This window comes from Solanum dulcamara, chromosome 4 (assembly GCF_947179165.1).
Source record: "Solanum dulcamara chromosome 4, daSolDulc1.2, whole genome shotgun sequence".
NCBI classification, from domain to species: domain Eukaryota; kingdom Viridiplantae; phylum Streptophyta; class Magnoliopsida; order Solanales; family Solanaceae; genus Solanum; species Solanum dulcamara.
This window is the reverse complement of record NC_077240.1, coordinates 17,844,013-17,902,977: the sequence shown is the minus strand read 5'-3', so window position 1 is coordinate 17,902,977 and position 58,965 is coordinate 17,844,013. Positions and strand designations below refer to the sequence as shown.

The 58,965-nt window shown below is 33.3% G+C and overlaps 5 protein-coding genes across 6 annotated transcripts; 3 read left to right on the top strand and 2 right to left on the bottom strand.

Annotated features, from left to right (window-relative positions):
* Window positions 1–7,995: 7,995 nt before the first annotated feature.
* Window positions 7,996–12,146, top strand: LOC129884786 (carotenoid cleavage dioxygenase 7, chloroplastic). Its single transcript, XM_055959071.1, is given in 7 exon segments — window positions 7,996–8,806; window positions 8,947–9,075; window positions 9,885–10,016; window positions 10,192–10,470; window positions 10,597–10,682; window positions 11,124–11,441; window positions 11,717–12,146. Coding segments are annotated over 7 exon segments (1,989 nt in total). The 3' UTR covers window positions 11,951–12,146.
* A 5,837-nt stretch (window positions 12,147–17,983) lies between these two features.
* On the top strand, window positions 17,984–28,716 carry LOC129886726 (nuclear pore complex protein NUP62). 2 transcript variants are annotated; one of them, XM_055961542.1, is made up of 10 exons: window positions 17,984–18,589; window positions 18,707–19,582; window positions 22,612–22,693; window positions 23,712–23,790; window positions 24,164–24,286; window positions 24,813–24,890; window positions 26,873–26,976; window positions 27,858–27,945; window positions 28,067–28,165; window positions 28,335–28,716. In XM_055961542.1, exons 1-10 carry the CDS (start codon window positions 18,109–18,111, stop codon window positions 28,428–28,430), a joined length of 2,106 nt encoding a protein of 701 aa, XP_055817517.1. In that variant the 5' UTR covers window positions 17,984–18,108; the 3' UTR covers window positions 28,431–28,716. The 2 variants fall into 2 exon arrangements, with proteins under 2 accessions (XP_055817517.1, XP_055817516.1); XM_055961541.1 differs by having other exon boundaries at window positions 17,984–19,582.
* Window positions 28,717–28,957: 241 nt separating this feature from the next.
* On the bottom strand, window positions 28,958–31,134 carry LOC129886729 (uncharacterized). Its single transcript, XM_055961543.1, has 4 exons — window positions 30,685–31,134; window positions 30,073–30,220; window positions 29,684–29,780; window positions 28,958–29,362 (listed from the first exon to the last, which is right to left on the bottom strand). The coding sequence occupies exons 1-4, from the start codon at window positions 30,981–30,983 to the stop codon at window positions 29,085–29,087; spliced, it is 822 nt and encodes a 273-aa protein (XP_055817518.1). The 5' UTR covers window positions 30,984–31,134; the 3' UTR covers window positions 28,958–29,084.
* Window positions 31,135–31,556: 422 nt separating this feature from the next.
* LOC129886725 (elongation factor G-2, mitochondrial) lies at window positions 31,557–42,722 on the top strand. Its single transcript, XM_055961540.1, has 20 exons — window positions 31,557–32,068; window positions 32,775–32,996; window positions 33,621–33,742; window positions 33,828–33,978; window positions 34,675–34,746; window positions 35,513–35,608; window positions 35,700–35,788; window positions 35,875–35,941; window positions 37,907–37,945; window positions 38,134–38,194; window positions 38,293–38,402; window positions 38,510–38,584; window positions 38,690–38,758; window positions 38,846–38,967; window positions 40,047–40,172; window positions 40,410–40,530; window positions 40,697–40,797; window positions 40,898–40,958; window positions 41,683–41,736; window positions 42,427–42,722. The coding sequence occupies exons 1-20, from the start codon at window positions 31,646–31,648 to the stop codon at window positions 42,526–42,528; spliced, it is 2,283 nt and encodes a 760-aa protein (XP_055817515.1). The 5' UTR covers window positions 31,557–31,645; the 3' UTR covers window positions 42,529–42,722.
* A 615-nt stretch (window positions 42,723–43,337) lies between these two features.
* On the bottom strand, window positions 43,338–52,801 carry LOC129886724 (3-hydroxyisobutyryl-CoA hydrolase-like protein 1, mitochondrial). The gene is made up of 14 exons (XM_055961539.1): window positions 52,548–52,801; window positions 52,375–52,455; window positions 52,146–52,214; window positions 51,935–51,998; window positions 51,538–51,617; window positions 50,209–50,292; window positions 47,529–47,613; window positions 46,451–46,536; window positions 46,217–46,338; window positions 45,287–45,347; window positions 44,233–44,331; window positions 44,033–44,134; window positions 43,903–43,944; window positions 43,338–43,793 (listed from the first exon to the last, which is right to left on the bottom strand). Exons 1-14 carry the CDS (start codon window positions 52,668–52,670, stop codon window positions 43,674–43,676), a joined length of 1,218 nt encoding a protein of 405 aa, XP_055817514.1. The 5' UTR covers window positions 52,671–52,801; the 3' UTR covers window positions 43,338–43,673.
* Between the last annotated feature and the right edge of the window lie 6,164 nt (window positions 52,802–58,965).

Genomic DNA, 58,965 nt, shown 5'->3' with positions numbered 1-58,965 from the left:
GCATTGCAACAATGACATTTTCATTCTTGTATCACAAATTGTGTTATTATTATCATCCGGCAACCACATGAATGAAAAGGTTGTATTCAAATCAATTAACAAGAAGAATATCTTATTAGTAAGTGTAAGTCAATCAAATTATAATTGTTTTACATTAATAAGAAATAGGTTTTAAAAATTATTATATAAAAAAAAGAGAAATATTTCCTAAATTATATGGGAAGTTAGTACTACGAAATCAAACATGAGGAGAGTTCTATGAAATTATCCCCCCCCCCCCCTCCCTCGGGTCCATCATAATGGAGTGATTCAAGAAGAACAATTAAGGGTATACTCTATTTTTTCTACAATATCTATTGACGAAGTGCTTCCTTCCAAATCAATTTTTATTACTACTGTTATTTTTTCTATATTAGATAAAATTGAATAGGGGGGGTGTGATGTTTACGTTCTTTTCTTTTTTACTCCTTTGAAATGTTACATCATTCTATTTATCCATTCTTTAAATATTTTTTGTTTTCACTTCCCATTCTCTTTGAAACCTAGAGAACATCATAAGCAAGAATAGCAAAAATAAACAGAGAATGTGTGATTGCAACTCTTTAAGAATGATGATGATAATTATTTGTTCGTGCTTTTTATCAAATAATCGAAGCTTCCAAGCATTTGTTAATATAACTCATTTGTTACTAAGAAGATGTTTAGTTTGAGAAATAGCAAATATACTATTGAATCGGAAAAACCATGATCTATGTGATTCTTTTACCTTGTTTATGTATTAGCCCTCGGGTTAAAAAAATTGTCTAGTTATTTTAGATGGCATTAGTTTCTTTTAACATAGATTAACCGAAGGATGATTCTTGTAATTTTTTAGATATGAAAAGAATGTTTTTTTGTTTATTATTATAGCTCAAGTCTCAAGAATATATCCTAAGTTTGGGCCATAGTTTAGAATAGTTTTAGTGCAAAACTCCTGGGCCTTTTGACCATAAAAACCAAAAACAATATTTACTTTATTGGTAATTTTCAGAGTTGAAGTTGAAGTTCTATTTGACCATATTTTTCAGCAAATAATATTTAGAATTTTAATGTATTTGTTAAATATGGTTTATACTTAACAATTTTTAAAAATTAGCAAAATCACCCAACTCAATTAAATTTCTTCAAACATACAATCAAATTTGTTTTAAAAGAGTAATATCTCAAAATAGATAGTTACATAATATCATAGATTAGATCTCATCTACGAGCTACTACATATTATTACAAGAAAAAAATACTTTATTTGAAATTATTGAAGTTGAAGATGAATTTGTGTTTGGTTATTGTTTTTATAAAATAATAATTGGTTGTTTGAATGTACTTTTCATTAAGAAAATTAAAAATAAAATGTGATTTAAACGTGAAACATAATTTAATGAGGTTATTTTTATATAAATAAAGATTTTAGGATAAATTTGAAAGAGAAATAAATAAATATTGGGTAAAAATAAACTTATATATATAGATAGAGAGAGAGAGACAGAGACAGAGAGAGAGAAAAGGTAATAGTGCCACATGTCAACACTACAAAAAACAGTACATATTAAGATTAATTAATAATTAGTTATTAGTTATATTTAATATTCACATTTTTTGTTTTTTAAAAACTGAATATTGATAATTGGTTTTATTGATTTCAAATATAATTTAAGAAAAGTGGGTTGTGCAACGAGAGAAACAGGAGGATTTGTTATTGTTGCTTTTGATGATAATATTATATTTAGATGATCATTATTTAATTATTATTAATATCGCCCGCGTATTGGTAGGTACGTATACTAGTTTTATTAATATCAATGGATGTTATGTACATAATAAGACTCTGTTGGACAAATAAATACTGCATCTCAGGCTACAACTATCATTTCTCTATAAGATTGTTATATTATAGGATGGAAGTTCAACTTATCTAAGTGTGATCAAAGTCGCGGCCTCTTAGATTCTCTGATGTACATTTATTAGAAGATTGTTCTTACTATACAAGATTTTGAATATTTTTTAAATTTCAAATATAACTTAAAATTATACTTGGAATTTTAATGATCAAACAATAATTTTCAAATAAAGAGAAAAAATTTATAGAAATAAAGTAAAATATTTTCATCGGTAGACATATTTAACACATCTTTTGAAAATTTTAAATAGAAGGAAACTTTACAGATGCGTGCACAAATAAGGCTTACTGCTTATGTAGTATGTTGACAACGTGTGTGAAACACTTTCTCTATACCATTGCAACAAAGAGCTAGGTGATGAGTGCAATATTACTCTCTCCCACTCATATGGACGTTTTCTTCTCTCTCGTTCGACTCTCTCCCTTTTTATGTTGTTTCCCTTTATGTATATATATATATTTCAGAATATATCTGAATTTTATAGTTTTTATATATTTGTGTATCCAATAACAATTTCATGTATCTTTTTATTCCAAAACAATTTTATTCACTTTATATGTTAGTTGTTGGTGTAATATATCTCAATTACTATAAATTACAGTTGAAAAATAAAATGACAGAAATGAATAAATAATTTATTCAGGCTGAGGCGCAGATATCTTGCTCTTTTTAAGGAGATTCAAGTCTACTGCGGCATAATTTAGACTGATCCACCAGTAATACTCTTGACTTGTCCCCTCCGGGATACAACAACTCAACAACGTGTATGACTCAAACAACTCTGGATTAGTTGAAGAGTCTAAAGCCCCACCACAAGAACACCTTCCTTCAACATATAATTATCCTCTTTTGTATAGTGAATATTGTTGAAGACTTTCTTTGTCTCAACTCTCTCTTTCACTACATTAACCTCAATATAAACTTCTCATCTTTTCTTACACTCTTTTCTCTTATTCATTTCTTATACACAAATCCGTCACTATTTATAGATGAGGAATTCTTCTTTGCAATGAATAGAAAGATTATGGGTAGTAAATTGGCTAAATTAATGGCCAAAGGTTGCATAAGTTATAAGAATAAATAGGTAGAATAATGGTGAAATGAAGAGTTGGTGGTTACAAAAGTTATTAACAACTAATGACCATATTCTGCCACAATTGATGAGAGTAAAGAAGCACAAATGTAATGTCCACCAATTGACATAACATGATTTATAATGTGACATATTATATATATTTATTAATATTAAAATGACACTAATATTATCAATTTCATCGGTGTATTTGATATCAAATATTTAGTGTATATGTACATAGATACATGCATGTATCAGAAAATGCACTAATACATCCATCAATGTATCTGTGCACAGAGAGCGAGAGGGGGGGAAAGCAGAAAGAGAGGGAGGGCGAGAGAGAAGAACTAGGGGAGAGAGCGAGAGAAAGGGAAGGAGAGATGAGTGATTATGTAATTAGAGAATTAATTCAACTAAGACAACATTACCGGCAAAACTTTTTTATCTTTCAATTTTGCTCTTTTCAGCTCTCTCACAGACACACACAGACACTCATCTACACAGATTAATTCTTATCTGAATCAAAAATTTTTTAGAGAAAACATTAGAATTCATTGGTTGGGAATTTAAATGTAAAACTGAACTCAATTTCATTTATCTCTTCATTATGTTGAGTCAAGATCTGGGTTATATTTTTTGTTTTTAAAAACTTGGTAAGAGTTTATATTTGGATCAATTAGGTGATGTCACATAATAAATAAGGTATTTTACTTAAATCCATTTGTGAAAAAGTCCAATTACAATTTATTCCAATTTTTTTGATAATTATCCGAATTCCCTTTTTTATAAGATTTCTAATACATACGAATGACGCTGATACATCGCGATTTGATACATAAGTCATTTTCATGATACATCGCTAGTTGATACAAACCAAACATTGTAATATCAATAAAACTTATGAATCAGCTTATAACACCTAATATATCATGAACACAACAAAAATAGCAGTAAAATTTATGTTTTGCTGATACATTTTGTGTTTGGTTTGTATCAACTAACGATGTATCATAAAAAAGACTTATGTATCAAATCACGATGTATCAGTATCATTCTTATGTATCAGAAGAGGAGTTTTTGAAATTTTACAAATAGTAGAAAATAATTGAAAATATAAAAATATAAGATGTGTAATTTGATAATTTTTTCTAATAAATATGTATAATTTTTTTATTTGATACGGCCCGTTAGTTTAAAGGTAGAAAAGAGCCAGATAACTAACGGTGAAGATATTTTGGCTTGATAAGTGGACAAAGTACATTCCTGCACCAATTTCAAAAGTCCAACTCATGTAGTTTTGGCCATTTTCTGAATTAAATATGTACTACCATTAATATGTTGGAACCAAATAAGTTAAAGGTGATGTTTTAGACTTTGGAAATCAAAATCAGATGTTCAAATCTTAAATTCGCCTTTATATCACTTCCGCGTCTGCTTAAAGCAGTTAACCCGACATTCAAGATCTTCATTCCTCTCTATTACACGTTTGTTTAGTTGCCTTAAGAAACTCCCAATCTCTTCCCCTACTTTTTTTTTTTTGAATTTATATTTTATACTCACCTTGTGTTAAATGGGAACACATGGAAATATTTATCTAAAAGAAAAGTACGTATTGTGCTTATTAGTGAAATCATTTTCTCCTCATGTTCAAACTTCATTATTGTCACTAAAAATTGTACGATTAAAGAAGCAGAGGGGGTAAATCAAATTACAACTTTGCAGAAACAAATCATAATGTGCACTTCCTTTAGATTTTTGAAAGCCCACAAAATAGATTAATGGAGTCAGAATTTGAAATTTATAGATTATGAGCTCCTCACTCAATTCATAGCTTGTTTAGTTGTTTTAGTTATATATTATATACTATATTTGTAACTACCACCAAAGAATGTGGTGCAGTGGATGAGGTTGTTCCTCCCTTAATCAGAGATCTTGGATTTGAGTGTATGGAAAAATCCCTAATAGAGAGCGCTTCCCCACGAATGGAGCTCTATGAGGTGAAAATTCAGAATAGTCGGACTCCAAGGCGGGTACTGAACACCGGATGGAAAACCCTCCAAAAGAGATTTGCAACTAAATATTTATATAAATTTAATAAATTGTCTATTACAAATCCATAATCTTAGTAAAAGATATTGAATTCAAGACTTCCATTCCTCTCTATTACAGTTTTATTAAGTTGCTCAAGAACCTCCAAATCTCTTTTTTTTTTTCTTTGCATACTCACCTTATGTCAAAAGGGGGGACACATGGAATACAAGAACTATAGATTTTCTTTTCTAATACTTTTCTAGTAGAAAAGTGCGTATGTGCTCATTAGTGAAATCATTTTCTCTTCATGTTCAAACCTTATTGCCACAAAAAATGTACTATTAAAGAAGCACTTGGGGTAAATCAAATTACAACTTTGCACAAAACAAATCATAATGTGCACTTCCTCTCCAATATGGTTTCCCTTGATTTTTGAAAGTCCACGCAATGGTCTGTTTAAAGGCTGAGTCATAATTTAAAATTTATGAATTCTAAATTCGTCATCCAATTTATAGCTATGTATAGCTAAATGTTTATACATATTTTAATAAATTTCCTATTATAACTATATAATTTAAGCAAAAGATACTGAATTCGTCCAAAATATACCTAATATTGTAGTTCAGTTCCTGGCCCCATCCACCATCCCAAGATCCACACAATTGGAACATAGCATTGATTGGACCTTGGTCAATACAAATTAAATCCCAAAATTGGAAAGGTCCTATGTATTTTATAATTTTGGGGGTAGTTCAATTTCAATCAATAATGATATAAATTATAGAAAAAATTGGTGGAAGTTGATGAATGCATGAAATCATAAAGATTCCTCATTAGACGGCCATGAAACGAACAATGTGGACCCTCTATTGTCACTTTGTTGATGGAATCAACCACGACATCACATATTGGTATCAATATTTATGCATAATATATTAGTATAGTGTGAAAATAATCATGGACCAATTGTCCTTTTTTGCTTATATTAAATAAAATATATATATATATTGTGCACTAGACTAGTGTGTTACTATTATTACTACTAAAACTATATTAGATACTTGTAAATATTATTAACTGGTCATTGGAATTATGATTACACTTGCATAAGGTTGGATGAATTTTTTGTTTTGCTGGCCAACTTGAGTTGATTGTGGTGCCAATTGGCAAAGAAAACTAACTTTCAAAACAACCGAAAGGAAAGAAAAATTACAAGTCATGAAGGTATTCATCACTATAATCATTTTCATGCAAAACTTTGATTTTGTACGATAACAACAATATAATAGTGATTCATCATTACTTAAATATAATGTATCGTGACACATATACAACACCATGCTAATTTTTGAGACACTACATATTCCCTTCCACATAGAGATACTAATTATAGAAAAATTGATTGAAATAATATTCTTAGTTGAAATTTAACCGATTATAGGTCAACTAGACGTATATACATATACATTCACTACAAAAAAAAAGAAGAGGAGGAATTAATTATTTAATTATAAACTTCATCGATAATTTATCATTAGAGGTATATGTGTAAATAGATATAATCTATGTAATAACAAAAACTATAAAACTCAAAAAAGAAGTGCCAATAGTTACTATGAATAAATAATTTGTAGCTAACAAAATTTATTGATAATCCGTTACCAATTCATCGTGAAATAGGATTACTAACAATTTTTTGTTATTTAATGATCAAAGTTGTTTGAGCCGAGTATGTAAAAGACTTATTGAATGGAGAAGAAAAACTTCAATTTATCCAATCCAAGTTCAGAATGGTCAAGAAAACTATAAGTCAGTAATTTTTTAATTTATTTATTTAGTGAATAGAAGCTAAAAGAGAGAATTTTGCTGAGGCTTTTTGGAATTACGCAGATCAGAAAATTTTGATTTTAACTAAAGCGGCATATTCCCTGAATTTTTCATCAGGTAGCAAACAACAAACAAACGATATAAATATTATTTGTGCACTCATATCATATCATATTATATTATATTATATTAATTATATATAATAGTAACTTGTCTTCCAATTAAGAAAAAGTAAGAAGCATAAAAGGCCCACCACCTTAGTTTTGTAAATATTATACTAGTAACTTACAAAATCACAATACGGTGACATATAGCCCCACCATTTATTTTACAATTCCATACGATCTCACCAAAGCATAGGACAACTCGTCACCCTAGAAAAATTAAATAGAACCAAAAATGAAAAGAAAGCTTTTGACTGTTTCCTCCCCCACCACCCACTCGAGATGGTTTCTTTTTCTTTTTTCTATTTTCGATCGGTAATAGAGTTAGAATTTTTTAAAAATATAAAAAATAATTATTTTATCACATGCGATATAATTTTTAAGTAAAGAGGTTTATAATTTTTCAGCAAAGAGATATTAAATGACACCCTTTTTAACGAAATGGATCTGCAACTGCAACTGTAGTTGAAGACGGTTCTTAATTCAAACTTTAAACGTGATAGATTTTAATAACTTGAGAGAATGAGTTTTGAAATATATATCTAATTTTATTTATAGGTATTTTTTCGTGCACATGTATATTTAAGATTCGACTCCAGATCATTGGATATTTAAGATTCGACTCCAAATCATCAGATTTGCACATGTATTTTTTTGCGTATATGTATATTTAAGATTCGACTCCAAAGCAACAAATAAAATCAAATTCAAAATTTTTAACTTTATGTATTTAATATTATGTAGCAATACAGAACAATAACTAGATTCAAAATAGCTTTTTTATATATAAAAATACATGATTTGAACTAAAACGATTGAGTTCTGTCATATTAAATAATCATAATAACTTTAATGATAGATCCGTCCCTCACCTTGACCCCATAGTTGGATCCGCCCCCATGGAGAGGGGAGAGGGGGTTAAGGGTGATGTAAACTTACTTATTATATATAAGATAGTTCGATGGTTCTTTAATTTGTATCACTACCACCCAACTCGAAAACAAAAGGCAAAATGCAGGCCAAAGCTTGCCATAATATTCTTAATATTCCTCCAAAACTTTTGCCACCAGCAAAACTGCCGTCCACGGCGAGCCAATTAACATTTCCGAGCCACGTGGCACGAGCCATAACGATCACCACGTCACCAACTCATGAAGTTTACACACCAGAAATTGACGATACAATTACTGCCTTTTGGGATTATCAATTCCTTTTCGTGTCCCAACGTTCCGAAGCTATCAAACCCATTTCACTTCGGGTCGTGGAGGGATCCATACCATCCGATTTCCCTTCGGGGACGTATTATCTAACCGGGCCGGGCCTATTCACGGATGATCATGGTTCCACGGTGCACCCTCTAGACGGGCACGGTTACTTAAGGACATTCGAAATTGATGGTACTACAGGCCAGGTTAAGTTCATGGCTAGGTACATTGAGACGGAGGCTCAGGCCGAGGAACGGGATCCGGTGACTGGGAAGTGGAGATTCACTCACCGGGGCCCGTTTTCGGTCCTGAAAGGAGGGAAGATGGTTGGTAATACGAAGGTAATGAAGAATGTGGCGAATACTAGTGTGTTGCAATGGGGTGGTAGGTTGTTTTGTTTGTGGGAAGGTGGTGATCCTTATGAAATTGATTCTAAGACTTTGAACACTCTTGGGAAATTTGAACTAATCAACAACTCTGATCAATCATTATTACCAGTAGAAGATAAAAAATTTAATGGTGATTTTTTGGATGTTGCTGCTCAAATCTTGAAGCCCATATTATATGGTATGTAATATCCTATAATTCTTCTTTTCTTTCACATAAAAAAAATTAACAACACACAACTTTTGTTGCTAAACAACCAACATCTATCTTTGATCTTATTTAATAACGGACTAGTGACAACCTTGGTATTGTATTTGCAGGGGTGTTCAAAATGTCTGCAAAGAGATTATTGTCTCATTATAAGATTGATACTCAAAGAGACAGACTTTTGATCATGTCATGCAACGCAGAGGATATGCTGCTCCCTAGGAGTAATTTTACATTTTATGGTAATATATAAGATTGTTTAATTTATGAACTTCAATTCAATTTTCTCAAGTTTCTTCTTTTTTAATGTTTTAAGTATTCATTGCACTAGCATTCATGTTAGGTGTAGAGTTTAGGTTCCCTCACATCCAAGATTAGACATCTGGTATGTTGGGAATTCTATACGGGGTGGGAAACAAGAATTGAAATGAGTACTTTTCTGATACCATATAAAGAAATAGAGTTTAGATCTAACACAATTTCAAAAACTAGTTCACGAGGAAAGAACTGTCAAATTCATATAAACAGACACTCATCCCTTAAAAACACAAATGTAGTACTCTTCACAGTAACTTCCAGTGTAAAGCAACAGCAAAAAGTGAAGAAAATAAAACAGAAACAAGCTTTTTCATTGTAGTAATATATATATATTTTTTGGTTCTTTTATCTGTTGGTTGTAGGCCTTGCATCAATAAGGGATGATTTTCTTTATTGTTTTCCTCTCTTGAAAAAAAAGAAAAAGTAAAAAGAGAGAGATAGATAGGGGTAGAGGGTCCAGTGATAAATAGAATATTCATAATGTCTTCAATCTAAAACATGGAGGAAATATAAAGAAATTGATCATTATCATAGAATAGTATAAATTTAGTATGTGTCTAGTGATCCAACTCTATGTTAAAAAAAGTCCATTTTTACATCACATGTAGATGTAATACTACGTTACCAAGAACGACAAAGCCAAATAGAATTTTAATTTATTTCATTCATTCTTCGTTTTTATCTCTCTATATATTCACGATTCAACTTTTTGTTAATTTGTTTTCTTGTCCAGAATTTGATTCCAACTTCCAGCTACTACAAAGCCAAGCATTCGAGATCCCAGATCATTTAATGATCCATGATTGGGCTTTTACTGATACTCACTACATATTATTTGCCAATCGCATCAAACTCGATATTCCTGGTAATTAATTTTGTCCTTATACTAAAAATAGATGATTTATTTTACTTGTCTAGTTTAACAGATCAATTTTATGTATATTTATTAAGATATGACTGTAAATCTTCATATATTATCAAAATATTCACTAAAATCTCGCATACGCCACCTAAGTAGTAGTAATTATTTTGAAGTGCAGGGTCAATGACAGCAGTATGTGGACTGTCTCCAATGATATCGGCATTATCAGTAAATCCAAGCAAGACAACATCTCCAATTTATTTGCTTCCAAGATTTCCTAAGAAAGAAACTAATGTAGAAAGAGATTGGAGAAAACCAATAGAAGCTCCTTCACAAATTTGGGTGTTACATGTTGGAAATGCCTATGAAGAAATTGATGATAACAATGGAAATGTAAACATACAAATTCAGGCTTCTGGTTGCTCTTACCAATGGTTCAATTTCCAAAAAATGTTTGGTAAGCAAAACACGGATTCATGTTTTATGCACTGTCAATATATAGGGGCGGTTTTAATATTATAAATAAAATATATAGATAAGTGGAACTTAATTTGTTTTTTTTTTCCTCCATATATATTTTCAGGCTATGATTGGCAAAGTGGTAAACTTGATCCTTCCATGATGAATGTACAAGAAGGAGGAGAAAAACTATTGCCTCACTTAGTTCAGGTCTTCTTCCTAACGTTTGGTTTATTATATTAAAATCGTAATTTTATTTTATTTTTAAAACAAAAAAGTAACTCAATCATGTCTAGATATCACCAAAATTTTTTTTAAAAAAATGCCTAAATATACTAAATTCGACCTCGAAAAACACAACTAGGCTACTACATGTACAAAATTGGCATATAAGTATAACCACGTCAACAACTGAATATACATAATATCCACGTGGTATTACTTAAGAAAAATAAAAAACGATCATTTTCCAATGCAACCTAATTAATACATATATCTTTAATAATTCATGTGACACATGTGATGACACATAACAAACTTTTTATCAAGTGTTTCAAATAGCTAGAGCTTCGTTATTATTTTATAGTGGTGTTACGTGAATATTATAATGTAATGCGAATTTCTGATCAAGTGACAATTATGGATATGCAGGTAGATATAAACTTGGATACAAACGGGAATTGCACAAAATGTTCAGTAAATGACCTAAATCCTCAATGGAAGAAAGCAGCAGATTTCCCAGCCATGAATCCAGAATTTTCAGGCAGAAAAAATAGATATGTTTATGCAGCAACATCTACAGGTTCACGTCAAGCACTGCCACATTTTCCTTTTGACACAGTTGTGAAACTAAACACGGTTGACAAATCAGTCCAAAAGTGGTCAGCTGGTAGGAGAAGATTCATTGGTGAGCCTGTTTTTATTCCAAGAGGAATTAAAGAGGATGATGGATACCTTCTTGTGGTTGAAGTAAGTAATTAACTTACATACACTTAAGTTTGCATAATTAATTAGCAGGTTATTTAACTCTAAATATTTTTTTAACTGACATGATAGTGTGAAATTAATCTGACCTAAAGTCTTCATTTTGTACACGTCAAAGCCTTCCGATCGAAAGAGCCGTCAATCACTATGATATCTTTCTTTGAAAAGAAATTGCGTAAAATTCTTTGTTTTAATTTATAGAACAAACTTCAGTATTACTTTTATTCTTATGATTTTATCTGTGAATATTTAATTTGCAGTATGCAGTGTCAACACAAAGGTGCTATCTTGTAATTTTGGATGCACAAAGAATTGGAGAGAAGAATGAAGTAGTTGCAAGACTTGAAGTCCCAAGACATTTGAATTTCCCACTTGGTTTTCATGGCTTTTGGGCTCCAAGCAACTCTGGCCTAGGCAATTTACAAAAAAATGAGTCCAAGTTTAAAGATTCTTGGTCAATGATGAAGGATAACATGGTTAAACTTGGGCAGTGAAACTGTGAAACATATATAAATAAAAAAAATGTTTTCATATAGATGTCCATTAATAGCTTAATTATCAAAAAGTGTTTAGAAAATTAATAGGATTATTTTGTAAAGTAGATCATTTATATACTAGAATCCACAAGAGTTCCAACAATGTCGATTCTTTTATTTCAGATGTAAGCATTTAGTTTGTATAAGCTATAAAACTATATATAGAGAACTTTATATGTTCACTCTACACAATACAGCTTTTAGTTTGTCTATATATTAATCTGGGGAAGGGACCTATTCAAATCAAAAGAAGTACCTCAGCTCTAAAAAAAAATGATCTTTCTCTTATGTGGCTATAGCGAAAATCCAAAAATCTAGAGCTTATGGTCTTAAGTTCCAATCCAGTTTCAACAATGTACTTCTCGGCACATCATCAATAAGGGAAAGCGGAACTGTTTGACGATGTATACTAAATATAACAAGCCCAATTCGCATCATTATGCTCAATAAAAGGAATGAGGGAAGCTAAAATCCAAAATATTGGAATTGGAAGGAAGGGAAAATTGGAAGATGAATCTTTTTCCTGGAGCTGGAACAACTTATTTTTTCTTACCCGATTCAACCCCAAAAAGTGGCTATTTTCTACCATAAAGTAGTTATATTTCCTGAAGAAAGTATTTGTTTTTTGATCTATTTAAAATTTATGTCGAAATGGGCCAGTGCAAGATAATCATTGATGCTGGGAGTTTGAATAACATAGCGTCCACGGAGATGGTAGATCAGTTAGGGCTGAAGTGTGTTTACAATATATATGATTCTTGATGATAAAATAGTGAATAAAATGCATGCTTGTGTAAGTACATGTTTGCATTCCCATCGAGTTAAAAAATGCCATAATTGAAATCTCTTCAGTCTAAACAAAAGTTGATTCTCAATCAAACACTAGATAAAATTATCCCACGTTTTATTTTAGATCCCTTATTCTTGAAACAGAAAATGACCCCTCGTACGTTATAAAAAATGTAGATGGAAGAAAAAAATGAAAAAATTACAAAATAGTTTCTGGTACTTTGAGCTTGGTTTAAAATGGTCTTTTAGATATATATATATATATATATATATATTTGTGTAGCTTTGATCCTTTGTGTTTTGCTAAATTGAATATTGTATATGTTATTGTTAAAACACAACTACTTTTCTTCGAAAGTATTTCTTAACTAATATCATTGTCTTCTCCTTCCTCATTATGTACAGATCCAATTCTATTAAAATCACTGACTTTTATTTGTGACAACAAACAAATTTACAATATTAATGCACAAATGATCTCAAAACATTAAATATTGCAATACCATCAATTACAATCTAACTACAAAAAATGTAAATTTAAATAAAATTATGTAAAATCATCAACTCTCACACTAAATAAAAATAAAACGAAAAAAAATAAAAATCACCATTTAAAGAGAATTGTGTACTGTATGATTGGCTTATTTGTAGGAAAATAATTATATTTCGACAAAATGTATTTTATTTACAGTTAAATTCTCAATTTAAAGTAATAATTGAATTTATTAAATAATTTAAGAACATACAGATCAAGATGGTCAAACAATGATTGTTGTTACTGTTAAATTGCTAAATAGATACAAGAAAATATGATAAACTAGATCAATGAACGATATGAGCAAGTAAATCAAAGTAGAGATTCTTATTCAACTGGCTCCAAGGTAATTGTCTGGCAATGTCTTCGAAATATAATATTTTTGTGAACATAAAAGTTTAACAGCATTAAGGGAGTAAAAGTAATAGCCTTAGTGATAAATATAAAAGATAAGTGTCATAAACGCACATAAATTATTTCTTATTTATTTGAGAACCACACATTGTGTAATACATTCTTTCTACCCTTTTTATTTTTTTAAAAAAATCTTGTCACATGACATTCCATATGGATAAAATATTCCTTTGACAAAAACTAAATAAACTATTAATATTAGTTAAAAGTTAAAGACTAAAGTATTTCTATCCCCCAAAAAGAAATTATTTTTTTATAAAAGAAATTACTTTTTTTAAAAAAATTATATTCTTAAAAATAAAATTTAAAATATTTTGCTCACGCACTCCACCACCTCTTCCTCCCCCCCCCCCACTACCACCACAATCCCCATCTTTTTATTTTTTTAAATTTCTTATATAAAATATTTTAAAAAAAATTCATACTTCACCCCCTCCCCCACTCCTTCCTAAAAAATGTTATTATTTTTATTTTAAAAAATAAATAAATTATACCCACCCCATCTAACCCTCCTCTCTTAATATATATGTATATATTTATATTTTTCTTGTTTTGTGTTAGATAGATACATATATTTTTAGGGAAATATTTTTTTTTACTTGCGTACCGAATATAACAGAAATACAAATTTTACTTTAAGAAAAGTCTTGCGGCAAGTAAAAAATATTTTTCTAAAATCATATGTATATATCTAATATAAAACGAGAAAAAAATTGAAAGCGGAGGGTTAGGTGGGGTGGGGTAAAAATTTTCTTTTAAATTTTTTAATAAAAATAATTAAACTATTAATTGAAAGCGGAGGGGTTTGGGGGAGATGAAGTAAGAATTTTTCTTTAAAAGTTTTATAAAAGAAATTTAATAAATAAAAATAAAATTAAAAAATTGGGGTGGAGAGGGGGGGGGTATGATGAGAGAAAGTGGTGGAGTGAGGTAAGAAAAATATTTTATAATTTTTTTGGGTAGGCGATAGTAATACTTTAATCTTTAACTTTAACTAATTCTAATAATTTGTTTAATTTTTATTGAGGTGAAATATTTTATCCACATGGAGTGTGATGTGATAATTTTTTATTAAATGAAAGATAGAGTGTATTACACATATCATGATGAGAATGAAATAAAAGAGAGATGTGTGTTTTTCAAATTAATAAGTGATAATTTTGATACGGGGAGAAAGTTTTCCACAACCTAACCCTAAGGAACGTCTTCTATGTAACACACTTCTCTTGGTGATTCTTATTTGCACAATTTAACTATTACGTACGTGTTTGAGAATCTCAAAAATAATAATTCAAATCCTTCAAAAGCAGATACGATTTTGACTTATCTTGAGGAATATGAATCTTAAATATAGAAATCTTCGTAGCTTAAGACAGTTTGGCATGGCAACTTTAGTCCTGTAATAAATAAGGTCAACCTCATTGACCGTGATCAAGCATTAAAACTGATGTCTCCTTTGCTGAATTCATTTGACATAATCTGCCTAGGCCTACATTTATTAAGATTGAATTAGGAGAAGACTCAATTTCAAAATATAAATGACGTTAGTAAATAACAAATAAAGACAACAATGAATATTCTTTCAAGAATCTAATCAAACATTTAATTTGTGGGATCATTAAATTCGTTTAACTAGTAAGAAAGTATAATCACATATAAAGACGAACTATACAATATAAAGTCAGAAGAAAACTTCAAAAAATGTTCAATAGAACCTTTTAGAGGAATTTGGAGAAAGAAGAAGCAGAAATGATGCGTTCTTTTTCTTTCTGTTCTTGAAAAAAATTGTGTTGTTCCTTTTCAACAAAATTTTTTTATAAGCCTAAAGGAATACAACACAACTATTCATATAGTTGTGTCTTTTTCATTCAAATAGTTGTATCTTTTTCATTCAAATAATTGTGTCTTCTCCCTTTATATTCATTAATATATATAATACATAATTATATATTAAATCTCTCATAAATCCGAGTTGATCCACGTGGGTGACCCGTCCAATCTCCTTCATTCTTGAAAAAACATACCTCAAGTTTCTTTTAAACAAAATTGTGATTGCATTGGCTTAATATCATTCTCCGACTTAAACTTTTTTGATACTTGACAAATTATTTTAAAATTATCACAATGACTGATTAATGCAGAAGATATTAATTAGAGTTTTCTATTTATATTTATTCCTTTTTCCCCCCTCTTACTTCTTCTTTTCTCATTTAGCAATATAATAATACAAGAGTCTGTGTAGGTACATGCTTAATATATATTATTTTATTTATCTCAATTATGAGAGTTAATTAATTTTTTTATAATTTATTAATTATTGTGATTTACAGTTTTTTAAACGTAATTCTCAAATTATATATGATACTCACTTTGTCTCAGTTTATGTGGTACATGTGAAACATTGAGATTCAACCAAATTTTAATATGTTTTTAAAAATATTTTAAGTTGTTAATTATTGTGATTTATAAAACTTTTAACGTAATTTTCAAATAATATATGTTACTCTCTCTATACGAATTTATGTAGCATGAGTGAGATTTTGAGAGTTGATCAAATTTTAAAAATATTTTTAAGTTGTTAATTATTGTGATTTATAAAACTTTTAACGTAATTTTCAAATAATATATGTTACTCTCTAAATACGAATTTATTTAGCATGAGTAAGATTTTGAGAGTTGATCAAATTTTAAAAATATTTTTAAGTTGTTAAATAACAAATTTTTTTTAGAAATTTATAACTACATAACATATTGAAAAGAAAAATAAGACAAATAAATTAAAATAAAGAAATTACTAAAGATAAATAGAGGAAAAGGACAAATCGATCAATTATCGGACTGACCCTAAATTCCTTTATTCGCTTCTATACAATAGAGTAATGTGAGTTGTTAAACATAATTTGGAGAGACTCGCTGGTTTTCGAAATTTTTAACATTGTTTTGATAGAACAAACTTTTGAGATACACCGGTCTTATCACAAAATGTAACTCAACAAACTCTAGATAAGAGTTGAGTTTAAAGCTCCACAAAAAAGAACACTTCTCTTCAACTAATAAGAACTCTCTTTTTTGACAAACTTAATACACTCAATGTTTTCTTTCCTTTCAAAACAAAAAAGACCTCTCTATTTATAGGAGAGAAAATCATTCAAAGATGAAAAAATAAACAATGGAATGTCATCATTATCATTTAGTGCACCGTTATGATTTAGTGCACCACTTATTAATGATCATTATCATCATTATGATTTAGTGCACCATTATATTTAGTGCACCACTTATTAGAGATAATTAAGTTAAAAAAATATATAATAGAATGAATAATTTTGCACTAACTAAAGATGATAATGAAAGATATTTTTATGTACTAGAGAAAAATAGAATAAAGATAACATTAAATATCATCAATGGACAATTACTAAAATTTCAATTTAATAAAATGTTAAAATGCCACACTAACACATTCCAAATAAGCTCTGCTACTAACAAGCTGATTCTTTCGAAGATTATGCATATTTTCAGCTCATATTAAAATAGCGTTGAAATTAAATATTTTTTTCCTTATTACAACAATAAATTCAAAGAATGAGAAGGGTGATAAACCCAAAACAGAAATAAAATATGGTGTGGCTTCAATTTTTACGTATTTTGAAAAGTTGTCGAATCTAAAAATTTTCCCATTCAAATTTCTTTGGTATTTATCAAGATTGATTTTACGAAAATCATATTTTTTTTATACAAATAAACTTTTAAATATAATTTTTTCTAGTTTTGTTCTTTAAAAATATAATACAAAGCATATATTTCAGATATGAACAATCATCTATTATTCAATTATGTCTTTAAAATTTGAGCCATAAAATTTCTCAATTCTAATACAAGGTACTAATTAAATCGAATGTATTTAATTAAGTATATTTTTTTAGTTTGCTCCTCATAAATAATCAAGAAAATGAATTTAAAGATATTTTCTTTTTATCATCTTCCTTGAATTATTATTTTTCGTATCATTTTTACTTAACACCAACTTGTGGTAATAGTTTTAAATCTTCTTTCTGTAATATTTCTATTTAAGAATTGCAAGTTTCAAAATATCAAATTAAAGATAAATATTTAAAATTTATTCTCGACCAAAGTAAGGTTATGATTTGCAAAAGAAGCAAAGGAAATTTGGGTGGAAATTATTAGAAAAATTAGAATAAATTACAAGTATGTACTTACGGTGCAAATTACTACGTACTTATTGTCAGTTTGTATAAAAGCCCTGCTTCTCCCATTGAAAAACCCTCACTGTCCCCTCTTACCACACTCCTGCTCCGGCGGTGAGTTTTGAATTAGAAAAAGGTAGGATACAAGCGCTGCCGTAGCTCCGGTAACAATGTCGACAGGCTTTTCATTCTCCTCTTCTACTGCACCCTTCTCTTTCTCTTCAAACCCGTCTTTTTCCACCACCCCCTCTGTCACCGCTACGACATCGTCTACTTCCGGTTCTTCCCCATTTTCCATGGCCTTCTCAAACCCTAATCCCACCTCCTCTGCTCCTTCTTTTGGCTTCGGTACTTCTACGACTTCAGCCTCTTCTGCTCCTTCCTACGGTTTCGGCTCTTCACCGTCGTTTGGGTTTTCATCTAGTGCTGCTTCTGCTTCCAGTTCCACACCCAGTCTATTTGGATCTTCTTCCGGTTCGGGTACCACTTCAAACTTATTAGGATCATCTTCATCTTCCGGTTCTGGTATCACTACGAATTTCTTCGGATCAACTACATCTGCAAGTAGTTCGCCGTTGTTTGGGGCAAATTCAGGTAGCACCGATGCCAATTCATCCCCTTTCGGTGGTCCTTCACTTTTCGGGTCGTCAGGTAAGCCCTCGCCGGGTTTGTTTGGGTCCAGTTTGGCTTCTGGTTCATATTCGGGCTTAAGCTTGTTTGGTTCTTCTTCGTTTTTATCATCAACTTCTGCTTCTACTGGAAATGCAGCAACTAGTGCTAGTACAACTCCATTCTCTTCATCTATATTTGGGTCGTCTTCTTCAGCATCATCTTCACCTTTTGGATCATCTTCAACAACTCCTTCGTTTGGTTTTCCGTCATCAGCGGCCTCACTTTCGTTTCAGTCAGCTTCGAGTTCAGCTTCTTCTTCACCTGCACCTTCGTTTTCCAGCTCAGCAGCCGCCAATTCCTTATCTTCTTCATCTGCATTTTCCTTCCCTGGTGCTTCACCCGCAAGTTCTGCCCCGGCATTTTCATTGTTAAGTACTTCAACCACCACTTCCGTATCCTCTACACCGGGATTTTCTCTTGCTGCTGCATCAACTAGTTCTGCAGTGTCCTCACCAGCATTTTCATTTTCGACCTCGAGCTCAGCAGCATCAGGTCCAGCATTTTCATTATCAACGCCGAGTTCAGCGTCACCTGCACCTTCATTTTCTTTTTCTATGCCTGCTACAGCTTCTTCATCCACATCACCTTTTTCAGCTTCTACTGCTCTGTCATTTTCGGTTGCAAAAGGGACAGGAAGCTCTGTAGCAGCTTCTTCAAGTGCTCCGGTGTCAAAACCTGCTAGTACTGCGTTTTCAATTTCTTCATCGCCTTTGTTTTCAACTGTTACTACCCCCACCAGCATTTCTACAACTGCAGCTGCTACTGGAGCTTCTTCTACAACTAGTGGGACTGGTTTATCTCTGACATTTCCTGCACCCACTTCTTCAGCTTCAACAACTAGTGCTGTTGATGCATCTCCAATTGCTGGGTTTGGTACCTCTGCCCCATCTACAAGTTTTTCATTGTCTAGCAAAGCATCTGCACCAGCTTTATCCTCACAGTCTCAGTCAACTGCGGCTGTGCCAAGCTTTGGTAAGGTTTACTCATACTTTGTTTGAATATTGTGTTGTCTATGTTGTAGCTGCTGTATCATATGATAATTAAACTTGCTTATTAAATGGAATATAGTCGCCGACATACTTTAATGGACCTTTTTGGTTAATGAAGTGAAATTAGTTGTTCTAACTTTTTCTTTGATTGCAAAGGAAAGTCCATACCCATAAATGTGGCTTGATCATTCATTACTTCAATTTTCTTCTGCCGTATAAAACATGCCCTTGTGAGAGAAGTGAATAGTTTGCTAATTGTCAAGAGAAAATGTAGTTTGAGGCAATATTATTGGGGTGACATTCAGTGCAAATTTCTCCTTTATTAAAAAAGGGAAGATAATTGAGTACAAATTCCTCTCTATTCTTATCAGGGACTTTTTATACCTTAGTAGGAAGTTTCTCAGATATTCTGCTATTTCTTGATAAATATTGTTTTAGGTGATTGAGATAAAGATGTTCAGATCATGACAGATTAGCAATTTATTAAAACAGCGAGTTGTTAAAATGTTAGAGCTCCTTCCTAACAGGAAAGAGATTCTATAGTAAGATCATGCTGAAGAAGGAAGTAGTATGAAAACATGACTATGATATAGAGTTGTAGCCTATAAGTCTCCTCCAGTAGCAAAGCTGTGAAGCATCCAGTAACTGCACTGTCCATAGTACTGTGCTAGTCTGTTAGATGTACTAGCCAATAGCCATAGTCTCTGCTAAGTGTACTGTGCCTTCTTTAAGTGAGATTGGTTCTGTTGATATGAAGTCCACTACAGAAGATGTGGAAAAACCCCATCTATCCATGCTTTGCAATAGGCCCAAAGGAGCATCAGTTGAGTGTTGAGTTTGAGGTTGTTGCAGGAGAGAATGAGAGCTCGAAGCAGTTGGAAACCAGACGGGTCCTTTGTCATGTCTCTCCCCTGACATGAATGATTTAAATTATACATCTACATCACGCCAACTCTTGGACAAATTTCAAGCAAATAAGATGACATTTCTAAGGAAGAATATCATGAGTAGTAAGACCACAAAGCCAGAATTTTCGAAGTTGGTGGCTGAAGTAAAGGTAGCCATCGCTGTGCATCACACCCTAGGGACATCATGTTATGATGAACTGCAACTCATGAAGACAAAGGACTGTTGAATTATTTAAAGCTGCATTTCAAATGGACTGGATGCAGCACAGAGTTGAAAAACTGGCATAACTTCCAATATAAGAAACATCTAGAGTTAGATGACATAGGTCAACATGTAAATAAACAACAACAACTACTATGACTCAACCCCAAACTAGTTAAGTTGGCTGTATGCTGATTGTGTCACTCAAGTTATACCCTTCTATCTGATAATTGAATATATTGGGGGTCATGTAAATGCTGCAAAGAAATCTGCGATGAATGTGGAAAATAGGAAGTGGATTTGCTTGAGTTGGACAAAGGTTTTATTAGATATAATTTAGGTGAAGGGATGAATAACTGCTTGTATCTCCTTTCTTTCATGCGTGGAGGTTGTGCAAATTTTGTTCTCAGTGAAACTTTTGCTGTGTGCCATATCTCTTTATGTTTTATCGTTATACTCCTCTTGTTTGTTGATTTAGGTAAACTGGAGAAGTAACATGTGTGAAATATTGGTTCAGAGTTTACTGGAATCTCAGTCTTACTCTTACTATCACACAGGGTTTAGGTGTTTGAGAGCCTCGAAATATTATTTGGCAAGCCTGATAAGTGCTTTTGGTTTCCTTAATTTGGTGGTACACATATGATCTTATATATATGCACACTGTGCATACACTTATTTGTTGCTGCTCTACTGCTGCTAAGTATCTGCTTTTATCCCCTAGATGTTCCAGCTTTGTACTTGTAGGGTTTAAATGTTGAAAAATAAGTCTATTTGGCAACATCCTTTTATGTTTTGTAATAATTTAAATTGTGCATATTTCAAAAGTCTAAGCAGCATAGATCGGTATAGTTATAACAATTGAGCCTTTTGAAGCAGTAGAGAGGAAAAGTTTCGTTTTATGGTTGAGAAAACTCAACTTTCAACTATAATGTGTCATGTAATTTGTCTTTGTGCTTGTCCAATTTTGTTGCTATATCAAATGAAAGCGTCTTTATGTTTGAAAGGATTACTACTAGTCTCTAAGCCAGGCTCATTGAAGTTTTTCTTTCAAACATGGATTGATGACTTGACCTGTCGGAAAAGTACTCCCTTCATTCACTTTTACTTGTCCAGTTAGGACTTTGCACGCCCTTTAAGAAACAATGATTGATGTGGATATTTGACCACAATACCCATGTTAAGTGTTGTTTAGTCTTAGGTCTTGGAAAATGATCTGGGGAATAAGTAATTAATGCTAAGGATAAAACATAAAAAAAAACATGGTTTTCACTTGATATGCTAAAAGTGACAAATAGAAGTGAACGGAGGGAGTAAAATAGAAACACCAAACAATGTTGAGTTGAACTGACACATGGAACTCGGGAGGAGCACTTTTGAGCTTAAAATGGGTTGTTTTATCTTAATCATATTTACAAAACTGAGCACTATAAACTTGATCTGTTAGGATAACAACAACATTATGAGATCATATGGAAATATCTAGAAGAACTTTATTAGTTCACAAGGACCAATGGTGGTAGTTTGCTTAATCATTTACATATCCTGATACTAATAGCACATTGTTTATCTTCCGCTTAAAGTTGCTGTGATTACTGATTATAACGTCAATGCCATTTTCTAATAGCATATCTACTGTGTCCTGAAATATTAGTCCATATTTGCTCCCCAAGAGTGAAATAAATCTTTGAATAAGTTGTCAAATGTATTTTGTTGTTATTTTGATGAAATATTGTGAGTTGTAGTACTTTTTGTTGTTCACAAACATTTAAATTTTATTCCCAAAAATTGAAATTGTCTACATTGTCATCTACCTTACTTTGTCCTGCTTCCAAGCATTTCCTAGATATAATTTTAAGTGCCATTTGTTAAATATCATGGTTATTATAAGTTTATTCTCTTTAGGTGTCCCAAGCACAACTTCTGGCACTGCAACAAGTTCAGCTGCTCAAACATCATCAGCCTTGGGTGTGACTTCTAGTAGTGGGTATGTATTTTTTGGTTGTTTAAAGTAACTTAGACTTTTCTTATCTTACTGAAAAAAGTCCCTGGGTTATGTCAGGGAATGAAGAAGAGTTTTGGGGGATGAAAAGTGGAAAGTGAATAAGTAACATTTTGATTGCAGTAAATAGTCTATGAGTTTACTTCAGCTTGTGTGTTTGCATGGAGCAGTATTTTTGGCTTTTCATGGAATGTTACTCTGTAGTAATTTGTTTCAAAAGAGCTTTGCGTCCTTTTCTATATCAACTGACTTTCAAACCATTAGGCCTCCAAAGATAGTGGAAAGCTCTATCCAGGTGTTGTTAGTTTAATGTGGCTTGATGGTTTCTTATTCTCCTAACTGCTCTCGTCTATTTTACAAAATTTCTTAAATCTTATAAGAAAGCATGACTTCCTTTCTATTTTCGTGAAACAGTTGAAGTTAAAACTCAAAATTGAAACATACTAGGATTACAAAGGTTAACTTTTGGTGCACCCGCAAGTTTCCTACAAGTATTGGCAATTGGCATTATGCTTTGAGAAAAAAATATGTGATTGGGTACTATGGTACAGAATTGTGTAGGTTATGTTTTTTTGGCTACCACCCGTATTGTTTTCCAATATCAGTAAATTCATTATTTAATCCACCAAAACAGCCCCTAGGATCACAAAGAAGTCAATGGAGAAGAAGAAACTATAGAGTTGCAGATTCTCTGTACTAGTCGCAATTAGTCCCCTCAAAAAGTGGAATTCAGTAGTAATAATATCAAAGAAAGCTCAATTCATCTGTTGCGGTGGTTATTTTATTTAGTAAAGAGGAGAGTCTATTATGAATCAGGTCTAAAGATTTCTTCTACTTCTCCTTTCCAACTCATGTCTAATTATGCAAAAAGAACATTATTTTGAGAAATTTATTGCCACTAATTAGGAATCTATTCATCAATTGAGATCCAATCTTGTTCTGACCTGCTCTATATGCATTAGCTTGGCTTTGAACCTTATTTTGTTTGTCCCTTTCTTTACAGGACTACTTCAACTTCTACTGTAGTTGCCACTTCCACGCCGAAATTACCATCAGAAATTACAGGGAAGTCTGTAGAAGAGGTAACATATATTTGTTAAAAATTGGGTAGTATCTTTTTTCTCTCTTGCCCCTTGTTAATCAATTCTGGGGTGATATAATGCACTTAGTTTTGGCTTCACATGTATTGAACCATGGACTTGATTCCTTGAATATGCTGAAGTTTCACTAATTTTGTGGCGGAGAAATGCTTTAGCCAAAAATTAATAATATGAACATACTTCATGAGGGGATAGGTGATAGAGGCAATAACTTCAATATTTCTTTGGTCAGTTATCCAGTCTTCTTCAATGAATATTTCACCCATTCCCGTTTATTGTTGAGGAATTCACATTGTTCCTGTTTATTACAATGTTACATATGTAACTTATTGTGTATTCCTTATTTCAATGAAAGATCATCAAGGAATGGAACGCTGAGCTGCAGGAACGCACTGCAAAATTTAGAAAACACTCTAATGCGATAGCTGAATGGGACAAAAGGATCTTGCATAACCGTGATATTCTTCTCAAACTTGAGGTAACTTGAGATTTATTTGAAGTCAACATTCTTCTATGGAAAATATCCAGATTTAATTCAAGCTCTCTGCAAATCCATTTCTATTCTATATCTGCTGCATTCTGTAAGCTCTAATAGCCTGTTTGGATTGACTTATTTTAGGAGCTTTTAAGCTAAAATAGCGTTTAAACAGTTTTGTAGTGTTTGGGTAAAGTAAAAAAGTGCATATAAGCACTTGTTTTAAAGCCAAAATAACAAAAATAAGCCAAAAACCAATTCAAACAGGCTCTAAGTCATTCTTCTCTTTAATTTTTTTATGTATTAGCTAGGTAGATGTTTCCTGTTGGGAGATAACTCATATTTTCCAAGATTAATAATAGAGTACTTTGTTCATACTAATTGAGCTTTGCTGTAAATTATTTGTCAAAAGAGTTACTTTTAGCCTTTTTCTTTAGTTGTGGTTTTCTTAACACACTTGTATACGTTGTGTCTTTAGTTATTTTTCTTAGGAAGTTTGACATATGTAATTACATTGTTACCATCTCAGAGTGAAGTTGCAAAGGTTGTTGAGACTCAAGGCAGCTTAGAGCGACAGCTGGAGCTGATTGAGACTCATCAGGAAGAGGTTACTTAATTACCATGAACTTTTCCTGCAATTTGAGTCTTTATTTCCCAATCTAATGTCTATTCGGTATGTAATTTTGAAAGCATTCCATGCTTATCCCATCCTGTGCAATTTTAACCAAAAGTTTGTTGGTTAAATAGTCTTTCGGAGACATACTTGTAAATACACTAATCTGGTTGATGTTTCTGGAGTGGATCTACTGAAATTCTTTGATACTCAACTTTTGCATTTCTTGTGTCAATGTATCATTGGAGGAAGCTGTTATTAGTCAGTATCCCGAACTACGCCGTCCCAGATACATGAAAATTGCTACTTGAATCTTATCCATTCTGTTCTGCCTAGGTCCAACATTGTGGTACTGGATACTTCTTTCAGACAAACTAATGGTTCTCTAAATCTTATACTATCTTGGGTGTTTAACTAGTTTAATCACAATTAGTTGGAACTGGCTACATGGATCCTTTGCTTTTGTTGTGTTTGATTCAAGCTAATATGCATTGACGTCGAGTGATTTTAGGTCTTTTTTGGTAACTTCCCTCCATGTGCTTTATTCTGCCTTGTCCTCAATCATTATATTCTCATACATACAGACTGTCCAGACATAAGTCTATGTAGTACATAGCAAAACTTTTTAAAGTAAAATATTCTTATTTATCACGGCTTGATGCATCGACAACCCCTTAAACTTGCCAATACATTTCATTTAGAAACTCGAACTATGGCTTGTTCAATTGAGCACCTGAACACATGATAAGGTGTTCCTGTTAGACACCTTCTATTCAAATTTTGGATTTTTTTTGTGTGTATTCTCAAATACTCATTACGTAGATAAGTTAACCACTTAAAATATGCCACCTCCTTTAATTATACGCATTAGCCTCAATACACGATAAAACCTCATATATGTTCCAATTGAGGTTGATATGTATAGTTAAAGGAGGTGACATATTTTAAGTGGTTGACTTATTTATGTAATGGGTATTTGAGAATACGTGCAATTTGTTTTTCCAAAATTGGAAATGAAATTGTCTAATAGGAACACTTTTATCATGTGTTCGGGTGCTCTATTGGAACAAACCGTAGGTTGAGTGTCTAAATGAAATTTACTGGCAAATTTGAGGAACTGTTTATATATAAATCATTTTATCTTCTATATGCTTAGTTGCTCCTTTTTTCTTGAATGCGATCATTTTTACTATTGTCCAATTTTGCATGACCACACATTTATCTTAATAAATCCAAATTTCTACGACATTTATCCTGTAAGTATGCTGGTTTCAGAGTCCTAACATTCTCTCTCGTATGACATTGTTTGTCCTGATCTATAGAACTTACATTTCAATCTTTTTAGATATCTTCCTATCCCCTAGTAACGCGGACACACTAAATTTTGGCTGTCCTATTTCAATTCTATGTGTTACAATCTATCATGTAATTCTTTTGTAAGACGTCTGAATTGTTTGCATTTAAGCACCACATTCCTGTCTAATCTCACTTCAAATCTTTCTTATTATGGAGGTTGAATTTTCTGGGTCATATTATGTTTTACTTTTGTTTACCCTAAAACCTTGCTCTTTTGAGTTCTTCTCATTGGAGGGAGCTGTTATTATGGTGAATACATTTTCCTATATCCTCATTTTGATAAGTGGTGAATACATTTTGTTGATAGCCAAGAATTCCCCAAACCTCGTATATACCCGAAACTGCACCTCACTTTTTACCTCATATATTTGATGTGTATGGAGTTACTTTTGCGTGGATCTTTGCTACCTATTTAAGCCAGTGTTTCACAGTCGCTTGTTTTCTTTTTTGTAACTCCTGGCCTGTGATTTCTAGTGATTGTCATTTTAAAGGACATATACTATGGTAATAACTCACGACATTTATGATATTCATAGGTAATTGACTTTGTTGATTCTGTGTACTTGTTATGGGATAATGTCATAACAGAATTTCCTTCTCATTTTTCTCACTGCTGTTAGGTTGACAAGGCATTGCAAAGCATGGAAGAAGAAGCTGATCGAATTTACAGAGACGAGAAAGGAGTGATTCTTGATGATGAAGCTGCATCAACAAGGGATGCAATGTAAGTGCATTTTTGAATAATCTTCTTTGCTTCTTGTTTCTTTGAAGCCATGCATAATGATGGCCTTTTTGAATTCATATCCAGCTTGTTAATATTATTAGCTGCAAAAATCTCACTGTTTCTTTTACTGGAGTGGGTTATTGAATGACCTTAAACAATCTCAATAAATGCATTATGTTGCCTTCTTTTGGTTTCATTTTGATGAGCCATTTCAATTGTATGTGTCTTATTTTTACGAAAAATATTTTCCTTCCAATCGAACAGAGATTCTTGTTTCTTCTGAATAGGCGTAGTTTGTTTTTTCATACAATGGAAAATAATATTCGTTTCAATTTTCAAGTACTAATGTTTAAATATCATTTGTTGTTTTTCCTGTATTTCTCTAAGGGTAATCTTTATTGGGGTGGTTTGACCTCTAGCTATTAATAAAAGTAGATTGAGAAGATCCTATAGCAAAGCCTGGTTAGATGGGAAATAAGTAGTCCTTGAATAAGCCTTCACATTCTTAGCTGTTGTAAATTGCAGTTGCTATGCAACACTAATATCGGTTTGATTTAATTTTAGAAAAGCAACAAGCAGGAGTTAATATCAATTAGAAAAGCAAAGGCTAAAACACATATAATTTATGTGTCTTGCAACCTATTACTTGAATTTTAAAAAATATCCATATTTAGTACACTTGGATCCTTAAATAGTTTTCTATTTTGATCTGTCCTGTAGTTACTCCAGCAAATGGAAGCAAGATAGCCCATTACCTTTTGCAGTCAATAACTAAACTTTATTTTTATAATCCTAGATTCATTTTGCCTCCTTTTTCATCTCTGTCATCCACTTGGCCATATTTTAATGCATCCATTTCTGTGGAACTGGTGTAATTTCAGGTATGAACAAGCCGAGTTTGTGGAGAGGGAAATGGAGAAGATGACAGAGCAGATCAAGTCAATCATTAATACTTTTAATGCTTGCCAGGTCTTGTACCTTCATTTATTTCTGCGCCTGCCTCTTACCTTAGCATTATGACTAAGATGGTGTATATTTTATACAATATGGTTTTTTATAAATTCTCTGTTTACTGTTTTATTTCATTTAGGGCGGAGAACTTGAGGCAACTGATGGAATGACACCGCTTGATGTTGTTGTCCGAATCTTGAACAATCAATTGAGTTCACTGATGTGGATTGATGAAAAGGTGAGCTTTGCCTTCTCGTGCTTTTTCTGCCTTTTGTTTCTTAGCGCATTGCATTAAATGAAATCAGAGGGAAAAGAGCTAAGTTGTTCTAAATGTACACTTGATTTACGTGGATGCTTTCTTTCCTTAAATATAAAAAGTTAATGATACCATTTCTACATTTGTTCAGGCTGGAGAATTCTCATCTCGTATTCAGAAGCTTGCAAGTGAAGGGCCTGCTGCCAATCGTGAATCAACGGGTCCTAAATTATGGTTGACTCGATGATTGGCACACTACTTGGTGCTGTCAACAGGTTCATGTCAAAGTATAAATCCAAGGGCATCTGAATCTTTTGTGGATTTTGTTTCTCCTTCCAGCTGTGTATGCTATTAGGTTCAAGGCAGGGATGTTAAATCATGATTCATTTCAAAGGCTTTACATCTTATTGGTGATTGAAATGCTGAGATTTTTTTTTTGAAATGGTGCTCAAACTCGTGTGCCTTCCTCCTCTTTGCTTATTACTGTCCAGACAAAATGATGTTTACATAAAGAAATACAAAAATTTACAGACTAAAAGGTGAGTTCTTTTTGCATCACCTACCCTCCCCCCACACCCACATTTTCTTTAAATTCTTTTATTTTCTCAAAATAGAGTGATCCTCAAGCTGAAGCATAATAGTTACAGTTCTCGAACAACTAGTTATGGTTTTGTTTGCTATGAGAGTATGAGGAGCAGTCCATACAGTTTGGTGTGGGCAGTGGCTGAAAAAGTGCCTTGGACTAATGTTTCGATAGTGGATAAAACCGAGAGAGAGGGAAGCAGCTGCAAGAGTCGATAACTTTTGAAAACTATTCACAAAAAGCTTTGTTTTCTTCCTATGTCAAGCATGTAACAAATTAATCATCTAGAACAACACACGTGTGATGGTTTGATGCTGATCAAACACCTTGGGCTCTTGTCACGACCACAATCAACAACAGAACAACTGATAAAAGGAAAGAGGATCTAATCTTCTCTTCCAAGAGATCAGAGAGTTCTGAAGTAGGTTTTTCTTTGTTTGTTGGTTCAAATAGTTCATTGATTATTTCACTCAATAATGATCCAAATGATTGGATCAGCTCTGCGATTCTTGAAGTTGTGATGCCCAAAATCCATTTCACTATTAGGGATCCAATGTTCGACTCCCCAGTTGATCTTTCCGATTCTTCTTCTTTAGCTGCATATAGGAATATAAGAACAGTGAAATCAACGTTTTATTTTGACCAAATAGGCAAAAAAAGAGAAATTATACACTGCTGAACAAATGAATTTCCTGTCATTTCTCATGGTGTGCATAAAGGTTATTTGCCTATGTTTGAGTCTTTTAAGTGTTCCCATCTCAAATCCAAGCACTCTGACCTCAAAAATCCTTTAATTCTAAACCAAAACTAAACTAGTTGTGTAAGTTGTATACATCTTCATAGCTAGTGAATAACTTCAAAATGGTAATAAGAAAAGTACCAGCCAACGAGGAGTTAATAAAACGATTAATATAAACCTGCACATATCAGTGAGTCTTGAAGATTTTGAACTGCCTTGGTGCTCATTATGGCTTCCCAAACAGCTCTGTCACAAGCTATGGAACAAACCAATCTCTACATGCAAGTAAAATTTCTTCAGAGACAACAATAGATCAAAGACATGAAATTAAACATCTACGCTCAATGTTTCTAGCAGAGCTGTTTTTTTTTTAAAGTACTAATAATAGCAGAAATAACTCAGTGTGATGAGATTTGTAATCAACCGTCAAATAGTAAATGACCATAGAATGCATTCATGAGCTAGAAGTTCAATGCTTTACTACATAATTATTGGAAATCACCAAAAGCTGAGCATCATACAAAGTAAGAGGAGTGCACGCTGATAACAACTAGTCAAAATACACACCTGAATTGATGGTTCATTTTGAAGCATATGAAAAGCATCATAAAATCTTGCATTTCCAGGGGACTTCACCAGAGTCGACTGATGGGGATTTAGCATCGGTTCAAGCCAATTCATCTCTTCTTTAGGAGCATAACACTCACTCATAAAACTGCAGAAAACAGTATAATGAATCTTCAGAAGTAAACTTCATCTCGAATTTAAAGTTTCTATATAACGCTTCAGTGCTTTCTTCCTCGACTCCCAAAATTCCTATCAACTACACACATACCAACATATCCAGTGTAATCCCACAAGTGGAGTTTGGGGAGGGTGATTTGTGCTCAACCTTAAATCCTTTGTTTGGTAGGATTTTCACCCTATTCATTCATTATTGTAGGGCATATGACTAAACATAGTAAATCATGGTATTAGCAATACAAGAGTTATTAATACATGGATAAGCATGGTTAAAGAAAGAATTGCACTTATTACACCAAATCAAACCGTGGCTAAGAAAAAATTCCAGCAAAACTAATCACAACATTACTAATACCTATGCTCTACCGAATGACCGCTAAATCCCTGTACTATACATAGAACTGTTAGCTTTCTTATAAAAGTTAAAGATTTTACCTTTGGAGATCAGAGAGAGCCTTTTCAACCTCCCAGCTACAAGGAACAGAACCAAAAGCAGGGTCATGATAAGGAGACCCTTTTTCATCAACCCCATCAAAAGATCCACAATCAAGAATGTTAGAGTTTGACCCATAATCAATACACCTATTCTTGGTCCAAGATTCTCCAATGGGTGTTTCACAAATTGATGATAAAGAAGGGGGAGAGTGGAAATTGGAGTCCCTGGGGGTGGGTAGGGGTGGGGTAGTGAAAGAATTGTTGCTTGTAAATGGAGGCAACATGGCTCCTCCTCCCATTTTCTCTTGTACTGTAAAAACTGTGGATTGTTTCCTCTCTGCTTTAAGTCAACTCTCTGAGAGTGTGGGCAGAAGGTATCTATCTATCTACACATTTCTTGAAGAAGGTATCTACACATTTCTTTTTAGGTGTATATTTTTTGTTGGTATTGGATAAGATATTTTGAGCAATCCTTTTGAAGCATGTCACTATGTTGTACAGTACGGTTCCTTTGGTAGGGCACTTAAATTATTAGATTATAATTTTTGAACTAATTTATTACCATGAATGAAATAAGGTATGATATTCAATAATTAAGTTAAAAACAAAATTTATATATAGATATATATTGTTAATAATATAGATTTACACGTCAATTAAATATAATATAAATTTAATGTTAGGCTTATTATATACACATGTATATAAATATTTGATGAAGTGCAAAGGATGTCAAAAAATCAAAAATTAAAATCAAGCTACTAAATTCTATGGCCTAAAGTACAATTTGCAAATTAGTTAGTACGTCAGTTGAGCAGGTAACATAACTAAACAATTCGACCCGTTTCAAAGTAGACACCAACCCGTTTTCATAAAATATTTTAGAAAAAAAAACCTCCGAACATTTCTTCCCCGCAGGAGCAGATTTCCACAGGGTTTAACCAAAAACCCTAAACCCTCCATGGCTCGATCAGCTAGATCCTCTACGACGCGCCTATTCTACACCCTCTGCTCATCCACTAAAAGGACGCCGTTGACTCCTCAACACCCACCGGCAACCCCAGTCGCTGCCTTATTGGCCGGAAACTTCCAGCTCCGCCACTACGCCGCCGGCAGTGCCACGGCTAGAGTGAGAGACGAGAAAGAGGCGGTATGGAGGGAGTCTCTGGAAAAAGTACGGAATATTGGGATTTCTGCTCATATTGACTCCGGTAAGACCACACTGACAGAGCGGGTACTATTTTATACGGGCCGGATCCATGAGATCCATGAAGTTAGGGGTAAAGATGGAGTTGGTGCTAAGATGGATTCCATGGATTTAGAAAGAGAAAAAGGGATTACTATACAGTCTGCTGCTACTTACTGCACTTGGAAGGACTACCAGGTATTAAAAAATATATTTTTTCGACCTTAAAAGTTTGTTACTACTACTACTTATTATTTTACTCTCGGCAGTTTTTCTTTTTCAAAATTATTGTTTTCTTGCTTGAATGAGGGGAACTAACTAATTTGGTATTGAGCATTGTTGATTGTTAATCTTATGCATTTTTGTGCCTGGGTTTTAAAATTGCTTGCCTTGCTAGTAACAAGATTGATTAGAATTGGGAAATGGTTAATGTATTGACTAATATGCTTATAGCATTCTGGGGTTCTGTTGGAGAAAGATTTGTCATGTCTCTTTCCTTTCTATTATTCCCAACAATCAAATATCCACTTTCCTTTCTCCACATTTCAGTTAAAGGGTTCATCTTGCTTTAAGTGCATAATCAATTCAAAAAGTTTTTTTTTTAAAATTTCCTACTGACTAGACAAGTCAATCAAAAATAACATAAATGAGGTCCGGACTGGTTCACTAGAGATTCTTGGCGGATGTTTAGTTTATGTATCTAGGCGAGATATGTGAAACATTTTGTTAGCTTCCATTTCCTTTTTCTCAAGGTCTTTCTCTAGAAAAGTTGATCATAGCATTGCATGCAGGTGTTTTCTCTTTTTTGAGGCAAGCGTATTGTAATAATCCTCAGTCATTTCATCATTTAAAAAATGGTGGTAATCTTGTGGTTTCAGTTCTTTATTTTTGCTTTTTGTTGCAGGTGAACATAATTGACACACCAGGTCATGTTGACTTCACAATTGAGGTGGAAAGAGCCTTGCGTGTCCTTGATGGAGCCATTCTTGTCCTTTGTAGTGTTGGTGGTGTGCAAAGCCAGTCTATCACTGTTGATAGGCAAATGAGAAGATATGAAGTCCCAAGACTTGCTTTTATTAATAAACTTGATCGGATGGGGGCAGACCCTTGGAAAGTTCTTAACCAGGTCAGTTATGTATAATTGAAGGCCTATTAGACTTCTAGAGTTTAATTCAAAACTTTTTTCCCTAAAACAAGTCAAATAATGTTGCCCTTTATTTAGTTGCTTTGCTACCAGGCGACATTTTCTCTTGTTGCCTGGTGCTGTCAAGAAACTGCAAGCAGCCAAGTTCATTGTCATCATACGTGAAGGAACTAAAACAAAATAAATTACTAGACCTAAAAAAAAGGGCGAAGGTTAGGAAGTCAGTGTGTTTGGACAGTGTTCATGCTAGGAATCAGCATTCGTAGTTCTGCAGTTAACTGAGAGCATTTATGTTTGTCAATATAGAGAATTGGAACAATTAGCTTGGGCTTCAGAAAATATCGTCTTTGTTATAAACATCTGCTACTTGATTCACTGCGACGTCACTTACTTCTTGCATGTGTTTGCTTGAATTCTTTGGCGGGAAGCACTTATTATTGTTATGTGCCTTTTCTTATATGCTTCTCAGCATATTGTTATCATTTATATTATCTCTTGCTTTGCTGCTTTCCTCTAGAACTTTATTATGTGAATTCTCAATAACAGTCTAGCACTTTGAATCTGCGAGTACAATATGTTACAGTTGCTCTGTTTCCTTCCCGGCAGGCAAGATCAAAGCTTCGGCATCACAGCGCTGCTTTGCAAGTTCCGATTGGGTTAGAAGATGACTTCAAGGGTCTTATTGATCTCGTGCAGTCAAAAGCTTACTATTTCCATGGTTCCAATGGGTCTGTGTCTAGCTTAAAGATGTTTGATTAGGTATGATAGGTAAATTTGCTCTACCTGGTTCGTATTCATTTTTGGCTTTTGCAGTGAGAAGATTGTCGCAGAAGATATTCCTGCTAATATGGAAGCTATTGCTTCTGAGAAGCGGCGAGAGCTAATTGAAGCAGTCTCTGAGGTTGATGATAAGCTTGCTGAATCATTTCTGAACGATGAGCCTATATCATCTGCTGATCTTGAGGTCTGTACACAATTAGTCAAACTTGTTTACAAGCAAATTACTACCTTCTTGTGGGGTGTTCCCAATTGTTACTTTTCAGAAGTCTACATTCTGTTTAAGACACTTGTGTTTCTTTTTCAAGTAGTAGATTTTTTGTCTTATGTGCTTTCGGGATGCAAGGGGTGGAAGATAAATACCCAATTGCAATTATTGAACCAAACTTGCAAGCTTTGGTAATCATGTTGGGAATGGAATTAAAAGTGACTGTTTCACGCTGTTTAACGTAGTCATTGTAGACCGTGGTTCTCAATTGGACAAGCACAATGAGGGAGATTTGGTGATAGTTTGAAAGAACACTTCCTCTTCTTTTACTAATGTTCTTTTATGTGTACCATTTTTTTTGTGTGAGTGTATGACTGGAACTGAGATTCTTAAGTGGTGGACAGGGTTAATTATCACAACTAGGTCAATTGATTGTGAATGCATGACTATACGTTAAGCCTTATCTTTTAATATGGACTATGTCAAAGTGCTTAACCTACATGAATGTCTACTGTTAATACTTAATACAACAAATATGCAGTACTTGGTATTGGTAAAGTAATGTGCTGTTATGGATCTTTGACTACTGACTTTATCTAGGTAATCTCTAGCTCTTGGGACATCCATTCTTCCCTTACCCTGTTTTTTTTTAAATTTTCTTTGTGTGTTCATCAGGCAGCCATAAGGAGAGCGACAATAGCACGGAAGTTTGTTCCTGTTTTTATGGGTAGTGCTTTCAAGAACAAGGTGCCATTTTCTTCACTGATTAACTTAATATGGGATGCTTAATTTTGATCTAAAATTGATATTGGCTATGTTTTGGGCTTTTGTTTTACATTTAAAACACTTACGTTGCATAATTTTTACCTGAATTATTGTTATTTTTTCCCACTGAATACCAGGAGGTCTATGGTGTAAATTTTTTTCTTCTAGAAATGACACTTCCTTTTTTAGGTCAACCTCGCCAAATTGAATATTGAAATAACTGAGCTTGCGAAAAACTTTGTCATCTTTCATCAAAGGTTAATCATTTGAACCTGGATCAAATTTCTCATCAGTTACAATGTGATCCTTTTAGAGCTGAGAAAAATGGAAGGCAGAAGTATTCTGACGACTAGCTGTGACCATGTTATATTCTTCTCAAGACTAAATCCTTAATGATTACAACTGTGAAGCAATCAGTACTTGATGTCAATCCTTTTTGTTTTTCACTAATTTTTTTCAATGTACATTTGTGTCTGACTAGTTGTTTTGTTGTGAAATTTTATCTCCTTGCTCATGGTTTTTATTCTACTGGTGTATATCTAGGTTCATACCTGCTTGCTGTTCTCATACTTGCCGTTCTAACTTATTCCTGTTGTTGCTTGGCTATATTTTCTTTGCTGATGCTTGGATTTGGCACAATATGCCCGATTCCGTTCTTGATTTTCAAATGACGTTAGATGTATAATTTCATTATACTTCAGTGGTTGCAGTTTTTGATCTATGCATTTTGTTATTTTGTGCTAAACAGGGAGTTCAAACACTTCTTGATGGCGTTCTCAATTATTTGCCTTGTCCAGTTGAAGTTAGCAACTATGCTCTGGATCAAACAAAGGACGAAGAGAAGGTTAGAATAATATTTTTGGTTGAGTTCTTACCTTTTTCTTTTCTCCATGTACAGATGTAGAGTCTAAAGCTTTGTGCTCATTTGTTGCTAGGTTACCTTAACTGGAAACCCTGCTGGCCCTCTGGTTGCCTTGGCATTTAAATTAGAGGAAGGGCGATTTGGTCAATTGACCTATTTAAGGTACAAGAACTTATTTCTTGGGTAATTGTTTTCTCCGTCTGTGCACTTAGCAAGGACTAAACATTTAACATAATCTTTCATCAAAGAATCTATGAAGGTGTCATCCGGAAGGGCGATTTCATAATCAATGTGAACACGGGGAAGAAGATTAAGGTGAGTTCAGTCGAGCTCATCTTTCTGATATGGAATGAGCTCATTTGAACCAAAATATCTCGTGTCAGTTTAGCATCTGAATGCATTGCCCTTGACCTTATGCTGATTTTAAGAGTCTTAAATAAACGTAAAATAATTGCTGGTGAGGATCTCTATAAATCTTAAGGGGTTCGTTTGGTTACTGGTTAGAGTAATGCAGGTATTAGTTATGGAGGGTTTAGTTATGCAGGGTTTAGTTATGAAGGTATTACTTATGCAGGGTTTAGTTATGTAGAGTTTAAAAAAAATTAGTGAGCTAATTCTTATTCCTTAATTTCAAAATGTTTAGTGAGCTAATATTTATTATACTCATTAAAATAAATAATTATCTAAATAACACATTAAAATTTAAATAAATACCAATAGCTAAAACAATAAAGTAAATAACAAATAGCTAAAAGCAATTAAGTAATTTGTATCGTATAGAATTAAGCAATCAAGACAAAAAAAGGGGTAAATGTGTAATTTATTATTTTAATACATGTATAACTAATACACACAACTTATTCCACCTTCTATCCCGCATAACTTATACATAGATTCCCTCATAAGTTATGTAAGTATTAACTATGTAGGTTTACAAAAAACGCAACCAAACATTGTATAAAAGTAATATGTGAATAATTTTATCCTATTTGCAAACCAAACATGGTATAAAATTAATACATGAATAACCAAAGTTATTCATGTATTAGCTTTGTGTTTATCCCATAACCAAACGGCCCCTAAGTGTATATTTGTGTTAATAGTTTCACCACTTGAATTTTTGGTGTTGGAACGAATATTTTTGGACATTTGAGGATATTGATACCCGATCTGAACTAGTTTGGATTGGGGCAGGGTTATTCTATAAAAAATTGTATGTTTTAATGGTTGCATTCATGTTTAGTAAATTCACAGGTTTGTGAAACACCCTGCTTTTTCTTGGTTTTCTGGTTAGTCCATTGTGATACTCTTGTCTGAACATTTATAAATCTTACTGAATTGAAAATGTTTTCTTGTTTATTCTATTCTACTAATGTTGTTTCCAAACTTTCCGCTTATTGAAAAAGAAAATCGTATTTTCGCTTTGCTTGTTCATGAATTCGTTCCATTAGCTTTTACTGAAAGTTAACTTGTGCAAGAAATTAGTGAACTCCCAATCCTGAGATGCTGGTTGTTCGTAAAATTTCCATTTATTCATCAAAAGAAATGTCCGCCTCACTATCTGAATTACTACAACAAAAAATCAGCTATTAGCACAAAAATGGGAACAAAGAGTTTATCCAGGTAGCAAGACACAATTGGGTTGAGATATGGCCTCTGCCAAAGGTAAGGAAAGCCCGGTGCACTAAAGCTCCCGCTATGTGCAGGGTCCGGGGAAGGGCCCGACCACAAGGGTCTATTGTACACAACCTTACCTTGCATTTCTGCCAGAGGCTATTTCCAAAGCTTGAACCCGTGACCTTCTGGTCACGTGGCAGCAACTTTACCAAAGATGTGAACTTGCAAAAATACTTGTGGGAAGTAAAAGGAGACCAAGTTGATACAAACCTACAAATGGGCTTATGAATAGAGTGGATCTACATACCCCGAGAACTTATTTTGTTAGAGTATCTATATACCCCAAGAATAGAAGCTCCTTTGGTTTTGGAGCTAGGGGAATGAATGGGGAGTTCAAAAGGAAGTTAGAAGTTAATATTTGTTGTAAAGAACTTTAGCAAGGGGAAATATTATTTGAACAGAACTGTTCTCTATTTTTTGATGTAAATACTAACATCATTGGCTAATCCATATAGGTTTCTTTAATGAGTCACCCACTCAATTGGGGTTGTGTGATCTATTTATGTGGAAAATGTGCTCGCTATTATTGCATACTATTGGAAAAATTAGTCTATTTGTCATTCTGCTGTTATAACCCGGGGTTCAACTAATTTTTTTTTGTAGATTCCTCGTTTGGTGAGAATGCATTCAAATGAGATGGAGGTTTGTCACCTATGCCTAATCTGACTATGTTAGACAGTATGATATTTTTGTTACTTTTGAATTGAATTGACCTTTTAGAGGAATTTTGGAGAGATTTTAGAAGGGAAAAAGGAATCTTTTCCCTGCATTATCAGTATACTAGATTGCACTTCTTATCTTTGGGAAATGTATATCGACTCTAATAATAGGATATCCAAGAGGCTCATGCGGGGCAGATAGTTGCTGTGTTTGGTGTAGACTGTGCTTCAGGTAACATCCTATTCTCTAGCCTAAGTCGACCTAATGAGAAAAAGCAGTGATCTTTCCATTATGATGTATTCTGAAGCTTAGTTCTGATCCATTTGCAGGGGATACTTTTACTGATGGGTCAGTCAAATACACTATGACTTCTATGAATGTACCTGAACCAGTGATGTCATTAGCTGTTTCACCCGTTTCTAAAGACTCTGGTGGACAAGTGAGTGGTCATACTAGAACGTGTTGTTCTGTTGGATCTACAAGGTGTGCACTCTTTGTGATTGTTCTGTGAGCCTCTTATAATTGTTGTCTCTGTTTGGTTGGCAGTTTTCAAAAGCTTTGAATCGTTTTCAGAGGGAGGATCCTACATTCCGTGTGGGTTTAGATGCTGAGAGTGGTGAGGTATATTTTGTTTACCCCAAATGGGGGCTCCATATTTTGAATGTTATGTGAATTATTGATCTTTATGGGGAGAATCCCTGAAAATCTCAATGGTTTTCTGAGCAGACAATCATATCTGGCATGGGGGAGCTGCATCTGGACATATATGTTGAGCGCATCCGGAGAGAATATAAGGTTCGTTCTTTTTTTTCACGGATAGTCATTCTCTTTGGGTATTATCGTTTGTTTGATTCTTTTCTTACTATCTCGTTGTTTGTTAAGGTTGAAGCTCAGGTTGGAAAGCCTCGTGTCAACTTCAGGGAAACAATCACTAAGCGAGCAGATTTTGATTATCTACACAAGAAGCAAAGTGGTGGGCAAGGTCAATATGGTAGAGTGATTGGGTAAGTATAGATGAATATTGTTTTGGCTAGTCCCTTGTGCTATTTCCTTATTTGCTTATCGCATGCAACTTAAAAGCGCCTATATACAGTTACCATTATCAAATGATAGTAAGATGATTTCCAACTGTCTTGTACCTTCCCGACCATCTTTTCCTACCCAAGTTCTTGCTAATAAGATGCCTGATAGTTTCCATAAAATTTTTGGTATCATCTTAGTACCAGATCATAAAGTTGACTAATTTTGTTTGGGTTGTGACAAAACGGTAGCGAAGCCAAACTTATCCCTATTCTTTGTTTACACGATGTTGGGCCTCAATGTATATTGTCCAATCATCAGATGTTCAATTCTGGGTGTCCTACGTTTGTAGAAGAAATTGACCATTGTCTCGGATGGTCCTGGATTAATCCGCACCTCATGAGCTAGTCTTTGGAGTTGAGTAAGACCAAGATCCATGTTCTTCACGTGGTATCAAATGGAAACCATCTCTATTCTTGGTTTACCTACTGTTGGGTTCCCATGTGCTATTGTCCATCCCCGAGTGTGGAGTGGGTTTTAAAATGTTCCATATTGGTCGAGAGACTGAATTGCTGTCTCTTTATATGGTCTTGGGCAATCCTCATCCCAGGAGCCAGATTCTAAAGTTGAGTTAGGCCCGAGATCCATTTTCTTTGTGGTTGCAATTACGTCTCTTCATTTTGTACTAATATCTTGACTTGAGCCAATTGCATCCCTCTGACAGAGTACTCTAAATCTTGTAACCTAAACTAAGTCCCCTCCCCCCTTCCCCCACAACAAAGCTCCTCTTTCTATCTTAGATTGTCATCTAGAATGCTTACAGTTGGCGGCTCAACTACAGATTCCATGCATAGGCTACTGTCTTAGGCTGGTATAATAGATAACAGCTTTAACCACGAGGAGTAATTCAACATTGGTCTCCATTAAATCTGCGCTAAACAAGAGTATGTTAATCGACTCTTGAGAGAGTTGGTTTGGGAGGGGAAATTAGCTGATTATATTTTCATTATTCATTTTTGTGGCATTATTGATATTCATGTTTCCTCAATGCGTTGTTTTCCAGGTATGTTGAACCTCTTGAACCAGGGTCAGGCAGTAAGTTTGAATTTGACAACATGCTTGTAGGACAAACTATTCCGTCAAACTATGTCCCTGCAATTGAAAAGGGTTTCAGGGAGGCTGCCAATTCGTAAGTTTTCTTTCTCTAGTTTCAAATTATGACTTGCTTAGAGATTCTGGGGTACATCTGTTGCTTTTTCTTCAAGTCAAGAATCTTGCTTGTACTGTTATTATATAGTAATTGCATATGGACTATCAAAGCTTAGTCGATGCTAGATTCAGTGGAGATTTGATGATTGACATGCTTGGACTAGTTTCTTTAGGTGTTTTTGATTTGATTAGAAATCTGGATCTTCCTGTGTTCCAGGGGTTCTCTGATTGGTCATCCAGTTGAAAATATCCGTGTTGTTTTGACGGATGGTGCCTCACATAATGTTGATTCAAGTGAACTTGCGTTCAAGTTAGCTTCTATTTATGCTTTTAGACAGGTAACACATTCATCCTACTGACCGGTAGACTCTTTCTATTATGTTTTGTACCTCCAACTTCCCATCTTCCTCTCTTTTCTTAGCTTGGTGAGCTTTATCTAAGTTGCATATGCTTGCAGTGATTTTATGGTTGCTCATGTGTATCACTAATTTCATTGCAAAACAGTGTTATGCTGCGGCAAAGCCTATCATTTTAGAACCTGTGATGCTGGTGGATATAAAAGTGCCAACAGAATTTCAGGGCACTGTTACTGGGGATATCAATAAGTAATCTTTTTGAGTTCTTTCTGGGAGCTTGTTATTGATATTTGAGAATGTGATTTATGCTTTTCTAACCACTTCCTTTTTTGTTCTCTTAATATCACAGGAGGAAAGGTGTCATAATTGGCAATGACCAGGAAGGAGATGACTCTGTAATTACTGCCAATGTATGTCTATCATTCTTTGCTCTTTCAGCTGTATTTAGAATTGATCCTCTCTTTCTTTATTCTGTTCGGATAACTTCATGCAGTGCAATTATAGGAAAACCACTTCCGAATATAGCTCCAGCTATCAATTGTTCATTTTCTTTTTTAGGCACAGAAGTGGCTATTAAAGTTGGTAGTAATGCATGTTCTCCTTGTTTGTGTTGGGGCTTCTTAGTAGTAGCTCGGGCACGCGAGTCACAAGGCGTGTGTGTGACACTTGGTCATCATAGTTTAACTTTTATTATTGTAGTTGACTTCTTTCTTTGTTACCTACTGCCCTATCCGATTTTGTTGTACTTTCCGATGATATTTATTATAGCTTTCAAGTATGTGTGACAAAGTTGTGTAAGAAAGATGCATCATGCATGTTTTTTGTGTTTCTATCTAATAATTAATACCTTAACCAAAGAGTCTCTGAAACAGATTAGCTTTCATGTAAGGAAGATACAATAGTTATGAGAAATTGTTTTCATGGAGATTAGTTATCTTCATGTTACTTGCATTTGTTTGCTGTTTTGAGACTGAGACACAATAATTGCTAACTTGGCTTGTAAGGGACAAAGGAAAAATTTGTTCTTGATTTCTTTCATCCTTGGAACAAGTATGCATTTATTCTGAATGTATTATGACATGAGTAGCTCATTTCTGTCTTCAGAGGGCTGAGGTAATACTATTTATTTCTCAGGTTCCTCTCAACATGATGTTTGGGTACTCAACATCTCTACGATCAATGACACAGGTCAGTAATTTTGTTTCCAGTTCCTCAACAGAACTCTTTTATCGAAGCAAGGGAGAGCAAGGACAGAGGTGATTTCAATTTATTTATTTTTAGCTTTTGGATATCGTATGAGTGAAAGGAAGGCAGGAGAAGAGAAATATAATGGATAATGTCATAAACAATGTTGAAGGAGAGCCGTGGAGTAACCGGTAAAGTTGCTGCCATGTGACCAGGAGGTCACGGGTTCAAGCCTTGGAAAAACAGCCTCTGGCAGAAATGCAAGGTAAGGCTGCGTACAATAGACCCTTGTGGTCGGGCCCTTCCCCGGACCTGCGCCTAGCAGGAGCTTAAGTGCACCGGGCTGCCCTTTTAATGTCATAAACAATGTTAATTTTTTGTCATACCAGTGGGTGGAAACATAAAAAAAAATGTGAACACATTCTGAAGAATCTTTTGTGATGCCGCAAAGACAAAGGCTTACAGTAGAAAAAATGTCATTAAGGTGTTAATGTGAAGTGACAAACATTCTTTCCTTTTCTTTAAATATTAAATCAAAAACAAAATTTATTCCTCTCCTCTAACTTCGTTTTCTTTTCCTTTTTCCCTAATCATGCGTAAAATGCATAGTGAGAAATTTGTGATACCAACTTCTGTGCTCTCTTTGCTTAGTGAAAGTCGGTGATATATTGATCATTGTTTTGTTTCATGCAGGGAAAAGGTGAGTTTACAATGGAATACAAAGAGCATGCACCAGTTTCAGGTGATGTGCAAACGCAACTGGTTAACACATACAAGGCCAGCAAAGAAAGTTGAAAAGTTGGTGTGCCTTTGAAGCTCCTAATTATTTTTATGAATTTGTCTCCTTGGGTGAGAGCAATGTTGTGAAATCTTTAGGACCAGAACTGGTCAGTCAATTTTGATTTGCTGAATAAAACAGTAACATTCCATAATGTATACAAATAATTGCTTATATACATATAAGTTGTGTATTCTCCTTAAAAGGATTACAGAGTGCAGTTTGAGAGGTTTATACAACATAGTGAAACGTATATTTACATGGATTCCTCCATTTTCTCAATGGTGTAACGTTAAAGAACTACATATTAACTTTATGGATTCTATGGTGTGAATGTGCGCGCACGCTCGTGCTTTCTGATGATAGGTGTTCCAGGGTAGAAGCAGCAGAGAATATGATTTGGAAGTAAATAATTTTGCATCTGTCATACAGTGGCCAAAAGGCAAAATGAATTCTAGGAGCTCCTTCCCATTGAATTCTAAATACAGCAGAGCGCAAATGAAATTGATGATATGTCACTACTTAAGTTTGACGTACATCCCAATTTTTATGGCAGTTTTTGCTTTTTGAGAATCAATTTAACTAATGTTTGAAGTTAAATTAAATTAGATCAACTTAATATTTTAAAAATAAAATTTACATATTCAAAAACTATACAATGGGATGACAAGGAATACAATGGTATGCTGAAAAGCAAAAGCTAACCATCTTTCCCCCTCCAAACACAGAACAAATAGACGTAAGTACTCGTTGAATTGAACTTACACGTACGTCCCACCACTATTCATCTAGCGTCCCACTTCTAAAAGAGTAAAAATTCTTGATATTGACAGCATAAAGTCTTTTATATCAAATAATAACGATTGAATGTATATATTTTTAACATTGTCAGTGTATACAAGGTAAATTCCCCCGAGAATCTTCTAAGACAGAAGATGATGAAAAAAAGAATAAGCAATCATATCATTTGCACGATTTGGCAAGGCATAGTATTGGTTATTTTCAGTATAGGAAAGAGCAGATTTGCAAATGCAACTATATCAAGACTGAAGTGCTCAATGTTTGTTCTTTGAAGAAGGATAAATGATATTCACATATTTTCTTTCTCCTTTTTCTATTTTCTTCTGTTATCTTTGAAGTTGAGAAGTTTCCCTACAAAAAGTTATGTAAATGCTTCTCGCTGTTGTGTAGGCAGCTCCAGTTCAGGCTCAAATGCTGTTAGCCGAGAAAAGTAGTGATCTACCATGTCATCGGTTACTTTTTCCAAGGTTGGAGGATCCCACTGGACGTTTTAACATAAATCAAGAAAGGACAGTGTTGGGAAAATTCCACTGGAAAGAAGATCATAATTCACTAAAATTACATATTGGTTCAAATTTATATTGGTTTACCTTAGGTGCAAGATCTCTATCCACAAGTCGTGCACGAACCCCCTGATAGGAAGATATTAATGCACAATGATGATCATCCATGAAATGTAGTACCAAGACGTTCATTTATTTATTTTGCAAGATATATTACCTCACAGAAGTCACTAGTTATTTGTCCAGATAAAGCTTGTACCGTCATTCGATACTCACGCCTTAGGCACTGGTCCAGAGTCTGATGTCTACCTTCGCGTATCTAACAGTAGGCATTAGTGGATGGTCATCTTACAATGTCCTGGTGGCTGGAAGAGGGGGAAGAAAGAATATTCTATCTGGAAAAAAAATAGAACTTACAGATCTCAGTGAAACCTTCAAACTCAGCGGGGATATTTCTTGTAGTTTTCTCAATGTTGCAGCACACCATGCATCTTGCTTCTTGGCTGCCTCACTCTCCTGACAAAAGTTCAGTTTCTTTTTAAAAATGTAATCACACCTGTGATTAAAATCTTTCACGCGTATAGCAGATTTCAATGACTCAGCTTGTACAAATGTCAAAAATGTGCATCACGGGAAGGCCTCTCCATGCACTTTAGCATATGGGAAGTTAGAATCTCCGCAATGTACTTTCTCCAAAGAATGATTGATACAATTTAGTGTTACAACAGCACTAGGATCTATAGGTACTTTTAGAAACTCAGGGAGCAAGCAAAGAGTAGACTCAACAATGATCATTGGGCTTTTTCAGATTTTTCAAATAGTGGTAACTTGTGACGGCCAAGGTATTAAAAGCAAAGCAATCAGATGCTGAATGTTATTGCATTGATCAATTCAATTATGTTTCTACTACCACCCAAGGGTGTAACCTAATAGTCGAAGAAGTGGATGAAAAACATGGAAGATCAGGGTTCAAATCCCAGCAGACAGAATAAGTCAAGTGATTTGGGGGCCAGAATTACCTGTTACTTGAGCTGGTGAGAGATAGAAAGTATCCGGTGAAATAATGGATGTGAGAGAAAATTTGCCCAGATACCACTGTTATTTAAAGAATTATGTTTCCACTTTCCACATTGTGATTGTATGCCCATCCGATCAAGTTTCTTATCCGGAATAGACTTCATACCCCAGTCTAGATGGAATTAAGATATGTCATTTTAGAGCTAGTGTTACTTCATCCTCTAATATACGACTATATCCTGTTACTGGAGTCGAACATGGTCATCATGTATGTTGGCAATAGCTGCCACGGTGCCACCTTCCGAGTACCACATGTTTAATTCCTATTCTTTCTTTTCTCATTAGAGATATTAAGCAACTTAAAATCAATCAACATACAGAACTTTGTATCTTTCAGTGACCTTTTCAGTATAAGAGAAACACGGATACACATGCAGAGGAACTATATGCTCACCAAAGTATCAATAATTTCTTCAACTGTGTCATGGCTGAAACATTTATCAAGAGTTTCAATCCTAAAGAAAGAGAAAAGATGGATTAGCTTAAGCTATCGAAATACAGATTGATCTGCAAGCAAGATCACACACAACTCAATAAGAAAATAATATATTCTTTTTTGGAAAACTAAAGGTTAAAGAACAAGACTACATACAAAGACCAAAAGATCCATGTGGAACCATGGAAAAAGTTATCAGGAGCCGCAAAGTTTCAGTATGTAAAGTTTAAGTTTCAGAGCTGAAATTTTGTTCCACTAGTTGATGCATTCTATACATATGTAAAGTTTAAGTTTCAGAGCTGAAATTTTGCTCCACCAGTTGATGCATTCTATACAACTCAAGGGAAAGTTGGTGACACGATCAGTTTCTCTATAAAGAAAAAACAATTTCTGGCACTTGCAAACCTACTTTGAAGAGCTAGTTACAGGAATTTCTGTTTAAAAAATTAAACAATTTGCCAGAAATCACCAATTTGATTCTTAGAAGAAAAAAATAAAAGATGGACTTGTAAGCCTTTCTTTTTGACTAGCATAAAAAATGTTAAAAGAAATGATTGCAAGTTTCACATCCAATTAAACCTATAACTTGCTTTCCTGCAGCAAGCAAAATGATGAAGCAAGGCTGCAGAGGTCTATTTTTTATTTCAATAAGTCAAGGGATTGTTTCTATGTCCGATAAGAAATATGAAGGGGATTCCCCGAAGATGAAGGTTTGGAATCAACTGACTAGAGACATGCTTGATTAACAACTAAAAAAGGTGCTTCAAATCCAAAAGCAGCCCATAACACAAAATGGTAATCTATATCAATCCACTCCTTCCATACTTAAGCAAGAACCAACATATTTTTGGACATCCATTTTACATGTTTATCAAGGATGACAGGTACCTGTGAAGTATACTCGTCGGATCTGGATGGACAATCTCTCCACAATTTTCAAGAGATCTTTCAATCACTGAGGGATCATCAGTAATCAATGTTCCAATTTGTTCCTCAATTAAGGGAAGTTTCTGAGATGAATGGAGCAGGCAGATAAGAAGTTTCCAGAACAATTGTCAAATAACCCAAGTAGGCTGTTGGCACCTAGGTGCAAAACAAATTAAGCACAGGTATTGGACTTACTGCACTGTGTGAGTAGTGTGTAGCAAGACCACAGGAAATCATTTCTGCTCCACTGATCTTATCTCCAGTTAGGGCCAGGTACTCTCCTGCAAATCGAAAACATTTAAATTGCTTTCTTCCATGCCGAACTTTTTTCATTGAGGCAGTAGCAAATCTCGAAACAGATGAGAGAGGCAGCATATTAACCAGAAGCCGCAAATAAGCTTCAAAGACAAAAAACATATTCCACTTGGAACCACAAAATAGTATAGCATAAGATAGATAGGCTAACATGAGCGGACAGCACATTAGATTGCCTAACTTTTATATGCAATAGAGCATGAAGTCATCTGAGCCGAGGGTCTCCAGGAAACAGCCGTCCTACCTTGGTAGGAGTAAGGTCTGCGTACATTCTACCCTCCCCAGACCCCATGTTGTGGGATTTCACTGGGTTGTTGTTGTTGTTGTTGTTGTAGAGCATGAAGTCATCAAGAGTCAACCATGTAAATGCAGTCCTACATGATCTGGTGACTAGCATGTTGACCTATCAGTTATTAGTTATATCTACAGATAAAAGGCCTTGTAATTTTAGTCCGAAACCATTTAAAGATAATAAATAAATAAATATATATAGGTAGCCATACATTAACATCATGGTACGAAGTTAAATGCAAAATAGGCAGTTCAGACAAATTCTGAAAAGAGGAAAGCAAAAGTGAAGAATCATAATCTCCAAAATTCATGAAGCAGGAGGAGGCACACAAGCTTACTTCCCAAGGAGATTGGGAAAAATAAGATGAAGTAAAAAAAACATCACGCCTAGTGCAGATATTTTGATAACAAACATTTAAGAAGGAAAGTGTCCAGATATTGACATGTTTATTTTCCTCATTGAAAATGGGCATCTCCTACATGTAGACTCAACTACCCTAAAATAAGAAATAATTTGAGATTGAGGAAGAAGGTGTGTGTAGAGAAGGGGGGATCAGAAAAGTAGTTCCAAATTTGATAATTCATCATCAAAGGCGCTCAGTTATATGACATGATAGAAGTTACTGATGAATCCAAACCGCAGCATGAGATCAGCAAAATAATTTACCCAAATAACCAGGGAGGCGAGAAAGGTAAAATGACGCCCCAGCATCAGGATGGTATCCAATCAATGTTTCTGGTGTGGAAAAAACCTACATGATGCAACACCCAATACCATATAAGAACTGTGAAAAATCAATAACTTACAGGACTTGAAACACCAAAATTATCCCCTAGCACTGTCCAAATTTAATAGACCTCTCAGACTTTTGAGTTCAATAAAAAAAATTCTTTGATTAATTTACCTGCACGTTCATTTGGTTCTTGAGAAAATTAAAATCAGATTATAACCTTACAATAAGACCAAAAATCTAATGGTTTCTGGACTTTAAAAACGCTAAGTCTGTCGTTATAAATCATATATAATGGAAATAAACAAGCTTCTTCACTAGGATTCAAAAGATTTATTAATTTACAAACATAATTACTATTTCACTTTTTGGTATAAGAGAAATTTCATCAATATAGAGCCTTTAATTTATGAAGAGTAAAGGAGGAAATTTATAAAATGAACTCGGTATTAACTCACAAATAGATTATAGCTAATAAAAAATACAGAAGTAGCCAAAACAATCAATGAAGGGAGAGAAAAAAGAGGAGCTGGAGGAAAAGTTTGCTGTATAAGTTTGTTGCACTACGATCGAACTTCTCCCTTAAGAAAACAAATACATATATAAATGAAGCCTAAAATACCAGGGTAGCACATAAACTGACTGAAACCTTGACCGCCTAAATGCTTCTGTGCTGCATAATGTCTTTGCCTCAAAAACTATAATAATAAGGAACTGAACCTGAGATCAACCATAAAGGATCACTTCCGCGCATATGATGTATATATCCTAGAATGGTTTCTAAGTTTCTCACCTCATTCTCACCTGAAAGACCACCTTTTTGTTCGTTTACTGGGGTTCAACACGAAATCATAAATAAGTTCTCAAGGCAGATTTTCTGTTCAATTTGTACTGTAAATGAGAAGTATTCAGGATAACTAAAATATAAGTCTCATCAGGTCAGCCTTCACTGCACATCTCTCCCCTATCTTTGATCTTAAGGTGTCACATCCAATCGATGAGTCTCCCGAATGAATCAGATTCTTGAGAAAGTCTTGTTTTTACCCTATCATTACAGAAACCATCCATTCAATCCATCACATTCCCTTTTCTCTGTTTCTTGATTGGGGATCAGACAACAGTCTCAAAAAAAGGAGTTTCAAGGACTAAACTGCCCCTTTCTCTGACTTCTCATCTTTTGTCCATCAATGAAGCTGTAAAAAGAGAGGAAATAGAATAAAATGGTCTACCTTATTTTTTTCCCGATTCCCCCCATCTCTCGAAAGGGATACAAGTGTTAATGTTTCTTCTGCACGACTAGTCCACCTTTGTCACCTTCAGGATACCAAGGAACCAGTAGCAGCCTTGAGAGAAAAGGAGAATAAGTTTTTCTTTCTTCTCAAGTACTGAATGGTTGACACGTCTCATTCTCTCAAGCAGGTACAGTCCCCATGGGAATGAAAAGCAAGAGTTGCAGTTCTTGGACTCGGAAATAGCTGTTCAGGGCTAATAAAGCTTATGAAAATTCACAGCCACTCCAAAGTCTTCATACATAAGCATTCGTGTGTCGATTCTTCCCTTTATCAAAAAATAGGATTTTGAAATAAATAGAAAGCGGAGAAGGATTCTAGTTCCAGAATGGTCCTTTTGATCCTCTGTAACTGGTGGGAGGATCATTTTTCAATTACTGAAGATAAAAAAATGAGTCGTTGGAAGCACAGTTATGATGGTGACCATTAGGAAATCATCATAAGAGAAGTCATAAGAACGAGACAAGGCATCATAATCATCATGCGCATAGAAGGCACACAAGGTTTCACAATGACCCGGGCGAGAATCTTTTGGGAGAAACTGATAATCATTACTACCTTCATCATGTGCACAAGGATAAGAATAAACATGGAAAAACCAAGAGCTCAGGCATCACAAAGCTACTTCGTTCAAGGAAGGGGGAGGATGACCACATGAGACATCGCAAACGAATCAATGGGAGAGAAACCTTTGGAGGACCTATCATAAACAAGAAGAGAGGTGATGAAAATCAAGAGGAATATCTACGGCACAAACAATCCATCTTAAATGACACACATCATAAGAGGCAAAGCAAGTGGAAAGAATGACTTAAGCTAGTTGACAGTGATTGTCAGAGCCTTGCAGCTATCTCATGGATATTTGGTGGGGCAGAGAAGGGTTCTGAACTATGGGGGAGCAGGAAATAGTGAACTCTCTGATTCTAGTAGGAATTCTTCATTCAAAACTGTACCATGTATTGGACGTCCTTTGGTTCTTTCCTTCTTCAATAACAACTACATTTTGTGTTTAAATCATTAAAAAAAAATAGTTCAAGGACGAGAAATTATGATTTTTAAGGAAAAAGCAATCACTACTTGCATCCAGAGAACATGCTTGACCTTTATATCGTATAGTCCAGAACCATCAACATACAACTCATAATTTTTTAATAAAGAACATAAAGGTCATGATACGTGAAATCACTACACAGATATAAGAACGAGTACAAATGGAACTTCACATTACTTAGAAATGTAGCCTAGAAATTCTTGGACTAGGAGAACTAATTTTGAACCAACAAAGTAAAAGCTAAAACAAATAAAACTTGGCTAGTCTTTTCCATACAGTTTTCTCAGTTGCGACGCGGAAAGTTCCAGGAATTGAGATGCCAGCCCCACCACCCATGGTAATTCCATTCAAAAGAGCAACCTGCACGGTTTGGAAATAGTGTCCAGGGACCAGTTAATGCCAACAAAAGTATGATAAGTAATAAATGTGCAGTAACTGAACTCTTGTAAGTTCTAACACCAGAATTGAGGCGAGAAAGAGCAAAGTAACCCAAATCAGAAAGTGTGTAAGTCTTCTAATTAATAGAAAGATATAAAGAGACAAATATAGCTACTATCAAATGCACTCCAGAATTCTGGACTGAAAAATGATGTTTCATGCATTTTAGAAGAAACATTTTTATGGTTAATAACAGGAAAAAAAGAAAGATGATATGGCGAAGCTGAAAATATCTTATGATATGTAAATTTTAACAAAATGGAGTTGGATATCTACAAAGAATTGGATCAAATCTGCATTTATCCAAGGGTAAAGACAAATATGATAGTCAAATATAATGGACAGATTATATTTCCCTCAAAGGCACAGTTAGGAAGATTGTATAGCAGTTAGATTCATCAAACTTTGGCAAGACACATCTAATTCACTAAAAACCTTTTTAATCAGAAAGTGGTTGGTGTAATTAACCGTCAAAGTGTTGTCTCTGCAGAGCATCTTAACCACAGTAAGATGGGAGAGAACCTAATTAAACCTAATTAACGGAATTGAGCTATCTGCTAACAGATCCAGATATTCCTCTAAATAGCATCCTTAAAACTGTCTGCCGAAAGTACAAAGGTCTCCATAACAATAAGCATTGGATTCTCATGCTTAGAGAGGAGGAAGCAGTAACCAAGCCAATATGATAGGTGGGCGCAGGGTATTGTGAATGGCTAAGCCACTAATGTCATGGTGAAGGAGGCCTACTATCCATATACTGAATTACTAAGCGGTGAAATACCAAACCACACACTTTTCTGTGAAGCTATCAGTGTGATTGATCAAACAAGTACCAATGGATTTCAGTTCACTTCTTTCATTTCCAAATTAGCTTGGGACAAGTCTATCATTAGTGTGAGTATGCTGATAGTGTAAGGGCGATCCATCTTTGATGACTCTCCACTTAATAGAACTTCCACATTTTAGAAACTCTTAAGTTCCAAATATAGCATGAATTTATGATGTGTAAGTCTGGATGCTCAGTTAGAATTTACAAGGCAATGTTCTTTATCAAAGACTAGTTAATGCAAAAAAAGTTCTTGATACCTATATAATGGGTAGAAACAAAAGAAATTCAAGTCAACAGCTTCTTTTAGAATCTGATGTACGAAGAATAATTATACTTACATGTGGCTTCAAGTATGTACCAACAACATATATGAAGTTATATAGTGTCCAACAGAATTCTTTACAGTCTTGAATATTTCCTGCATTCATCCAAACAAACAATATTAAACAAAGACTGGAGAAGATTAAATTAAAAGAAGATTGGCAGCAATAGTTAAGACGCTAGCTGCAGTTTATATATCAATGCAGAAACATCTTAATTGTTCCTACTCCAAAGAACAACTGAACATTCTGCTCAGCCACTTTAAATAAGATAATTCACAGCCTCAACGCCCAATTGTATGATTATTATGTATGTTTAAATACAGAAAGTTCCTCTAACCATGTATCACTAGCAACGTAGCAGAATATGAACAAATTCACAGTAAATTACAGCATTCAAAATTATGCACTATACCTTGTTTTAGAAAATTATAAAGAGTGACAATGTCACCACCAGCAGAAAATGCCCTGTCATTTCCCTTCAAAGTTAAAAGAATAAGTCAGTACTACTCAGTAGGTTAACATAAGAAAGTTCACCTTTAAATAATCCTGGAAAATGATAGTAGGCAGCAATAGAAAAGTATTATTTTTTTTGGGTTAAAACAGTGATTTACTCAACAGATTACCTTCAATACCACGAACCCAATATCAGGATCATCTTCCCAACTTTTGTACAGCTTCATCAACCTTGTCCCCTAACCACAACAGGTTCATTTCAAAAGCCAAAACAAGAGCCAACTCAACATAAAAGCACGATTTTCCTTGGTGGGTATTAATCAAAAAAACAAAAAGAGAGCTACGGATTTCCAAAATGGAAAAAAACAGAAGCAAAAAGTAAAAGGGCAAGAAACTAACAATTGAATAATTGATGGCATTTAACGCATGGGGTCTGTTAAGAATTGCTGTTCTTGAAGAAGCTTTCCTCTCCACTAGAACCTGAGAAATGCAAGTCATATTATTACTATTATATATATATATATATATATATAAAATGGGGTTTTTTCATGAAGAATCTTAAATGGGCTCACTGTGCTTTCGGTTTCATCGATTAGGACATTGCTAGAGATACCGCAAAAGCTTCTGGACTGAGAAACCAACCGGGAATTCTGCAGAAAACGCCTCAAAATAGATGTTGATTTGAACCTCTGCATATTTCTGTTTACCAAATGTAAAGTTGTAATCTTTATCTTCTTTTCTTATACAAAAACACCAAAATGACAAGAATCAGATTTCTTTTGACATGCGGCAGTGCCTCACATTTTCTGCATTTGCGTATTAATAAGAGGCAAAATCCCACTTTCTTTTCTGCTTACTCCTATCAACTATTAATTACTCTCCCCATTTTAATTTATTTATTTAATTTTAATTTGACACAAAATTAAAAAATAAATTAAATTTTATAATTTAAAATTAAAAATATATTGAATATATTAAAAATGTTCTTATAGCTTATTTGGATGATTGTTACCTATTGTATTGTATTATTCTTTATCACTATTTCAAGTTTATTATATCATATCGATAAATTTATCTGTAGACAATAATAAAATATTTTATTTTGTGTAATAATTGATTTGATGTGATCGCATCTTGCATTAATATTATTTTTATTTATTATTTAATAATTTTATTTTATATATTATCATATATTTTTATAGGAATTCTATTATGCACATTACTTCTCTTATAGATTTCTTCAAATTATTTAAATATTTTGTATTCATTATAACAATATATTACGATTCATTATAAAATAATACTTATCAACTATTTAAACAGAGTGTTATATGCCTTATATAAAAATTTAGAATTAAAGAGTTATGAAGTGAAATAAATATATTTCTTAACGAATTAAAAAGAAAAATGGATAAATAAACTAAAATTAATAAAAAAAATATTAAATTCATTTGGCAACTGCAAAGTGCCAAAATGGTCCAAATTTGTGATATTTACTCCTAGAGCTTTGACGAGGTACTCCAACCCCTTATAGTTAATACCAATTTCATTTTTGCACCGAAACTTTACCAAGTTAGGTGGCATCCATTAATTCGCAAATAATTCTGGAAAAACATCGCATGAAAGACAAATAAATGGAAAAGTTACATATTTAGTTGAGCGATTAAAATAATTATATTGGCTTGTTAAATATATAAAAATTATACACAATAGCGTATAAAAAATAATATATATATATATATATATATGAAATTATATTTTTTTGAGTCGAGGTCTCTCGAAAACAGTCATTCTATCTTGATAGAAGTAAAGTGGTCTGCGTACATTTTATCCTCTTCAGACCCCACGTTGTGAAATTTATTGTTGTTGTATTATTTTGATGGAGTGAATGAGTCAGCTTCATTGTATGTAGCCATCGTACCATCAAAATTTATTCCGTCACGGAACTTCTTGAAATTCCTTTTTCTTTGGCAGACAATATTTTTTTTAAGAAGATGTTTTTATCACGTTTTCTATATGTGAATAATTTTATCGATATTGCTAAATGAGTGACGAAATTACCAATATTAGCAAAGAATTTAAATCAGTGACAAAATTACTAATATTAGCAAAGAATTCAAAACTGTATAAGAATGTCACACTTATAATTTGTGATAGAATTTATACATTGTAATATTTCGATAAAATAGATTTCATTAAAGTCTCTTAAGTTTTTATGAGGAGAATTTGAGATTATCTTTTTAATGAGATTTAATTACTCTGCCCAAGCTACCATCAAGTGTGGGTGGGATGAATAGATCTTTTTACCCTTAATCAGATGCTTTATGTTCGAGTCTTTGGTATAAAAAAATATTTTAATATGTTTTCTTCGTCCCAACTTAGTTATCATGATTCCTTTTTTAAAAGTTTATTTGATTCATTTTCAAAATTAAAATAGATTAGCTCAACTTAATATTTTATATATAAATTTTGATATTCAAAAATTATACGACAAGTATTACAAGTTACAAGTTTTTTCATGTTAATGTGATAAAAAAATATTTTAAGATGCTAGCTAAAATTCATATAATTTAATTTTTGAAAATTGAAACATGACAATTAATATGAAACAACGTACATACGTGGCATGTCACTCTGATCTCGTTTTATCTTACGTGGAGGGGAGGTGATTGCATCAACTTTCAAATCCAAACATAGTAGTTATCTCGCACACTAACGTAGTTTATTAATTAATAAACGAATAAATAAATGAAAGTTGCCCATTAATTAAGGGAACTGTAATTTTTCTAATGTTTAGGCTTAGGTTGTAACTTTTCTATTTTAGATGCAAATAAAAGATTGGCATGGCTATAACGACCTAAATATTTAATCATATGTATATTAATACTAGCTAGATCATCTCCATGTCTATCTTATTAGGTTTTGAAGTCTTGACCATTGCAAACACATCATTAAGAAAATAAATAAAAATAGAATATGATCTTTTTTCTTTAGATATATTTATATTTTGGGAGGAAATAGGAAGCAAAGTTAAGTATGGGTTATCAAAAACAGTACAATATAATTGACTTATTTTCATACCTTATATTTATGAACACTTGATTGTGAATTCAGTTATAATTACAAATTAATTTGAGATTATCATAAAAAATTATATCCACCACTATTTATATTTTATATGTTTGTATAAATAAGATACTCCGGATTTGTTTACTCTATTTTATGTTTAGTAGATAAGATTGATACCTGCTTTGTTTTGTTTGTAAATAGTTTATTTAATAAATTTTAATATATGGAGAAACAATACATCGTCGAAGAAGAAGAAAAGAGGAAGTGATTGATTTTATTTTATATATTTTTGTTCTGTTTTGCATTTTTTAGAATCTTATTATTAAGCAAGTTGAAATGCATGAAATATTGACCTAATAATTAATGTGTTATATTGGAGGTATATTGGGACCAATAAGTTCTAGCTCTAAATCTCATTGAAATATGATTAATCCATCCAACTTAAATGTTTGTTTAGACTTTAATTAGCCACTCCCTAGTCCCCATAACCAGATTAGGTGGAGCAAATTTGATCCAACTTTATAATTTATTTCGGTAAGTGTTGAAAATTATGTTTTTATTAATCAACTTTTGGACTTGCATGAATTGATCGAGTCATTTTATGGTATCCTGTGGATTTTTAAAATTTGCTAATTTAAATATTTACATGAAGAGAAAAAGGTTAGATTTACCTTTTAAATTATGTCAAATGATTTAACCTTGTCCTCCATTCGAAATTTTATTTATCTTTAATTTGTTAATTTAAATATTTATATGAAGAGAAAAAATTATTTAATTTTCTAAAAAAAATAATCGTATCAAATAGGCAAAATACAACCTAAAAGTTCTTAAATTTGATAAACAACAAGAACTATTAGCACTCCATATATCAAATAATAAGGATGAATTTATAACCATGCCCAAAAGTATAAAGTAAGGTAAAACCAAAAAAAATAAAAATAGGTTGAATAGATCAAAATTCCTTTGAACTTGGCGAATTTTATTTAGTGCATATCTGAATTTTACGTTAGCCTAATTACCTCCTAAATTTGGTAATTTGATAGCTTTGACCAAGTTTGTCACGATCCAAAATGGGCCATGAGTGGCACCCACACTTAACCTCCTAGATGGGATAACCAACGATACAAACCCCAACTAATAAATATGACAATAACATGGAAACTCAAACTTATAAAGTAAGAAATAACAATCCACAAGAGTTTACTACATAACGTTCCCCAAAATCTGAAAGCCATCACATCAAGGACATATGATTCTAAAATACTAAGTCTAGAATGTCAAACACTAAAATAAAATAAGTGACATAGTTCGTGTCCGAACACTAAGGACATCATGTCATGACTAAGAGAATCCATCACGAGCTAGAAGGATAGTTCACTCTTAAATCCGATGAACTTGAGACGGACTAGAGCTGAGGTCGAGTCGAAGCTGATGGAAGACTTGCTGCACTCCACAAAATAAAACAAAGAAAGATACAAGTAGGGGTCAGTACAGGACAACACGTACTGAGTAGGTATCATCGGCCGACTCAAAATAGAAATCAATATACATAAAATAATAGTGAAAAATCAACCATAACACTTAACAGGTGGCAATCAATAAACAATTACGTAACCAGTCAACAATATCAAGATCACACATGAGGACTCAAACCTCCACATCACACTCATTTGAAAAAAATGAGTTTTTCGAGATTGGGTAGTATTAAGTCATTTTAATTTATTTTCCTTTAATATTACCATGACGAAACGTGACACCCGATCCAAATATACCGTGTCGGAACATGACACCCGATCCAAATATACCGTGTCGGAATGTGACACCCGATCCAAATATACCGTGTCGGAACGTGACACCCGATCCAAATATAATTAATTTATTATTCTTCATGATTACATTTCACTTCATTAACAATGTTTCATCAAGCCTTCTTTATTCAAGGCACCATTTTTGATAGGGCAAGTTTAAGATTATGGATTTCATGGCCTCGAGATTTCAGACCAATCACAACAACATATCAACCATCCAAACCACAACAATTAAATACGTAGTAAACTTCACACACTACTCAATGAATATCAATCACTATTAAGAGTCTATCTATGATATAGAATAAAAAAACCATAACCTACCTCAACTGAAGAATCGAAGTAAAGCAAGTTAATCCATCAATGTCCTTTCTTTTTTTTCAATGCCTCATGATGTTTTCAATCTAATAAGTATACAATATTCGTAAGCAAGCGAATCCGTAGACACTCATATTACTATAATCAATTTTCTAAATCTCAAGTGTAGGGTTAAGTTTTAATTTTTACAAACAATTTAATTCTAATAATTTTTATATTATACAATACACCTAATATTTAATTACCTATTTTAATATATCAAAACATAAATTATAATATAATAATAAGAAGAAAAGAATCTAGAAAAGAAACAACCAAGAAAACTATGAACTATTATGAGGACCAACCATTACAGAACCTCAAACATAACCCCATATACTCACATATATAAATTTCAAGTTCTACTAGCCAATCATGTCTCAATTCTTAGTTAATAATGACAATCAAAAGCTTGTTCCCCAAACCCCAATAATAATCTTTACGTATAGTCAACTTTTGCAACTTTCCAATTACTTCCTTTATCTTACACAATTCCTCATTATAATAGTAATAATAATATGCATAATACATAGTAATAATACTAAGCATAATACATCTATTTATACTTACAATTGTACTGTAGTTTATCTTAAGCATTCAATGCTCTTCGCCGAAGCCAAGTAAGTTTTTGCCCTTGTTTGTTTTCTTTTAATTAATTAGGGCAACTAATCATGAATTAATAAATAAATAAAAGCTAAATCCCACTAATATATTTTTATATGTATTGAACAGGTGGTATATGACATTAATTAAATTAACACTTTAACCCACAAATTTAAATTAAATATCTAAAGTTACCCCTCAATTAAATAACTTTAGTTATTAATTAGTCTAAAATACCCATTAAAAATTTACGGGGTGAGTCTTTTATGAAATAAAAAGCCCTAATATTCAAAATGACCTAAAGGGTCGTTACACCTTCTCAGACATTGATGTGGCAAAGAGCATGAATACACTTTTTTAGGCGTGTGAAAGGGAAGAAAATTGAAAACTCAACTTTCAGGTAGCATATTTTTCAACTATTAATTGCCACATAATTAATATAATGATTTATTTGTTCTAATTATATTACTTTTTCTTGTGATATATAATGTATTTTATTCCAATTTTTTTCTTTAGATAAAGTAATTATTTGCTTCAATTATTTCTTTTTTTCTTTTTTTTCTTTGGATTCAATCTACTTAAATTAGTTAAAACTCTATTTATTTCATTATAATAAACATAAGATTTAATCAAACTAATGAGTTCAAATGGTGTATTTTTATAAGAAGAATAAACTTGTGTATTTTTGGATGATTATTTATTTCAATTATGCATTATTTCCTTTTCGGGTTAAATTCGTAAAGCATTTGTTTGAAATTTTATTTTTTCTTTAGAAGCAACAATTATTTGTTCTAAACATATATTTCTTCTTTTCCTGGCCAAATATATGAAAAGAACTTGATTAGAATATTAATATCTTTAGCCAATAGAAAAATTATAATCAAAATATTTATTTCAATTTTTTTAATTACAAATTTGACATGAAATAGATGATTTAAATAATTGGTGAAGTTAAAAAAATAAAAAATATATTTTATTCTAAAAAATATCATAATGGACAAAAAAAAATGTGATTACGCTGGACAAGAAAAACAACGTGGTTACGCTGTGTCACACTTCTATGGATTGTCAGGGTTAGGAGGGTCATGATAATTAAATTGTCAAGTTGAAAAGAGCAATTTGTTAAGTGGAATGTAAGTGAAATGTCCACAAA

What these genes read in the sequence shown, in the direction of transcription:
- LOC129886726 (XM_055961541.1), top strand. Translation starts at nt 18,109, where the DNA reads ATGTCGACAGGCTTTTCATTCTCCTCTTCTACTGCACCCTTCTCTTTC. An exon ending in TTGAGACTCATCAGGAAGAG is followed by an intron (nt 24,891 to 26,872) that starts GTTACTTAATTA and finishes CACTGCTGTTAG; the next exon opens with GTTGACAAGGCATTGCAAAG. An exon ending in ATACTTTTAATGCTTGCCAG is followed by an intron (nt 27,946 to 28,066) that starts GTCTTGTACCTT and finishes TATTTCATTTAG; the next exon opens with GGCGGAGAACTTGAGGCAAC.
- LOC129886729 (XM_055961543.1), bottom strand. Translation starts at nt 30,983, where the DNA reads ATGGGAGGAGGAGCCATGTTGCCTCCATTTACAAGCAACAATTCTTTC. An exon ending in AAAATGAACCATCAATTCAG is followed by an intron (nt 29,781 to 30,072) that starts GTGTGTATTTTG and finishes ACTTGCATGTAG; the next exon opens with AGATTGGTTTGTTCCATAGC. An exon ending in AGACTCACTGATATGTGCAG is followed by an intron (nt 29,363 to 29,683) that starts GTTTATATTAAT and finishes TCCTATATGCAG; the next exon opens with CTAAAGAAGAAGAATCGGAA.
- LOC129886725 (XM_055961540.1), top strand. Translation starts at nt 31,646, where the DNA reads ATGGCTCGATCAGCTAGATCCTCTACGACGCGCCTATTCTACACCCTC. An exon ending in ACACGGGGAAGAAGATTAAG is followed by an intron (nt 35,942 to 37,906) that starts GTGAGTTCAGTC and finishes TTTTTTTTGTAG; the next exon opens with ATTCCTCGTTTGGTGAGAAT. An exon ending in CTCTACGATCAATGACACAG is followed by an intron (nt 41,737 to 42,426) that starts GTCAGTAATTTT and finishes TGTTTCATGCAG; the next exon opens with GGAAAAGGTGAGTTTACAAT.
- LOC129886724 (XM_055961539.1), bottom strand. Translation starts at nt 52,670, where the DNA reads ATGCAGAGGTTCAAATCAACATCTATTTTGAGGCGTTTTCTGCAGAAT. An exon ending in CCGACGAGTATACTTCACAG is followed by an intron (nt 45,348 to 46,216) that starts GTACCTGTCATC and finishes CTCTTTCTTTAG; the next exon opens with GATTGAAACTCTTGATAAAT. An exon ending in TAACTAGTGACTTCTGTGAG is followed by an intron (nt 43,945 to 44,032) that starts GTAATATATCTT and finishes TCTTCCTATCAG; the next exon opens with GGGGTTCGTGCACGACTTGT.